Source organism: Pinus tabuliformis, chromosome 5_2 (genome assembly GCF_031772625.1).
Source record: "Pinus tabuliformis cultivar Carrire ecotype Pingquan chromosome 5_2, CPIR1, whole genome shotgun sequence".
NCBI lineage: Eukaryota > Viridiplantae > Streptophyta > Pinopsida > Pinales > Pinaceae > Pinus > Pinus tabuliformis.
Genome location: NC_142306.1, coordinates 323771978 through 323844066, shown reverse-complemented (window position 1 = coordinate 323844066; position 72089 = coordinate 323771978). Strand labels below are relative to the sequence as shown.

The window sequence follows — 72089 nt, the reverse complement described above, 5'->3', positions numbered from 1 at the left end:
AAATTAATTTTAAATAATCAATACTTATATCTTCATATTACAGTTTTCCCATTCTCACGTGTGAACTAAATTCATATGTTGCCAAACATTGAATTATTATCTCTATGATTCTTTTGAACGTAGATATTGCAAACTCTTCATAATTTAGATGACGATGTATACCCCCAACAACAAAATTCATAACAACAACAAATATTTAAGTATTTTCTTCATTATTTTTTTAAACATATATATTGCACACTCTTCTTAATTTAGATGATAATTTCGACACTATTATATCCTTCTCAGAGGGAAAAATTTAAAACAATTATGATTTCGTCCACATCGATATATACATATTTTTTTTTAAGATACTTTTTCACTCTTGCACATAATGGAAAAAGTATTTGACATACAGTAAGCCTAATTATGTTACATCACAACACCTTAACCAATCAAAAAATGAATGTAGGAAATTAAAAAATTTAACAAATACATTTTATTTTTACGCCGTAAGGCGTTTCCTTTTGAGAATAACTCTCCTCCGTGCCACCTGTCCAGTTGTGAGTCATTGATTTTCATGTTAGATGATAGAAATAATATCTGCCATCGGATTGATTGAAAACGGGTATTAATCCGTTACCATTCTTTCTGAAATGTCCTCACCCATCTTTGAAAATATTGCGATCTAGCTTGGTTAGCGTTGAGGGTTATTCTATGCCAAATACTCAGGGTTATTCTGTGCCAAATATATTCAGCGTTGCTATCCTGGTATACGATAAGCTCACACAACACGGTTCTCTTCTCTTCAAATGTTTAACTGTCCGAAAGCTGCTGATTTGGATGGGAAGAGAAGAAATATTACTAAAGAATAATGGCGTCGCCGTTCGAATGAAAACCTTCGCACCAGGCGCCCCGAAAGCTTGGAATGCTAGGTCTATGGCCTCATGCTACGTCTATGGCCCTGTCTGAACGCTCAAATCTGGCATCCGCTTAGAAAAGGGCACTCTGGCTTCTGGTATGCTGACACTCAGGGAGCTCATTCCCGGAAGTCGCCAGCTGGACACGCCCGTTTTCTTGGAAGAGGTCGCTGATGACATCGTGGCACTCAAGATGCAGGTCCAGGGTATGCAGGCACTCACATGATGGTACCCAAGTTAGAGTGGTTATGCTGCTTGCCACGTCTATGTATAACGCCGCAAGGTCCAATCCTAGGCCAGCCAACCAAGGATGAAAAGCATTTTTCACGCAGAATCTAGTAGTATATACTATAATGGGTATTTGTTGTAGAAAGAACAGAAAATATTACGCCGTCTCGAGGGTGGAGCGCTTCTATGGAGCGATCCTAAATGATTTGGAATAAACACGCCGGGGAATTCGTATCAAGAAATTAGGTTTCATTTCATTCGCAAGGCGAGAAGCCCTCTGCATGTCATATATGGCTTTGATCATATTATTCCAACATTAATTCCATTTAATTCCATGATAGAAATCTATGTATCTTCAGTCTTCCATTTGATAATTTTGCATTCCATCTAGTAGAGAAACTGTCAATATAATTTGGCATTCATCTTTAGGGTTCTGTATGTAGGGATGTGTGATGAATATGAAATTATAATGTTGGACTTCTGTTTGAAAAATTAGCCGTTCTTGTTTTGTAGAACTAGAATTACAGAATACATACGTACGTACTTTTAGCACTCTAGCATTCATCCACTATTTGTTCAGGTTTCCAATTCCTTTTCGGTTTTCTATATTAACAATTTCACATGCTCGAACAAATAGGCAGTCCTCAGCACCTAGTGAAGAAGTGGCTTACACACGGCTCCAGCGGTAAGCGAATGATGTTGGGCGTGGTTACAAATTCTGAAATAACTAATGGATACATATTGAACATTAAATTAAATGAATCTTTAGATGCCTTTAAATTTTAATTTTATAAGCCATGGAGAAAGATGATAACGTTCTTCACATTTAAAAAGAGTTGGAAGAGGACCAATAATATATATTTTTATAACATTTTAATGGTAATTTTAAAATAAAAATTATGGAATTTCTACTTCAAAATAAATACAATTATTAACTTAATAACAATAAATAATAAATTTAGATTTATTTTAGTTTAAATTTATAAACTTAATAACAATAAACAATAAATTTAGATTTATTTTAATTTAAATTTATAAACGAATTAGCCAGATTTAAAAGTTTTTCAAATATTTTTTGACCTCTTGAAAATGAATGAGAAATAGACATTGAGTAATTAAATATTTTAATTCAAGATTTTTGTAATCAATATAGATCTATTTTAATCTCTTATTTACGAATTATCTAAAAAGATCGAATCTCTCCAAACCTCTTTTTAAACACAAAACATGAAGAAGGATTTACACCTCCAAGAGTTAACTCTCTCCACACTTAGTAATCAATGATAAGATTCTTCACATTTAAAAAAGTTGGAAGAGGACCAATAATATATTATTTATTACATTTCAATGGTAATTTTAAAATATAAATTATCCAATTTCTACTTCAAAATAAATACATGTATTAACTTAATAACAATAAACAATAAAATTAGATTTATTGTAGTTTAAATTTATAAAATAATTAGCCGGATTTGAAAGATCGTCAAATATTTTTTTACCCCTTGAAAATGAATGAGAAATATACATTGAGTAATTAAATATTATTCTTCACATTTAAAAAAGGTTGGAAGCGGACCAATAATATATTCTTTATTACATTTAAATAGTAATTTTAAAATAAAAATTATCCAATTTCTACTTCAAAATAAATACATGTATTAACTTAATAACAATAGACAATATTAAAAGTTTTCAAATATTTTTTACACCTTGAAAATGAATGAGAAATAGACATTGAGTAATTAAATATTTTAATTCAAGGTATTTATAATCAACATAAATTTATTTTAATTTTTGTTCACAAATTATCTGAAAAGATCCAATCTCTCCAAATGTGAACCTCTTTTTAAAAATAAAACATGAAGAAAGATTTACATTTTAATTCTCTCCACCTACTAAATTTCTTAAAATGACCTTTGTGTTTGTGTCCAAAGTAATTTTGGGAATGTAAAGCATGGCGAGCTTCTCATCAAATTGTATTGTGTTGAGCAAAGTAATTTTGGGAATGTAAAGCATGGCGAGCTTCTCATCAAATTTTATTGCATTGAGGTTGGCAACAGTTGGAATGAATTTGACTCCGGCAAAGTGTAATTCGGCCACATATGGAATAGCCAGTTCGTCACACGTAGGCGGTATGTTATTAATAGATGATTCTTTATCCCCTCCTCAATCCTTACGATATCCTTCCTGGAAAGACGAGCCAAGGGTCTCACTAACATAGTCAAAAGTGACAGAATACCAAAGATCAAACTCATTGTGAACTACACTACCCTCCCTTTGAGCGCCCAGGGCCAGTGGTTAAAGAGAGCATAGGCATCCAGAACATACACTCTATTAGAAACCTCCCTCAATCTCTTCCTCAATTGGATTTGGATTTTGATTGTTAAGAATCGGAACAATATTGTTGCACAATACTTCTAGAACATGGCCTCTCTCGATTGTATGGATCTTTGAATCTTTGGGGAGATTTAAAGTGAAAGGTGATAATTATTGGCACACAAGTATTAGTAGATTGCATAGCCTCTCCTCTGCTCTGGCTTCACAACCCAACTTCAACTCCAAAATCTTTTGAAAAGAAATAACGACAACTGATTTTCGAGCATGAACAAATCTCTGACAATGGATTTGTGCGCAGTGTTGGTGCCAGTCGAATCAAAGACTTGACCAAGTTGCCTGACGTCTGCATCTAAGATTTGGTCTACACGTCTCACATAAAACTGCAAGCATTTGACAAGGAAGACGTCTGGAGCCATGATCCATGACAAGGTTGCTTCCTAGTATTGAATGAGCTATGAGCTCCAGATTTGCGAATCATGCTTCATAAACTCCTCCATAACTACAGACTTGAACTTTTGATCGTTGAGTCTTTCTAGAATCTGTGAGTAACTTTCCCGTTGGGAACTATTTATTCTTATTGTAGGTCCATACCTTTCTTGATTCGAATAACAAACCCATTCTCATCGATTTTAACTTCAGCATCAGATTTGGATTCCATGTTTCCTAGTCGAATATTACAGAAAATGAAGAAGAAAATATGGGAAATATCAATAACAGTTTGGGAGTACACAGGCCGATTTCCTACTCAAATATTACAGAAAATAAAGAAGAAAATACGGGAAATATCAGTAACAGTTTGGGAGTGCAGAGGCAGAGGTAATGGGTACTGCAAAGTTCCCTTCCCTAATAGAAACTTAGCATTGTACTCAGTAATGTCAAAATAGTTAACATGCCATTGTGTTTGGTTCTTTTCCCGTCATTTGCTTGGGCTCATCCTGGTCAATTTACATTGAATAAACTAGACTTATGTCTGACTCCCTTTGGGATGTGAGCCATCGCCTAGTGAAGGAGTCACTTTGACTACAGAAGAAGTCTCTCACTCAAGTTAGTGAAGGAGTCACTTTGACTACATAAGAAGTCTCTCACTCAAGTTAGTGAAGAAAGAAAGTGATAAATTTGTTAAGGGTTTATCCATGTCAAAAATGGGGGAAAATAAGTTCAATTCTCTGCTTTTGGAGAAGCACTAGTATAGAGGTGTAGTCTCTCACTCAAGTTAGTGAAGAAAGAAAGTGACAAATTTGTTAAGGGTTTATCCATGTCAAAAATGGGGGAAAATAAGTTCAATTCTCCACTTTTGGAGAAGCACTAGTATAGAGGTGTCTAAGTAGGGGGGCATATAGGTACTTGTTGAATATCTCTCAAGAAGGAGTGATCAAGGAGTCTTTCAAGTGTGGAAATTTGAGTCATTTTAGACTAATTGCTACTAATTGGAACTTGTGTGAATAATTGTGGTTGTGTACGATTTTTCATTACATAAGTCATGGGAAGGCTCCCCCTTTGAAACATAAGGTAAAAAATGGATCCTTATCAATATTATTTTGAATTCGTGAAGTAAACCTACTCCCTAACTCCATAGAAAATTGTTAGTTTTAACCTAATAGTCAACTCCAAAAGTCCTTTCAATGCCTTCCTTCTTACGCGGAACTTTAATGAGCATGAAATCGACATCAAAGAAGAGGAGATGGATTCAAATGGTCATTAGAAGAGATGCCAAATTATCTTGCTAATATAGTAAGAGACCTTTTGTGCATATAGAGAAATAATAAGAGGATAAAAATTAGGTAAATAATTAGTTGTTGTGGAAATTTGCATAAATAAATAAACAATTGAAAGGAAAATAATATACAATGGAAACATAGATTCCAATGAGAGAACTCATGGATCAAGGAATTCACCCTCTGATTCCACTTCCTTAAGAGTCATCATAGAGTTATCATAATTTGATAAAAAGGTAGAAATACCCACTAATAATCTTCAATGAATATGAAATAAAGCAAAATTGCTAACATTTGATGCAAAGATGAGAATGAGGCAAGAATTTGAAGCATGGTTAACAAGAAGCCAAAAGGCAAGATTGGAAATATATAATTGGCTGGGAATACCTCATTGTCATGGGAACATAATCAACAAGGGAAGAAGCATAGACAATGAAAAGGAACCTAGAAACAATTTGGAAGGTACCTTGATAAAAGATATTGATTTTATTTTTATTATATGTAAAAAGTCAATGAGTTTCATGACCTAAATAAGGGAACCATGACACTAAGTAAATATGAATGTAAGTTCATGAAGCTTCTAAAGTATGTATCATTTATCAATGATGGACAATTTAAGTCAGTTGTTTTCTCAATGAACTATAGATTCTAATAAAAAATGAGATTCAAGTCATGGAGCCAAATAAATTAGAGGAAACAATGTGACTTAAGACTAGTGAGGAGGCTAGCATGATTTCCATAAGATATGGATGGATAAAAAGAGATAAGGGCAAGAAAAGAGGAAGAAAGAGTATAATCATTTCTTCTTTAAGGGTACCAATAATACTTCTCAAACCCACCAACTCAGAATAAAATTTATGATACAATGCAACCTCAAACTAAGAGAAATCTAGTTAATGTGTAGCCTTTTCTGTGTGGGAAGTGCATTATGTAGTCCTAGTGTTAAGTTGTCCCTGTAATAGCACCCATCACCCTAAATATTCCACACAATCCATGTTCCCAATAGACGATGAGAGTAGTATGCCAGACCATAAGAGAAGGCCCCCATCACTGAATACTTGAAAGAAAGAGAATGCCTTTTAGCCACCACCACCAGTAGAAGAGATTAAGCCAAGATCTTACCATATGATCTTCTTGAGTTCCCAAGCTTCCACTAGACTCGAGGAAATTAGTTCAACAAAGCCATGCAAATGAAATTTTATTATGTTGTTGGTCGGATGGAGGGGAGGTGATACTTGGCAAGCACCCATTCCCCAAACTCACCTACTCCAACTTGCCAATAGATGAAAGAAGATATGTTTTCCAGATGAGAGAAGAGATTTCCCCCATCATTCCCAACTCATTAGAGAGTGAAGTAATTACCAACAAACAAGTGAGATTACCACCAACGAGCCAACAAACAAGCCTGTCTACCCAAATTCTCCTAGAAAGCATCAATCAATAGTAGTAGTGAATAATTTGTATGTATTCCAACCTTTTTGTTAATAATTAAGTTAATGTATGTTTAATCTCTTCTGATTTTAATATATTTCTAATATGTTATACTTGGTTTACTAGCTTCAGTTTCATAGTCTACGTTTATACTTAGCTCCTATTTTTATACTAGCTCCTATTACGATAAATTTTATCCTAGGATTTTCTTAAAAGAAGGTTCATTAAAATCTCAATTTAAATCTAATTGCCTAGGGCTCCAACTTCCTAGTTGTAATTTCAAATGGATGTATATGTTAATAGAATTTATAATGAATGCTTTACATGAATCGATTGCAATAATAGATTTCAGTGGATTGATATATTTTATACTCTTTATAAATATACCTAAATACTAGCCAAAATAAAGTAAGGGATAAAGATAATATAGTAAAAAGTCAAATATGTTAAAAAACAAACCTTAAAAAAACTAGAAAACCATAGAATATACAAAGGTGTTATCGTCTAAGTTAAAAGATTGCAAAATGATATACAATTTGTGTATCACCGCCTTTCTTTCTCTAAGGTGAGTACTAATAACTAGAATGCAATTTTGAGTATCCTTGCCTTTTCTTTCCTAAGTAGAAACCTACCACCTAGAAGGCAATTTTGAGAGCATAACATAAAAATAAAATAAGTATAAATAGTTGGAATTTATCATTATATTTCTTATAACTAAAATATGACATAGTACTTGTTATTCTTCAAAATCAATAAAAATATAAAAAAAAAAATTGGCATATTAATGTAAGTGATTTCTCTTTATCCTCTAGCTTTGAATGAAATTTCATTTACTAATTTTTATCTTCATTGATTTTTTATTTATCACAATTCTTCTTGAATTTATGCCTCTCAGTGTTTCCTTTACAACATATGATGCAATTGCTAATATTAATTTTTTAAGACAATGCCAACACTGGAAAACATTTAACATACACTACGCCAATTATGTTGTGTCACAACAACCTTCCCATTCAAAAATTCAATATAGAAAATTAAAAAAAATTAACAAATACAATTTATTTTGCTAAACATATATCTATGGGTTATGTCTAGACCCATGTTAAATTCGTTTCACTAGGCACAATATAACCCCCTCTTCTTTGGAAGTGGAAGGGGGCACAACATAACTTCCCAACAACCCCACCGATAAACTTTGATATACATTTTTTTCCCATAAATATTATAAAATTATATATATATATATATATATATATATATATATATATATATATATATATATAATATAATATAATATAATATAATATAATATAATATAATATAATATGTATTTTTCTTTTATATTTATCTTTAAATGAATACTGCACATTTTTTTCATACTAGATGAAAATGACTACATTGGTCTTTCTTTCTCAAAGTTTATAAAAGTAAAAATAAAAAATTACCTGAAATAACAAAAATTATTTGTCCTCTTTCTAATTATTTTCTATATAAATATTGCAATTTTTTTTTTTTAATATAAGAAAAAAACATAATAAGAAATGTATTCTCTATAATATTGATTTTAATATAAATATTGTAATTTTTTTATTAAAATATAAAATTAGATATGGATAAGTATGAATTTAAATAATTATGTGAGTTGTCTTAATTTATCAATAATTATTGGATGGACGGTAAAGGTTTAATATCTACATAATAATTTAAATTTAAGTAATTTTGCAGAGTTTATATTTTGAAATGGCGATTCTATAATTTTAATTTATTAATAATTATTATATGGATGTTAGATATTTAACCTCCACACAATATTTTAAAATATATTTAGGAGTATACATAGATCAAAGGTTAAGATTTATCTCCAAAGTAATTATAAATTTATTTTTCTTTTAATTTAGTTAATTAATTAAGAAAATTGTCATATAAACCAGCGCCATATGAAGTGAGCTATGGTGTTTTTTGGCATGTGGTGTTGCTAAGCCATGATACTAGCCCATAGTACTATAACAAAGTCAATTTACAAATTAAGAATCTCCATAATAAAGTGAGGATAAATTTCCATGATTAAAAAATTTATTTCATATTTTTTTAAATGTATATATGTCTAACTTATATATTAATTATTTCTAAAGTTAATAATAATAATAATAATAATAATAATAATAATATATATATATATATATATATATATATATATATATATATATATATATATATATATATATATATATAATTTATATTTTATGATTATTTTAATTTAACAATCATGAAGTCAAGTCCCACTAGCACAACCCATTGAGGATGAGCCTCATCAACAAGGTGACCTAGGATCAAACCTCACTGGGGTGGTTGTATGTGTGCTTGGGGGATGTGACATGCTAAAAAATCTAGTCAGTTAAGCCTTGGTGTGGCCCAGGCTGGGTACAATCCTTGGGTCACGTTAACAACTTAGATGCCCTTAGGTTGTGGCTCCTCAAGCCATAGGTCAAGCCTTTACAGACAACTTGACAAAAAAAAAATTAACAATCATGAAATCAGAGTGCTGATGATTATTATGACTTGATTCCTATATTTATGGGACATTTAATTTATATAGTTACATTAGTAACATCTACATTATATTTTATTCCAAGTTATAAAATTGAAGTTTCAACAAAATTTTTTTTAATGATAGGGACAAAGATTATACAAATTTCATCACCATAGTTCTTTCCACGAAAAAAATTAAATTATATAGATTATAAGATTATGTTAAAGAAATAAAAATAAAATGAATAATCTCATCTATAAAATATAATTAACTTAATGTTATAATTAATCTATTTATATTAAATTAAATGGTTGATGAATGTAAATAAGATTACGATATTGAAGCAAGAAAAACAACTAGGAACAAACATTGATATGAACTTAAATCGTAAGATTATGGATAGAAAAATTAATCACAAATATCTGTTTATAATATACGTGTAATTTACAAATTTTACCCCAACCTTTCATTAAACCTTGATGCCCAAAAGTATTTTTTTATCAAATCCTAAACAAAATAGGCTATTAATAATAAAACTCTATCTATATAATCTAAACACATGTATTAACATAAATATAGTTAATAAAATAAATATAAAAAATAAACTCAAAATCTTATATAAGAAATAGTGATTTTTTTTTATTTTTTTATTGGTTTGATCACAAAGATCTAAACATCCAATCTTATGGTTTAGAGAATACTTTGTAACATCAGTAATCACCAATTAAATTGTCTCAATGTAGAAATACTAAAATATCAATATCTATATCTATATATATATATTTTCACTAAGGTATATAAGTTAGTTAGTTATATATATAATTAATAACATGAATATCTCAGAAAGATATAACTAGCCATTGATTTTAAAGGTGCAAAGGTACACCGAAAGAATAGAAGATTTGGGAAAGTCATCTTGAAAAAATAAATCACTAAAAGAAATAAAATAAAAATAAGTGAATTTTAATTAAATTAAACAAATATTTGGTGATATTTCACAACATATAGTGAATTACTAAATATTAATTAAAATAAAACAAATATTTCACCAACTATAATAAATTAGTTGATATTAATTAAAATAAAATAATTATTCCCCACTACAATAAATAAGAAAAATATTAATTAAAATAAAATAAGACAAAGCTTTATTTTTGATAGGTAACTAGATAGATATGTGGGTTGCTTTTGGTGCCTTAAATTTCCAATTACTAATATTAATTAAAATAAAACAAATATTTCACCAACTATAATAGATTAGTGGATATTAATTAAAATAAAATAAATATTCTCCACTACAATAAATAAGAAAATATTAATTAAAATAAAATAAGGCAAAGCTTTATTTTCGATAGGTAACTAGATGCGTGGATTGTTTTTGGTGCCTTTAATTTCCATAGTGACTTCCGCCAGAAATTCAGTGCTTGTAGCTTATCAAAGAACATTTAACTGTATAACCACACAATGTTGGATGTTTTGACCAGGCAATGACATATTTTTCTACCCTTAAATGAACTTGACTTTTGTTTAACTATCAACATAAGATTTCCATAAGTCTACATTTTATCCTTCCAAACCCAACCATTGTGCACTTATCCATTCTTATTGTTATATAGTAGTTGTTTCACATCAACTATTTGGTTAAGGGTAAATAAGCCCTCTTCTTAATCTATTTCAATAAACTCATTTGGTAATCTATATCCTAGACATTACATTATGGCCTATATTCCAACTCAACCACTTGTATATCATTGCAAATACTTGAACAAAAGCCTTTCAACTCTTGAAAACATTATATATGGTCTTCCTTGGATTCCTTATCCAATCAAGCATACAACCAAACCTTCTATATTTTTCATGTTTTCTGATTTATTGTTTGTCATGGGCTATTCATATGTTGGGATACTCAAACCTTCTATATTTTTCATGTTTCCTGATTTATTATTTATCACGGGCTATTCATATGTTGTTGGGGTACAAGATAAGATACTTATTCTACAAGATTAAGTAGGATGCTCCAAAATATTATGTGAAGGATTCCATGTTTGATTTCTTATCATGGCAAAGGCCAGGAATGAAGAGGATGACTTTAAGTAAAATATCTAAGAAGAATAGGCCCATGCTACCCCCTACTTTGTTTTTTGGATGTTGTTACTACTCCCAAGATTGATGCAATCATTGTTAATCTTTTTGAACCTTGAGGACGTTGAGGAGATTTGGGAATCTGATTCAGAATGTCATCTCCTTAGATCAATGTTTTTCAGTGAAAACGGTGGGTCTGAAATAAAAATAATAAATTAAACCAAAACATGACTTTGCACTAATCATATCAAATATGATAATATGTTGTCTTCCAATTAGAGATCGACAACATTAATATTCTATAACATTTTTGGGACCATTCAGTCTATGAATAAGATCTGTGACGTCATTATAGACGTTATCATGCTAATTATTTTTATGGAGTCTACTCATGCATCCTTGGTATCTAGATTGTTTTGTGAGTCTACTAATGGATGGCCTAAGTGCTTATTGAATACATTATAGACTATGTTGGGAAGGGGTCCCTGGGGTCAATTGAGTAAATTTTGTAGTTTATTTTTGTAATGAATGTAAAGTCTTTGTGAAATGTGGAAGAGGAGCATGGAGTTAGTAGAAGTTAAAGGGGCTTTAGTCCCTTAGTTGGGTAGGTGATAGAGTTGTTTTGAGACCCGTCCATGGTCTGCGGACCAAGGTATTGTAATGCATATACTATGAATAGATGATTCATAGCAAGTCTAACTAGGAATCTAAGTAGAGAAGAATCATCCTAAGGGAAAGGTGCTAAGGTAGAAAAGGTTTGTTTCGTGTACTTAGGTGAAAGGGGAAGGCTCCTGTAGCTGAGTGCGTGGAGATCTTAGTAAGTCTACAAGCTCAGTGCGCTGGCCCTACAGTTGGGTGCATAGGGAGAAGAAGTCTATAATGGAACATTTATACTTAATAAAGGTTGTTTTGTGACGAAATTGTTGCATCTATGTCTCATCATTTACTTCTGCAAAGTTTATGTACCTTCGCTCTATGATATGTTTTATGTGAATTAATGCTTGTTTACTGTGTGGAATTGGTAGATCTGTAATATTTATGCATGATAAGTACAATTAAGTACCTTCACAAAGATCTGGAAGTAGCTTAGATGGATTCGCAGTGGTTGTCTGCTTGGAAGGATTAGAGCTGTACGAAGGAAGAGCTAAGCCATAAGAAGCTCAACAAACCATCACACATGCCTCTCAATGTAGAAACCTGGTTCTAGCATCCCTCAATACTGCTTTGGGTGAAATTGCAGCCTGAGCTATGAAGGTTGTTACTAAAAGGGCTAGAAGTTAGGGTTTTGTTGGTTGGCACAGTTAAAGTTGAACCTAGGTTAGGCCCCATCAAGCCAACAAATGGTTCCATTTCCCAGACCGGGATCTATTTGACGAATGTGTGATGTCGAATAAGTGATTCCCTACTAAGAAAGAAATCAAGAAGTGAATCGGTCAGATGTTGCACGTGTTCGAAGCTCAGAAGATCATAAATCCACAGTTATCCAAGGAGCAATGGTTGAATAGATACCTATACACAGACGAAACTGAAGCCTTTTTCTATTTCTTCCCCTGTGAATTGCATGAGCAGCTGTCTAGATTAGCGGATAGTCAGGGTACGTGGAGACTTGACAGACCTATTGTGTGGACTCTAGAGTTGGTGAGGCACTGGGAAGCTTCAGAAAACAACAACATGCAAGTTGTTGGTCAGTCGATTGCTTCTACATTAGGAGGTTTTGTCACTGAACTTGCGGTTGATACAATCATCAGCTACAATGAATTCGAACGCGGGTTTTTCAAGGGACCGCGAGGTATGTACCTAAAATCCCTAAAAACGTAGATTAAGATGATGTTGTGTAAAAAAGTGTTATGCCATTACCTTGATGTTTGGAACTACGCGTAGCAAAAAACCTTATCGAAGTAACGGGGAATCAGGCTCAGAATACAGTCCGTTGTTAGGATCTTCTTCCAGCGACAACGAAGGGACCATTATGAGTACACCACAAAGAATGTTGCAGATAGTAAGTCAATGTATCCCAAGGATACCTCACGCATCCACTCGACCTCCACCTCCACCTCCACTGCATACACCTAGAACCTCACCTCCACCTCCACCTCCGCACCAACCATTCAACATGGAAAACAAAATGAAGATGTCAATCTTCAAATGGGTAGGAAGCGAATACCCTGAACAATTCTAGTTCATTGCAAATGTTGTGTGGACAACGCAACAAATTACTAATGATAATATAAAGAAAGCGTTGTTGGTCACAGTGTTGCAGGATAGGGCACTGACCTAGTATATCAAGTTCTATCAGGATAGACCTAGCACAACGATGGCAGAGGCTCAGTAGGCTTTGACCAATGAATTTAAGAAGCCTAAGTCTCAAGTGTAGTCTATAACGATTTTAAGGAAATGCAATAGATTTTTTGTACTTTCTGTAAATCGGTTGGACATGATGAACGAAACTGCTGAAGTTATGAATTAATGATGGAGTGGACCCCTAAGTATCTGATGCAAGTAGAAAATTGGCCTCAAGATCAAGGCATGGTTACAGTGCACGGAGGATTTCAAGGATGTGAAAGAGGAAGAGGAGGAGGGTCTAGCAGAGGTCATGGACAAATCATTTGTTACAACTATGGCAAAGCAGGTCATTTCTCGTGCGACTATCAAAACCCAACACCTCTATCTTGTCAATATTGCTGATAGTTTGATCATGTGATAGAAGATTTCCCAGTGTTGATAGCTAATATGCAGGAGAAAAATATGCAACAACCTACGCAGAACATCCAGATGATGAGGGTGGAGCCTCGTGAAGAAGATCATAGTATTAATATCGTAATGCGTGGTAGTATGGCCATAGGAGAAGATAAATGAAAGCAGCCAAAGATCGAAGAATAGGTGCGCAAGGCTAATGAAAAGGAAGTCAGGTTTGACCTCAATCGGGCTAGAGAAACCTTCATGAAGCTAAGAAGAACTTTGTTGAAGCTCCTACGTCAGGGAGTTAAGTGAAATCAGATGGAAATAGTGAAATGCAGGATGTGGATCCCTCATTATTAGCCACTTTTTTGAAAACTTGTAAGAAGTTGTTGAGGGATAAGAAGGCAATGGAAGGGCTCCAGGAGCTAATCGATAATTTTACGAGAAAAAATAAGATTTCTTTAGAACAACGCACTGTGAGGAAACGGGGTAAACATAAGAAGTGAACAGGGTGGAAGATGAGGTTGACCACACAGAATGGGGAATATGATATGGATCAAGTCATCTCAAATCTAGCACTTGATGCAAATGTACTACTGAAGAAGACGTGGGAAAGATGGGCAGAACTGTTCTACAATGGTCTCCTATACAGCTACACATGGCCAATTAGAAAATCATTCCTATGAGGCACCTATATGGGGTAACAATAGACATTGAAGGAGCAACTGCTCTGGACGATTTTGAAGTAATTGAAATAGTGGATGACAACAACCCTTACCCTACACTACTAGGAATTAACTGGGCCTTTGACATGGATGCAGTAATTAATCTGAAGAAGCGAAGGATGACAATTGAGAAGAAGCTGCTTAGGGTTACCGTGCCAATCGACCTCGCTGAAGGAGCTCGCTACACTAAACGATCCGTGACTATGAAGAGGATGATGATCTAGATAAAATATACAATATTACTAGGTGCAATGAAGATTGGATCAATCCCACTACAGATGGGCAGATCCCATGGGACAAAGACAACTCCTATACCCCAAACATAGATGAAGAGCTCGAACACTGGCAGAATAGGTTGCATGAAGTCTCTACGCTAGGTTGCAATATGATGACAAAATTGTTGTGGTGTGTATCTACAGAGGTAAGGAATCTCCCGCATTATGATGGCTTAAATGATGTTAATTTATTTTTGGATGAGTTTGAAATGGAGGTGCATGAAGAGCATTGTTTCCAAGCACTCCATTTGCCACTATGCACTATGCATGCCCATCGGTGGGGTACGCATAAAGATAGCTTCACTAACTAGAAGGAATACAAGCGAATGATGAAGCTAAGGTTTGGATACACTAATACCCGTATGACTAAAAAATACAGTGGAAAGGATGATCTGTGTGAACACTTGGCATGGTGGACTAAAGCTTGGGGAGAAGAGCCACAACCAGAATGGGTGCATATCTTCTGTCACACCTTAGATACTATTTCAATGAATTGGTACTTGGAAACAGAGCTATGCCATGGGACGATCAAATGGGATATCTTGATGGAAAGTTTCTTGTTAACTTATAGCTTTGAGGATGAAATTGATTGCATTGATGAAGCGCTCCAGGAAATTAAGGCCACTATCTTTAGAATCCCTGAAGAGCTACTAAAATGGGCTTAATCGGACTGGCGTACCCAGCTGTGCCATGCACTAGAATGCTACAATGTGACTGCAGAAGAAGAAGAAGATCTGCAAAAAATCAACATTTTGAAGACCGAAGGACAACGATAGATAGAAGGTCCTAAAGTAGTGAACCTTAATATATCAAAACCTTTTAAGACCAAGAAGGTAAACATTGCATTTGACACATAGCCTAAGTTTGCAAAGATAGGTGATTATTGGGATGAAGATACAGTTGATAAAGCTGCAGAGCTGTTGCGCGAATACCAGGACTTGTTTCCTAGCAAGTTCTTAGACCTGAAAGCAATAGTAGGGGATCTTGGAGTGATGATGATTACATTAAAACATGATGTGAAGCTCGTGAAGCAGAGACCTTATCATCTAAATCCTAAGTATAAGGAGAAGGTGCGCAAAGAGTTAGAAAAAATGATAGAAGTGTTGTGTGTGGAGCATGATTGTTCATAGGTCTTTGTTTCAGACAGATGTATACCCCAGGAAGTTTGTACACCCCTCCATGCGGGGGGGGACTTGTCCCCCCCGCGGGGGTTCGGGGGGGCTGATCCCCCCGGCTGGGGGGTCCGGGGGCCAGTGGTCCCCTGGCGGGGGCTCGGGGGCAGTGCCCCCGAAGCTAAAAACAAATGTAAAATTGCCTTGTAAAAGTATAGTAATTTCTAGTCAATCTGGGCCGTTCATTAGGAAGATGATCTGATGGTAGAACTTATGTTTAGTTTAGGGTTTTTTTTCCCTAGAAGGCAACCCCTCTCTTTGTATGAGGGTATTGTATTGGAGGCTGAGATATAGATGTGTATTCAGTGAGCAAGAAATAGAGAGGTGAGACTGTGAGAGAAAACAGAGGATATTACACTGGATTTGCTGTAGGTTGTGTCTCTTCATTTTGCTAGATAATAGAAAGGAAGGACTGGTTGTTCGGGGTGGACGTAGCCCAAACTGGGTGAACCACGTATATCTGTGTCTCTCTTGTTTTGTGTGTTTTGTGTGTTTATATTTTTGCAATATTTTATGTGTTCCATTGCTCTGTAATATACAATTTTCTAACAACTAGTATCAGAGCCGAAGGTCTAATTGGCTGATAAACTCACAGGAAAGAAGGGTTCCTGGTTCGAGTGGGAGCAATTCCAGAAGATGGTAAGTTTAGGGTCGAGAAATTTAACGGCCAAAACTTCTCGCTGTGGAAGATGCAGATGGAAGATTATCTGTATCAGAAAGATCTATACCTACCATTGGGCAGAAAAACAAAGATGCCGACGGGTATGAAAGACGAAGAATGGAACCTTCTCGATAGAAAGGCACTCGGAACAATACGGTTGTGCCTTGCTGCGTCGGTTGCCTTCAAAATTTCGAAGGAAACCATGACAGAGGGTTTGATGCAGACGTTGTCAAAACTATATGAAAAACCCTCGGCCTCAAACAAGGTATTTCTTATGAAACGATTATTTAATATGAATATGTCGGAAGGTGGATCTGTTGCAAACCATTTAAATGATTTTAATACAGTTACAAGTCAGTTAAGTTCTGTAGGGGTAAACTTTGATGATGAAGTTAGAGCTCTGTTATTCTTGTGCTCATTACCAGAAAGTTGGAATGGTTTGGTAATGGCCATTAGTAACTCTGTTTCTGGATCTAGTACTTTAAAGTTTGATGATGTTGTCGGTGCTATCCTTAGCGAGCAAATGCGACGGAAAAGCTCCGGTGAGACATCGGGAAATGCTTTGAGTGCAAAGTCTAGAGGAAGAAAAATGGAAAGAGGAAAGAGCTTAGGATATCATAGTAAATCAAGGAAAGGCAGATCCAAGTCTAGATCGGGGATAGTGTGCTGGAAATGTGGAAAGAAAGAACACCTAAAGAAAGACTGTAGATCTCGGAAACGAAAAGAAGGAGATGCATAGCGAGAAAACAATCATGAAGCAAATGTGATAGGTGAGGTGTTACAAGATGCTTTTATTGTTTCTTTCGAAAATATTACTGATTCCTGGGTGGTAGATTCAGGGGCTTCATTCCATGCCACACCTGATAAAAAATACTTTCAGGACTATGTTCAAGGAGATTTTGGACAAGTTCGTTTGGGTGATGATAAACCCTGTAAAATCGTTGGAATGAGTAAGGTTCTTGTAAAACAACAGAATGGAAACCAATGGCTATTAAAGGAGGTAAGGCATGTTCCAAATCTAAAGAAAAATCTGATTTCAATAGGGCAGTTAGGCGGTGAAGGTTGTTTGACAACTTTCACAGATAAAGCTTGGAAGGTCACCAAAGGAGCCCTGGTAATAGCAAAAGGCGAAAAGGTTGGTACATTGTATTTATGCAATGGTATTTCTAACTGTGTTAATGCTTTAACTTCCAAAGGAGCAGATGCAGCATTATGGCATCATAGGCTCGGACACATGAGTGAAAAGGGGATGAAGATCCTTCACTCAAGGAATTTGTTGCCGGGTTTGAAGAATGCTAATTTGGACTTCTGTGAGAATTGCATTTATGGAAAACAGAAGAGAGTCAGATTTCTCAGAGTTGGGAAAGAAAAGAAGAATGAAAAATTAGAGGTTGTGCATACAGATGTATGGGGACCTGCTCAGGTATCATCTCTCAGTGGCTCTCGTTATTATGTTACTTTTATTGATGACACAACTAGAAAAACTTGGATTTATTGTATTAAGAATAAATCTAATGTATTTGATACTTTCAAGAAATCGAAAGCCTTGGTTGAGATTGAGACAGGAAAGAAATTGAAGTGTCTTAGATCAGACAATGGAGGTGAATATTGCAGCAAAGAGTTTGATAGGTACTGTTCAGAACATGGAATTCACAGAGAGAAGACAGTTCCAAGAACACCACAAGAAAATGGTGTGTCGGAAAGGATGAACAGAACAATCATGGAGCGTGCAAGGTGCATGAGATTGCATGCAGGATTGCCTTTACAGTTTTGGGCAGATGTTGTAGATACTGTTGTTTATCTAATAAACAGAGGGCCTTCAAGCTCCTTGGATGGTGGTGTTCCAAAGGAAGCATGGACAGGTAAAAAGGTAAACTACTCTTTTTTAAAGCCTTTTGGTTGTGAGGCCTTTGTCCATATTGATAAAGAAAATAGAACAAAGCTTGAGGCAAAGTCAAAAAAATGTACCTTTATTGGATATGGTGTTAATGATTTTGGTTATCGCTTATATGATTACGAAAATCACAAAATCATTAGGAGTAGAGATGTAATATTCAATGAAAAGGTCTTGTATAAGAATCAGTTGCAGGAAAGGAAACAGGAAAAAGAAAACAAGGAATACATAGTCCTTGATGAAATCACTAAAAAGGTAAAGGTGCCTGAAAATAATAATAATCAACAACAACAACCACCACAACAACAACATGCACCCCAAACACCTGAAAGTGGTGTTAGAAGATCTACCAGGATAAGTAGACCCCCTGAACGATACTCTCCTTCATTATATTATTTATTGTTGACTGATTCTGGTGAACCCGAATGTTATGAAGAAGAAATGCAGGTTGAAAGCAGGAAGAAGTGGGAGGTAGCCATGGAAGAAGAGATGGACTCCTTAATGCATAACCGGACTTGGGATTTAGTCAGGTTGCCTGCAGGAAAAACTACATTGAAGAATATATGGGTTTACAGGCTGAAGGAAGAAGATGGAGGAAAACAGAGGTATAAAGCTACTTGTGGTGAAGGGGTTTGCACAGAAGAAAGGTATTGATTTTGATGAAATATTTTCTCCTGTTGTTAAAATGACTTCAATAAGAACTATTTTAAGTCTTGTAGCAGCTGAAGATTTGCATCTTGAGTAGTTAGATGTAAAGACAGCCTTTCTCCATGGGGATTTGGAGGAAGAGATATATATGCAGCAGCAACAAGGATATGAGGTGAAAGGGAAGGACAAACTAGTGTGCAAGTTGAAGAAGAGCTTGTATGGCTTAAAACAGGCTCCAAGGCAGTGGTATCTAAAATTTGACAAGTTTATGTCTGAACAAGGTTATACTAGATGTCACTATGATCATTGTGTTTATCTGAAAAAGCAAAATGATGGCAGCTATATTATATTGTTATTGTATCTGGATGACATGCTTGTTGCAGGATCTAACATGCAGGAAATAAATGTACTCAAAAGAAAATTGGCAAATTCATTTGCAATGAAGGATTTGGGAGATGCAAAACAAATCCTTGGTATGAGAATAACTAGAGACAGGAAAAATCGTAAATTAACATTGTCTCAGAATGAGTACATACAAAAGGTGTTGAAAAGATTTAATATGCACAATGCAAAACCAGTTAGCACACCTTTTGCTAGCCATTTCAAACTTAGTAAGGAAATGTGCCCAAAGACCCAAGAAGACATGGATTATATGTCTAAAGTTCCATATGCATCAGCAATTGGAAGCTTAATGTATGCAATGGTCTGCACAAGGCCTGATATTGCACATGCAGTGGGAGTTGTAAGCAGGTACATGAACAATCCAGGAAAGGAACATTGGATGGCAGTGAAATGGATTCTCAGATATTTGAAAGGTGCCACAAATCAAGCATTATTCTTTGGTGCTGCAAACATTTCTCTACAGGGATATGTTGATGCAGATATGGCAGGTGACAGGGATAACAGGAGGAGCACTACAGGATATGTATTTACTATTGGTGGAACAACTGTCAGTTGGATTTCAAAAATCCAAAGTGTTGTTGCACTTTCAACAATAGAAGCAGAGTATGTTTCTACTATAGAGGCTAGTAAAGAAATTATTTTGTTACAAAGGTTTATGGGTGAATTGGGTAAGGAGCATGATATGGGCACGTTATACAGTGATAGCCAAAGTGCCATTCATCTTGCAAAGAACTCAGAATTTCATTCTAGGACTAAACACATACAGCTCAAGTACCATTTCATACGATCAGTGTTGGAAGATGGAGAGTTGAAGCTGGAAAAGATACACACTAGCCAAAATCCTGCAGATATGCTAACAAAAGTTGTAACCAGGGAGAAAGTGAGAATATGCTCAGTTTCAATTTGTCTTCAAGGATGATGAAGAAGATGAGAAACAGCCAGGTCCAAAGAGGAGTCATTGTCTAGCAAATGAAGCAGCGGTGGAGTTTCTACAATCATTCTCCAAGTGGGAGAATGTTGTGTGTGGAGCATGATTGTTCAGAGGTCTTTGTTTCAGTCGGATGTATACCCCAAGAATTTTGTACACCCCTCCACGCGGGGGGGGTGCGGGGGGGACTTGTCCCCCCCGCGGGGGTCTGGGGGGGCCGATCCCCCCCGACTAGGGGGTCCGACGGCCAGCAGTCCCCCAGCGGGGGCTCGGGGGCAGTGCCCCCGAAGCTAAAAAAAATGTAAAATTTCCTTGTAAAAGTATAGTAATTTCTAGTCAATCTAGGCTGTTCATTAGGTAGATGATCTGAAGGTAGAACTTATGTTTAGTTTAGGGTTTTTTGCCCTAGAAGGCAACCCCTATCGTTGTAGGAGGGTATTGTATTGGAGGCTGAGATATAGATGTGTATTCTATGAACGAGAAATAGAGAGGTGAGACTGTGAGAGAAAACAGAGGATATTACAGTGGATTTGCTGTAGGTTGTGTCTCTTCATTTTGCTGGATAATAGAAAGGAAGGACTAGCTGTTCGGGGTGGACGTAGCCCAAACTGGGTGAACCACGTATATCTGTGTCTCTCTTGTTTTATGCGTTTTCTGTGTTTACATTTTTGCAATATTTTATGTGTTCCATTGCTCTGTAATATATAATTTTCTAACAAGAAGCAGGAATTATTGAGCCAGTAGAAGAATTTGATTGGGTGAGCCCTATGGTTGTTCAAGAGAAGAAGCAGTAGGGTGAAATTGGAATATGCGTAGACCTGAGAAAACTCAATGATGCATGTGTTCACGACCCATTTCCAACACCATTCACATATGAAGTTTTGGAGAATGTTGGAAGACAGGAAGCTTATTCGTTCACTGATGCATTCTCAGGGTACTATCAGATTAATATTGCGCTAGAGGATGGGAGTAAGATGACCTTCACAACGGAATGGGGATGATTCTAGTACACAGTGATGCCATTCGGATTGAAAAATGCGCCCATGATCATTTCGAGGGTTGTAATTGAAGCATTTAGATAGTTCATCAACAAATTCTTAGAATTATATTTTGTTGGCTAGACTGTGTTTAGATTGGTAAAGCACCACATTGCAACTCTGCACCTTATGTTGGATACTTTTCGTAGATACCATATTTCCCTGAATCTGAAGAAATGTATCTTTTGTGTGCTTTATGGGATATTGCTAGGTCATGTGGTATGTAATAAAGGACTAATGGTACACCGTATGGAGATAGTCGTGATTGTCAATTTAGAAGCTTTGAAGAATGTAAAGAAGTTGCGTGCAAGCCTGGGGTACACTGGCTACTATCGAAAGTTTGTTAAAGCATATACAAAGATAACGATGCGAATGGAGAAATTATTGACGAAGGATGCGAATTTCTGTGAGGATGAGAAGTGTCAATGCATTTTAGATGTTTTAAAGGAGAACATGGTGACTGCACCCATTTTAGTGTTTCCAGTTTGGAAGAAAGATTTTCATGTACATGTTGATGCCTCTTGTGTTGCATTGGGTGTAGTATTGACCCAACCATGAGAACACAAAATTGATCATCATATAGCCTTCGCAAGCAGGAAATTGTTAAAGGCCGAAAATAAATATTCGACTACAGAGCATGAAGGATTGGCGATGGTCTACGCACTGCAGAAATTTTGACACTATGTGTTAGGCGAACATTTCAAAATGTGTACAGATCACTTCGTGCTCAAGTGCCTGGTCAACAAGCCTTTGTTGGAACTTGGGGGGGAAGATCTATATGTGGTTATTTCTATTTTAGGAATATGAATTTGAGGTGATCTTTAAGCCTGGATGATTGAATGCGTGTCCAAATCATCTATCCAAAATTGAGACAGGGGAAGAACCTACTAATTTGGAAGAAGTATTTCCAGGTGTATCTCTTCACTATACACATCGTAGATGATCATTTTTCCGATATAATCCAAATTTTGACTACTGGAACAACCCCAGAAGGATATTGTACAAAAAAAAAGGATTTGGTGGTCCACATGGTTGACTTTTCTGTGATTACGGGACACTTGTATAAGATGGGCACTGATGAAATACTGCACCAATATGTTCTGGAGTTCAAATTCTCTGGCAGCCTCGCCGAAGCACATGGAGGAGTGGTGGGAGGACACTATGTAGGCAGAGCAGACTGCACAAAATATTCTACGTGTAGGATTACGGTGGCTGATGATAGAAAACGATTCTAAGGTGTATTTCAAGGAATGTGATGCATGTTATAGGATGGGAAAGCCTTCGCGAAGGGATGAATTTCCCTTAAATCCTTATATTTCATTACAGGTATTTGACAAATGGGCGATTGACTTTTTGGGTCCAATATATCCACAAGGGAAGAATAGGGGCATGCGACCATTATTAGTGTGATGAAGTATTTGAAAAGTTGGACAGAAACACAACAGGTGAAGGACTATAGTGTTGCTATAGCTGTGAAGTTCCTGTTTGAATATGTCTTCACAAGGTTTGGGTGTCCTAAGATAGTGATGAGTGATAGGGGTACACACTTTCTAAATGAAACTACTGCCACAATGCTCAAAGAATTTCTAGTTTATCATCAAAATAGTATGCCCTATCATCCTTGGGAAAATGGCATGGTTGAAGCATTCAATAAAATTGTGGAAAACACATTGACGAAAGTCTACAATGCACAGAGGAATGATTGGGATGTATGCATACCAGCGGTCCTATGCACATATAAGACGACGTGTAAGAAGTTGACAGGACAAACCTTGTTCAAGCTAGTCTATGGGATAGAGGTTGTGTTTCCCATGGAATATATTGTGCCGAGTTTATGGATTGCAACATTTACTGATATGTCAGACTACGAGACTATGGACGAGCACCTCGCGCAATTGCTAGAATTAGAACAAGGCATGTTTCTAGGAGCATTTCACCAACAGGTGCAAAAGGAGTGCAAAAAGGCATGGCGTGATCGACATATTATGTTGTGCATGTTCAAGGTGAATGATTTGGTCTTACTTTATGATTGCAAGTTCAGGAAGTCCCCTGGGAAGTTTCAAATGCACTAGTTGGGACCCTATGTAATCAAGGAAATTACAGATGGTGGCGCAGTTCAGCTCATGGAGCTAAATGCGGAATTATTTTTGGGAAGAGTCAATGGAAGTCAACTGAAGCTATATTAAGGGGATCCTGCCCCTGTTTAATGACTACATTATGGCAACACAATCTTAGTACTCGAGGAAGTTGTAAGGAAGTATGGAACTATAAACTACACTGCCTGAATACTTGGAAAATGAAGTAATGGAGCTGCACGAGGGAAGCCAGAAGTGCATCAGGAGGAGTTGTGCCAAGTGATCTATGCTATGTAGGATGTTGCCACGCAAATGAGTTTAAAAGTAGCCACTGGATGCATTGTATCTTATTGGATGACAAAAATACCGTTAGGAGGAGCAGGTATGCTACATTTATGGTGCAAATATTTGGCAAGCTATCGCTAAAGATGTATTTATGATCAGAAATTAGAGGGAGCAATCGGATTTGAATTCGAAATTTCCTATAAATCTAGCAATAATGGCATGCAGTAGAACACTTTTCCTTGTAAAAATAGCTTGTTAATTTTCCTTCCTTAAGATTATGAACCAAGAATATTGGGAGGAAATTCTTGCACGGTCAGAGTTGACAAACTTTCTTGACTAGAGCCATAAGATTACCCTTGAGAAAATGATTGATCCCACAGAAGCCGCATGTTCTGAAGTCGTTGTCTCTGAAGCCATAGCTCGTGAAATTGCGTCGACAATGGAAGCTACACTGTATGTTCCTATGACGTCGAAGTCACCTACGCCTAAACCATCTGTTGCTAATTAGGAGAAAGAGAAGAAACCATAGGCTATACCAGTGAGGCAATCACTAAGGAAGAACCCTATGAAGGTTTGGAAAAAAGGGAAGATGGACAAGTAAAAATAGCCACACAAACCCCTGGATCTTGATGAGGTGGAGATTTGTGAAGGGGTTAAATATTTGGATTCTCAAGAGGGAGAGATTATTGTTAGGCTCTCAAAGTATATCCCTCTGCAGAAGGGCAAAGCGAAGGTACCCAAGGATCCTGATTCTGGAAAGTTTATGGCCTCTACACCGCTATTGCTGGAGAAGGTGCCATTTGAAAGCGTGCTCTTAAGGTGCATTCCGACACTCAAAATGGAGGATTAAGACCTACCTACTCATGAGAAATTCCCACATTTGGCGACATAAAATATTTGGCAAAGATATATTATGAGGAGACCGGAGTCACGCGACTGGAACCCATGAAGTGGGTCATGGCGTTTGAAAAGGTTGGGTTTATAAATATGATATGGGTACCACATTTTAGTATAACCACTATCAACATGGTGTGTCTGTGCCAATTGCTTGCACTGGTTCATGATGGGTGTCTTTGGTTGGGAATCCCATCTGCATTGCAAATATGTTGATCCATTGTATCACCAGGTTGCCCTACCAAGGGGTGGATCTAGCCGAGGAGTTTGGAGGTAAGAGAAAAGAAAAAAAACTCATCGATAAAATGAAGAAAGAATTTGTTTTAGTGAAGAAGTCATGTCGATACTCTATCTGTTTCGTCACAGACAAGGTGGTGTAGTTTGCTGCCTAGATTTTGGCTTGCAAGGTCATGAGAAAGTGTCACGCAGATGAGGTGTCGGCATCAGTCATTTCATTGCATGCACAATGTGCAAAGGGGGTGCAGTACAACTGGACGTGGTATCTCTACAAAGAGTTTCTGTTGAATTGTCATGAAGCATAGCAAAATGATAAGGCATTCCACTATGTATGCCTACTATTGTTAATTTCCCTAGTTATGTCGAGACTTCCAGAAGAAAGTATGTTCCTTCTGCATGATGCCAATTTACTATATTCCATGAAGTTCACTTCGTTGTGGGAAACAAAGGATCTAGAGAGGGTTAGGGAGATGAATATATTATGGGTGTTGGTTGAGATGGACCTTCACATGTTGATCAGCCAAACGTTGAGGCTATCACCTACCCTATTTGAGTAGTGGAGGCCTATGCGAAGTTTAAAGAATATCTTCTCAATGTACCCATCCATACGAGATGATATACTGAGAAAGTATGGTACAAGTTTCCATACCTAGTCACTAACGCAGACGTACAAGAAGTCATGGGAAAATGGCTAGGTCAGTGGCTGCAGCCATCAAATCTTGGTGTAGGAACAAGAAAGGCTAGGGAAAGTTCCTTTGCGTAGGCCATAGTAGTGCAGAAGAAAAACGAAGCTGAGTAGGTCCCCACTTGAGAGAAAGTAGCATGGAAAAGGAAATAGGTTGAGTAGGCAACAACCCAAGAAAGATAGCACAGAAAAGGAAGGAAGTTGTTGCCAAGGCAGCTTCTCACAAGGCGTGTGGCACAAAGGAGGCCACATTAGAGGTTGCGTATTCTGCTTCTCAACATACTAGGTACAACGAAGGGTCCGAGGAGGAAGGAGTTGGTGGCGAGGAGCAGAGAACTCCATTCAAAATCACAAAGCGGTAGAAGGAGATTACTTTCGGACCCAAGAAGAAGTAGAAGTCACACAAGCGCCTTCATGTAGATCTGATGGTCCTCACTGAGGGGGGCTTGGATTTGATCGGTGATAAGGTCCACGAAACAACAATAGAGATGTGGACACAATTTGAACAACAATAGCAATAGGCACTAAGGAACGTGAAGAAGGATCTGTGCAACTTGCAGATTCAAACAAGTCGACTTCAGGCGAGCGTGGGATAGTCAAGCGAGATTCAAGAGAGGCTGCAACAAGCCAGCATGACTGTGTTGGACACAGATAGGAATATAGACCTCAAAGTGATTCCATTACCAGAGGGGTCACTATGCATAGAGATAGATGAAGCATACTCCAAGCTCAGATAGGTCAAGGATGTGGGTGTCAACTAAGTCATGCTACCTAATCAGACCCTCCACGGGCTGCATCAGGGGGTATTAGACACACTCAGGATGAGGGACCAGAACGCGCTAACAGTTATCAGTGAGGTAAATATTAAAAATGAGAAGATCTTCACCGAATATGCTTAGGTGCTAAAGGAAAAGGAAGAACTGGCTCAGCGAAGCCAGAGCTTGGAGGCAACAATTACACTGTCATGTCAGATGCTGCCAAAACTTCACATTCCAGAAGATGCAGCAGTAGCATCGAAGATTCAGAAGTTGGTTTTCACAGTGAGAGAATTGAAGGATGAGGTCAGCCACATAACATTTTAGTTCTAAATGAAGATCTGAGATCTCGAATTGAAACTGTAGCCAACCACTCTGCCAAAAGTCCGGGAGCAACGCGGAGAAAGCATCAGGGAGATCATGGCCACTTTAGATGAACCAGTCACAGGCTACACACTGATCTTCAAACATGAAATGGAACTATGGATGACTCTGTAGGAGGACCCAAAACTATAGAAACTTGGCACATATCCGAGAGATGCACCAAAACATTGATGAAGTCAGGGTGACTGCGCGGACTTTAGCACCAGTCCAACTCCTCGCTTGAATACAAGAAGGAAAACATCTTCAATCAAAAATTAAAGAGCTGTAGAGAAAAGAGGTCATCTTAAAGGCTTGAATACATCCCTAGACAGAATAAGCAAGCCAACATACTCTATCAGTCCAAGAGAAGTTGAAGACACTCCAGCAAACAAAATGGACTATGTGACTTGCAATGGGAGACCTAACTATAGAAATGTTGGTAGAGGAAGTGCAACAGGTCGTGTTGTAGTGTATTGTTGACATATAGGTGTTGAAGGTGGAGTTTCGCTGCCTCTGCAACAACATAGATGCACTAGCTAAGAAAATCAAGGGCGAGCCATGCAATTTCTGTTGGGGGCCTATTGGGAAGGGGTCCCTAGGGTCAATTGAGTCAATTTTGAGTAAATTTTGTAGTTTCTTTTTGTAACGAATGTAAAGTATCCATGAAATGTAGAAGCGGAGTTCGAAGCTAGTAGAAGTCAAAAGGGGATTTAATCCGTTAGTTGGATAGGTGATAGAGTTCTTTTGAGACCTACGCATGGTCCACAGACCATGGTATTGTAAAGAAAAACTATAAATAGATGAGTCATAGCGAGTCTAAGTAGGAATATAAGTAGAGAAGAATCATTGTAAGGGAAAGGTTCTAAGGCAATAAATGTTTGTTTCCTATACTTAGGTGAAATGGGAAGGCTCCTGCAACTGAGTGCGTGGAGACCTTGGTAAGTCTGCAAGTTGAGTGCGCAGGCCCCTGTAGCTGGGTGTGCAGGGAGAGGAATTCTGTAATGGAACATTTGTACTTAATAAAGATTTTTTTTGGCTGGAATTGATGCATATGTGTCTTATCATTTACCTCTTCAAATTTTATGTGTCTTATCTCTATGATATGTTTTATGTGAATTAATTCTTATTTACTGTGCAAAATTTGTAGATCTATAATATTTATGCATGATAAGTACAATTAAGTACCTTAACAAAGATCTGGATGATGGTTAGATAGATTTACAGTACTTGTTTGTTCAGAAGGATTAGAGTTGCATGAAGGTAGATCTAAGCCATAAGAACCTAAGGAAACGATCACACAGGCCTCTGGATGCAAAAACTTGGTTCTAGCATCCCGAATACTACTTCAGGTGAGACTGTATCTTGCACTATGAAGGTTGTTACTGAAAGGGCCAGCGGTTAGGGTTTTGTTTGTTGACACAGTTAAAGATGAACCTGGGTTAGGCCCCATCAATCCAACATACTATGATACTTTTGTTCTACAACCATGGTGGTGAACGTTTTCTTATGAATCCCATGAATACAATGGATATTCATTTTCCCAGTACAATGTTCAAATGATTACACGGTTCCTTCTGGATCCAAGGGAAAAGAACTTGTCCCTAATTTTCTTGATAAAGTTGTAAAGTCACAAATCATTCTCTAAACTCAAACTATCCACCTTTTGGTGACTCATTTATGTTTTCAGTCACACCAAGGCACTCCGATGCATAAATATTGCAACATTTCTGGAACTAAACCATATTCTATTCATGAATGTGACAATGATAACAATGTCATATTCTTCTAATTAACCACATGAGTCACAAGTTGTGCCAGATGTTGTAACGGCTCCTCTAATCCAAACTAGGCATTGTTCTTCAAAATCCAACAAGTAAAAGAATATTGACAGAAATGTTTCAGTCACTACCTGTCAAGGAAGTGAGAACCTTAGTATGTCTTTGCATATTTGGAGGAAATTTTCGAAGCTCTTCAGAGAATTAGCTAAGATCTAATCAAATTAAACTTTTGGTGACTCAAGAAACTTTCAAGTTTCGATGCAGCCAGAAAACAAGGCACAAAAATGTAGCCTAAAGCTATACATGTTTAAATATTTAAGTGACTGTAGGAAATCTTCAGTCATGTGAAAGATCTGATTGAAGAAATGAAAAAATGATAGTAGGGTAAGTTTTCAGAACCCTAAAGGGATTGAAACCTTCAGAGATTCGATCAAGGTTTAAAGAATCAAAGGTAGTAAGCGAGTCTTCTTACTCTCCACCAAAATGTGGCGATGTTTTAGGAAAGTCTTAGTAACCTACAAACTTGCCATTGTAATAAGGATATCATGTAGGCAAGTCTTCAAACATGTAGACATGTGGGAATTCTTTTTGGTTATTTTCTTGAACCTAGGGTGTACTCCTAAGTTCTCATAATATGTAGATTCCTACAATTCATAAAGAGCAACAATATTCTCGATGAAGCATCGACTATAGTAGCTTGCAATAAAATATGATCCACAATCAATTTGGAAAGTTGGCTTTAGAAACTTCAAGAAGAAACTTTACAGTAGAGAGATCATCAAGTTAGTACTGAGGACATAACTATAAACAACTATATTGTGATGGATGAGAATTCCTAACTGGTTTGTGTGTACCTCCCAAGGCATAGTCAAAATGTGAGTGCCTTATAAGCATGGGTTTTGATTGAGCCCTAAGCTTTACCAGCTTTAAAAAAATGTATGTGTGACCTCCAAATAAGCAGTGCTATGGGCCATGATACATGATAGGCATTTAACAATGCATCCACTTTAACAGACTAACACGATGTAAAAGTTGACAGAGAAATATTTCCTTAATGGATTAGTCATATTACTTGTATCAGTGCCATTGAATCAAAAAAAATTCTATAACAAATGGGGAATTTGTTAATTGGTGATGTTGATGGATTACCTAGCCATCTAGTCAGATATCTTCCTTTTTATGGTTAGCTCCTGCCACATGTCATGAGTTTCAAATGGACGATTCCGACCACAAGTCTTGGAATACTTTAGCAGAATATCTAACCCTATGGTATCCAAGCCAAAGAAAGTCTACTATAAAATAATTTTTCATCAAAAGGAATGAGGTTGAGTGTCAATATCCACCAATTTTGGCAGAATAACTATCCCAGATCTAACACCTAAGACTATGGAGTATTTCTCTTGACAAAGTGAGAATCAAGAGATAAGGTTGGGCTAGAAAAATAGTGATCGTTAATACCTAACACTAGTCCAATCTTTCTTTATGGGCCACATGCATTTATTTCCCACCAATAATACCTGAAACAAGCAATTCGAATTTGCACAAAAGAAAACATATACAAGAAAAACAAGAGAAAAAATCATACTAAGAAGTCAGAGGTATGACAAGGATGTCTCCTGGGATGCTAACAAGATTCCTCATTGCACTGACAGTCATTGTATCTATTATAGTAGTGCCATAGTTGGCCAAAAGGGCATGAATTGAATCCCCAAGTTACCCAAAATATGACAAGTAAATAGTTGGAAGCCCACTATGAGTCCCATTGAAGAAATTGCAAGGTAGAGGAATCGCTTGTGACTCGAGTCCTCGAAAGGGATCACCAACACGAGCTCCTAGAGGGAAAACGAGGTAGCATTGTTCATTGTGTGAGATGTCATCACCTGCAAAGGCCTGTGACCAGAGATAATTACCAACAAAAGAACCCCAAAACTATAAACCTCACACTTCTCTGAGAGAACACCACCACCTCCATACTTACGCAAACAAAATCTTACAAACCATAAGGTTTTTAAGGAAGGCACTAATCTTCTTGCAAAAAATTCATTTCGGAAACATTTCCATGGTGAAGAAATAGTGGCCCACTTCTCAATAGATTCCATGATATCATCTGCATGGCCAACATGGATCTCATTAGCCAAATCTACCTAACCAAGCCCATCATATGAGCACCTTCAATATTTTCCCTAGAGCATTTCTCTTGGACAAACATTATGATCAGCATCATTATCATCCTTATAGGAGGAGTGACAAGGGATATTTTCCAGATATGTTTAAGAATGCAAAGCCACATAAATTTGATGGAGAGATGAAGAAATCACAGGCTAAATATGCATGGTTTCTTGGTATGAGTAAGTTACTTAGGTTCCATGATTATTTAGAGAACATGAAAGCCAAAATACCTACATTCATTCTGAAAGGTAAAGTAGATATTTGGTGGGAATATGTGAAGAATGTCAGAGGTATTAATGAGGAGTAATTGACTTGGAGTGAGTTTGAGAATCTATTATGAAACAAGTGTCTATCAAAGCGATACTTTGATGACATGGAAAAATAATTCTATGAGCTAACGATAGGATTGATGAAACATGCGTACACTAGGAAGTTCTTGGAGATGTTGAGGTTTGTGCCTTACCTCCAGGAGGAGAAGGCCAAGATTGAGAGGTTCATTAATGGATTATCGATTGCATTTAAAGAGAATATTGAGTTTGATGAGCATAGATCATTGGAGGAGTTCTTCCAAAATCTAAAGCATGGCTATGAACAATTGAAGCACAGGTCTGAGATTAAGAAAGATTGGAAGGGAAATGATAAGAACAAAGGTAAATGGGACATGAAGTGAGAAAGACCTCAGGTTTTCGGTAACAAAAAGAATGTTTCACCACCTAAGAAGTTAAATACCCCTTGCAAATAACAAGGACATTAATCTGAGGAGAAGAATAGGGATCAAAGTCGAAAGCCTTTGCAATGTTGGACTTGTGGAGGAGGGCATCGTAGGAGAGATCTTCCACAACATCAGGGTGTTAGACCAAGGATCTATAGTGCTCTGGAGGCAACGACATTGGGAAATGTTGGGAAGAGTATTCCTAAGATCTATGCCGCACTAAATAATAGAAAGGAAAACCCCCAGGCATCTATTATCAAGATGGAAAGTAGGCTTTGTGATCAAATTGTTTCTATTTTGATTAACCCTAGATATAATTATTGTTATGCTAATCTTGACCTGGTGAATAAGTGTGATTTGAATAAAGAAGTGCATGCAGAGTCTTGGTTAGTGCAGTTGGATACAGGTACCAAGAAGAGAGTTCATCACTAGGTAAGAGCTTGTACATTTGATTTGAATGGTATGCCTACCTCAATACATTTGAATGTATTATCATTGGGATCATACAATATGTTCTTAGGCATGGAGTGTTTATACCTTTATAGAACAAAGGTGGATTGTTATGAAAAAGACATTGAGTGCTTGGATGACAATGGGGAACAAAGAATCTTATGGGCTAAGAAAAAAGCAACATCAGTTAGAATGGTGACAACTATGCAAGCCAAGCATAGTCACAAGAAAGGGTGTGTGTTATCTGTAGTGCACATTTCTAGTGATAAAGGTAATGAAGTTGAGGATAAAAATGTTTTGAGCAAGTACCCAGTTCTAAAACAATTTCAGGATGTATTTCCTGCAGATATTTTAGAGTTTCCACCTCATAGGGAAGTAGACTTTTCTATTGCGCTACTTCCAGGGGAAACTCCAAAATCAAAGGCACCTTACAGGATGAGTACCCCTGAGTTGGTAGAGTTGAAGCTATAGTTGAAGGAAATGATTGACATGGGGTACATTTGGCCAAGTGTATCACCATGGGGCACACCAGTATTGTTTGTGAAGAAGATGGATGGTAATATCAATCTATGCATTGACTATAGGAATTTAAACAAAGTGACCATCAAAAAAAGGTATTTTTTATTAAGGATTGATGACTTGTTCAATTAGTTGAAGGGAGAAGCATTGTTCTCGAATATTTATCTGAGATTTGGATATCATAAGGTATTCATTAAATAAGAGGACATATACAAGACAACTTTCTAGACCAAGCATGGGCATTATGAGTTTGTTGTAGTTCCATTTGTTTTAGCTAATGCTCCAACTACCTTTATCTGCTTGATGAATACTGTATTATGTTTGTAGTTGGAAAAGTTTGTTATTATGTTCATTGATGATATATTGGTATATTCAAAAAATTAAGAAGAGGATGTTAAGAATTTAGCAACAGTGTTGAGATTGTTGACAGAGCATTAGTTGTATGCTAAGCTCAGTAAGTGTAGTTTCTTTCAGACTCAGGTACACTACTTGGGACATGTGGTTTCCAAGGATGGCATAGTTGTAGATCTAGAAAAGGTAATAACTATCATGGAATGGGCAGCTCCCAAGAATGTGGATGAGGTGAGATCTTTCATGGGCTTAATAGGTTGTTACAAGAGGTTCATCAGTAATTTCTCATAGATTTCTGATCCTATCACATCATTGTAGAGGAAAGGTAAGAAGTTTGAATGGATAGAGGAGTGTGTGTCTAGTTTTGAGCAGCTCAAGCAATTCTAGGCACATGTACCAATGTTAAAGGTTGCATATCCAAACAAAGAGTTTATAGTATGTACATATGCTTGCAATAGAGGACTTGGTGGAGTACTTATGCAAGATGGAAAAGTGGTATGGTATGAGTCACATAAACTAAATGAGCGTGAGCATAACTACTCAACACATGATCTTAAGTTGGCAGCGATCATACATGCATTGAATATGTGGATGCACTATCTTCTTGGAAGAAGGTTTATATTGATGAGTGATCACAATTGTTTGTGGTATCTATTTTACCAACCAAATCTAAATGGCAGGTAGGCTCAGTGGTTTGCCATGATTAGCGACTTCAACTTTGAGATCAGGTATATCAAAGGTAAAGAGAGTAGGGTGGTAGATTCTTTTAGCGGGAAGATATAGGTAAATTAAATAGCAACTATGAGATCATAACGGACATATTTACAGGAAAGGGTCTTGCCAGAGGTTAGGAGGATTACATGCATATGGATATTGTGCACACGTTGTAGTAGAGTATAGGTACAGGTAGTGGTACAAGTATATGTACAAGTAGTGGTACAAGTACAAGTACACATGCAGGTGTACAGGATGTGGAATATCATCTCATAGTAGATGGATTAGTTAGATCTAGGGATAGGATATATGTGCTAGATAGCAGTGAGCTTAAGAAGGTGATATTGAGGGAGTTTCATGAGAAACAATATTTAGGTCACCTAGGTTATCAGAAGATGTTGGAAACAGTGAATACATTCTATTATTGGCCGAATTTGATGAGAGATGTATCTATGTTTGGGGATAGGTGCTTGGATTGTCGGCAAGTGAAGGAAACGTGTAAGCATCTAGGTAGACTACTACAATTGATTCGATTCCAGAGTGGAAATGGGAGGTAATTTCTATGGAATATGTCATGGTTTTCCGGGGATAGTGAGACAACATGATTCCACCATTGTAGTTGTGGACATGTTGACAAAGGTAGCGCACTTCATTCCAATGAAGTCTACATTCTTAGTGAGTGATGTAGCACAACTCTTCATCAGGAACATGGTAAGATTGCATGGAGTTTCGAAGAAGATTGTGTCAGACAAAGATGCAAATTTCACTTCCGAGTTTTGTAAGGCATTATTTGCAGGTTTAGGCACAAATTTGGCATTTAGTACAACTTATCATCCATACACAGATGGATAAGTATAGAGGATCAACAGGATATTGGAAGACATGTTCAGGATGTATGTAATGCATCAGTAGTGGAAGTGGGAAGAGTACCTTCCACTGGTAGAGTTTTCTTACAAAAATGGGTGCTAGGAGTCAGTAAGGATCATTCTGTTTGAGGCATTGTATGGGCGGAGTTGCAATACTCCCATCATTTGGAGTGGTGCAGTGACCAAGGTGCTGATTAGACCGAACATATTAGTAGACATGGAGTGGGAATTGTAGGTAATCAAGAGGAATATGAAAGCAACATAGGATAGGCAAAAGGGCTATGCAGAATGAAATAGGTTGTCCAAGGAGTAGTAGGTTGGGGAGAAAGTGTACTTTCACATCAAACTAAAAAAGAGCTCCTTGCAGATTGGATCATGTGCCAAGTTGCCACCTCAGTTTTGTGGACCTTTTAGGATTATTGAGAGGATTGGGATAGTAGCCTATCAACTTACACTCCATTCGACAGTGAAATTCCATGATGTTTTCCATGTGTCATTACATAAGAAGTATGTTAAAGGTGTTGATTATGTGATTGACTGGTATGTATTGCAAGTGGAGCCAAAAGGAGAATTTCAGCCGAAACCACATTGCATTTTGTAGGGAAATATGCTCATGCTCTGGAACCGAGCAGGTTAAAGTGCAATGGAAGCACTTTGGGCCTGATGAATCTTCATGGGAGATTGTTGATTAGATGTGGGCTATATATCCTTCCTTATTCATTGGTTGAGAAGATTTCTTGGTATATGTTTTTGGTACATGTTTTGGTGATGTTTGGTATATGTACATATGTATATGGATTTAAATACAGCCATGAGCTATGTTATAACACTGTAATAAGTGGTATGGGTGTAATTTAATTATGATGTTATAATTATTATGTTTTCATGTTGGTTTGCTTATCAACAAGATGATCATTGAAAATACTGCAATGAGCTAAGTTATAAACCTCCATGGGCAGTATGTTTTTCTTACAACGGCCTTATTGGTTGTAGGTGTTGTTGAACACTCTGGATGGTGTCCTCCCAAGGGTGATGTTTCTATAACATCCCTAGTCAAAAATCCATGTAAAAGTTAATAAAGAAAAAATATTTACCTAGGCCATGGGACATGTATTCCAAGCTGAATGTTGGGAAAGAGCATAGTGATGGTGATCAATGGTGATTAGTTAATGTCTAAGGAAATTGGAAAAGATAGTGGCAAAGGCTTTGGAAAGGCAAAGTGAAATTTTGGCACATTTTATTATGAAAGTAATGGAAATTAGGAGAAAAGGGAGGTGAAAGGTCATAGGTTTCATGTGAGGAGGAAAATAAAGGAAAATAATGGAAAATGAAGAACATATAGGCCTCGTTAATAAAAAGGATTTTGAGGATCAGTTCACAAACTTTTTTCAGTTCAATTTTTGAGCTCTTGTTCTATTCTCTCTCTCTCGTACTCTTCGACACTTAGAGTTTTCTTGTAGCACTCTTAGAGATTGTGGCATACTTGGATGCTTCAAGCAAGAAGGCAAAGGAAGAGCAGGAAAGTGCAAGAGGACATCAGGATCGATAGCTACCAAGTTTTTCTTGCAGGTACCAAGTTGCATGTATGTTTTCCTCACTAGTTTGGGCTTGCATGGCATATGCATGTTGTTTATTAGTCATGATCTATCATTAGCATGGAGGATTGCCTGGGTTGACATTGTATTTGCCTAGCCTTGCCATTTCTGGGATATCCATGCTATTGTGGGTTCATTTCTTTGTTTTTCGGGTTCGTTCTCATGTTTCCTTTAGCTTGGGTTGAGTTACTAGTTCCTTGAAGCCTTGGCTGGATAAACGCTCTCCAAGCCCTGTAACCAGTTGGGTTGAGTTATTAGTCCTGGAAGCCTTGGCTGGAAAAACACTTTGGAAGCCCTTGATGGATTGAGTTAATAGTCCTAGAAGCCCTAGTTGGACAAATGTTTTGGAAACCCGGTGTATACTGTGTGTTGATTTACTAGTCTTTGATGCCTTGGTTGGACCAAACTCTCTACAGCCCTGGATGATTTTTTGTGATGTTATACCATGAGGTGGAATCACGTTTTGATTGGTTGTGGTGGTTTGGTATCTGGAAGCCCTAGTTCAGTTTTGATTGATTGTTCCATGAGATCCGACATTCATGCTTGGAATATGGCACGAGGGTGGGTGGTTGAAGAGTGATTTGGCTCAACCATGTCTATGGCGAGGTGGTTCGCAGAAGTCCCAAACCAAGTTGGCCTTTGCATCATTAATATGAGGTTATTTCTCTTTTTTAATTCATGAGTATTATATTGGTTTATACGTGGGTTATATGGCGGATGTTTCCTTGGTCTTTCTTTTGTTATTATGTTGGCTATGAAAATGCATTATGACAGTGGCTATGTATGTCTCTCATCATGTTTTTACTTGTAAATGAATGAATAATGTATTATGGCCTAATAGATGAAATTGTAGCTAAAGTGTTGAACCATCAATGCTTCTTAGCGATTCTCGGATAAGTATGAGACCCCTATGTTCAGTTCTGCTGTTAAGACCTGTAGCTTTCATGTTTGTGACATATTTGACAAAATTCCTGTCATGGGTAGTAGGGGTCTAATCTAGTCCTTATTGATGTTTTTGCAAATGTATCTTTGTTCTGTGGTGAAATTTCATTTCTGAAGGTTTCATTGAGTTATGGATAGTGACCTGGGATCTAAGCCTGAAAAAGTGGAACAAATCCTGGAGTCGCAGGCACAACACTAGGGAAAAAAGTCCCTGGAAGCTCCCCTGTCCTTGTTGTGGGAGATTTTGGAGCCTTTTAGATGCACCCTAGTCCATATTAGGGGATTTTATAGGGGTTTTCTTCACTAAAACTTTAGTTGGTCTCAGGGGTTGGTCAGCTAAGTGGTTGGGATGGATCCTAGGAGTTTTTTTGCTAATGTGGAAGGTTTGTGTGAAGTGTTTTGTTGGTTCCACTTCCTTAACTGACACATGTGGAGTCAGATCATATTATAGTAACTTATCGTCACATGTCTAACGCATTTGGCGAGTTACTTGGGTAGACGTGGGAGGAGGGTGTTATAGGCATGAGTCCAGGGATAGTGTTATGAAAAAGTTTAAACATCAAAGAGTGCTAGAATCATTATCTCTGCACAATTAATTTATATTGGCATATAAATCTCTTGATGGTCAGAGTCCTTGTGGATAGGCAAGAGTCCAAGGACAACATTATGCAAAATTTGGATGGACCGAAGAAGCTTCTTCCTGACATCAAAGGAAGGTTGTAGCGCTTAGAGTTGAGCTGACCTACAAACCAAAAAATGCATCCCTCCAGCAAACAGATCAACCGGCCCATTGATTTGGATAATTCTTTGTCTACCTGATTTACAGTTTCTATTATTCAGTTTTGTTATGTTACTTGGATTTTTAGTTTTCCTAGTCTTCTCTGTCTCTATATTTATGGTTAGTTTCCCATGGTTATGAGCTTGCAAGGCATTTTTTGTCACAATAATATCAAACTCAATTCAAGACTACATTTTTAGTAGGTTTTCCCACTTGTGGGACAACTCTCATATGGTTTTGCCTTTGGTTATTTGGCCTTTGCTAGAGAGTCAGTCATTTTGTCTCTAGTCTGGTTTCCAAAGTGGCAGGCCAGAGACAAAAAACCTCTTAACATTTTGTACTCTATCTAATTAAAGAATAGAATTTTGACTTTAAAAAAATGATTCTTAACAATTACATAAACATTAAAAACAATAATAATAATAACATAAAAAAATTAACAAAAGAATATTAGAATATCATATAGAAATTGGAGAAATTTTTCTGAGACATTACGAAAATATAAAAATTACTCATATATGTTCCCCTAAAAATGAGGAAACATTGGTGCTCTGTTTGGAAGTCCTTGCCCAATGTGCAGCAGGAACAACAAAATTGAAATATGCATTGGTATAAAAAGGTCACATAAGCCTACAAAAGACTTGGCTTCTCAGGAAATGTGCAACCAGATCATTGTATGATAACATTTGCCGCATAATTTCCACCTTTGACACATTCCTCAATAGATTTACCTAGCACCAATTGAGCTAAAAAGCCTCCTACAAATGCATCTCCTGCCAAAACAACAAAGAAAGAGAATTCAGTATTTTCTTGTCTACACCTATGTTTTGTAAACATTTAAGCATTAGACAAAAGAAAATATCCAAACCTGCTCCATTTGTATCAACAATATTTTCCTTCGGAATCAAAATCACTGGAAACAACGTAACCTGAAATGATAACAAATATGATGATCTCAACAATTTGAGAAATAAGAGAACACTCAGATAACAAGAACCATTTGTTTCTTGAAAGAAGAGAAAAGAACTTGGTACAAAATTTTTTTACTCGATAATTGTCATTAAAAGTGTGATGAAACTAAACAATAAAATATTATTTGAAACACTCATGACAGATGAGTGGAGATATGTGGCAATTTAATTTTTAAACACCAGAAAATCCATGAGTCTCTTGATTTAGAGAACAATGGCCCTTGGAAAATTACATGTACATAGCTTCCTCAATATCACAACTTGTACTTCTCCTAATAAAAAACAATTATAACCAAAATATGATATAATAAGCAAAATAAGAGAATGGTATAAATTATGGTAAGAAATAAATTCCTTACAATGGTAAGAAAGAGTAGTGAGATATAAGACACATGAAGCCAAATAGTAAGATATAAATTCTTTACATTGATTAAAAGTGCACTTCATTGGCACAATGGAACAACAGAGAGAAGAATGAGAAGAGGATTGTTATATGATTTACCAACCAATGGACCTAGGAAAACATAAACTTCATATGCACCGATTCAAAATTTTTATCACTCCTAACAAAAAAAAAAATACAGCGAAAATTACATCAAGTCAAAAGGGAGTGGTATGAGTAAGGTACAAATTCCTTCCAACGAGAAGACAAAATACATTCTTTCCATGATAAAAGACAGTAGGCAAAAGAAACATAAGATGACTAGTTAAATGGAAGTCCTTACAAGGAGAAGAAAGATTACATTACTAATATGATTCCAAAATGATTACCCACACTTATTTCTATTGTAGTGCACATTTTTTTTTAATTATTTGAACATATATATAAGGAAAATATGAAAAACTAGAGCTCAATCCATATTTAAATAATTTAACTAATGACAAATCACATGAGGAAACATTTGCAGAGGCTTATAAAAATCACCATTCTAGTGTAAATCTATTTTAAACTTTAAAGTGATAAAATTTGAGTATACTCACAAACTAGATTATCACAATACAATTCTAAGGTCATCTTCTAAGGGTCCCTTTAAGGTTAGATATTTATAGTGGAGTCCAACAAAATCCTAGCAAGCTATCTATCACCTTCTCTCATGAATCAACATGATGTTTCTGAGCTCTCTTATCATCGAGAATAATATTGTAAAGATAATGGTGATGGCCATGCCAAGTCATAGACCATACTCTAAATAGAGTTTATCATGAATGTTTACTCTCATGGGGTTGCACACTTTTTAGCAAGCAAGAACTCCATACATCAACAGCCTGCTGAGATAATCCACCTTTTGGCAGATTAACTATCCCAGACCTAGCACCTGAGACTATGGAATATTTCTCTTGACAAAGTGAACATCAAGAGGTAAGGCTTGTTAGCAAAATAGTGACCCCTAATACCTAACACAAGTCTAATCTTTCTTGATGGGCCACATGGATTTATTTCCCACCAATAATACCTTGAAGAAGGAACTCCAATTTGCAGAAACAAACCCATATACAAAAACTAACAAGAGAAAAGCTCATACTAACTAGTCATAGGTATCACAACAATGTCTCTTGGGCTAATCACAAGAGTCCGCATTTCGCTGACAGCCATTAGATCTGTGACAGTAGTCCCATACTTGGCCGCAAGGGTAACCATTGTATACCACGATTGCATAACATATGACAAGTAAATAGTTGGAATCCCATTATCAATCCCATAGAACCAACTACAAGGTAGAGGAATGGTTAGAGACTAGAATCTCGACAACGGATCGCTGCCATGGGTACCCAGAGGGAAACCAAGGTGACGTTGTTCATTGTGTAGGCTACAATAGATAAAACATTCATGATGATGATGATGGCATTGTTTGGGTGCCATGATTTTGTTTTTGGAAATCATGCATCCACCCAGCAACAAATTCATCCTAGTCAATGAAATGAAATGTATTTGAGCTACGATGCTTCAGGTGATGAGAAGGACTCAAATGGGAAAACTTGGGTGACTGCCAAGGGCTCCAAAATTTCTCTTCCCCACTACCCTAATGTTTTCTCAAAGATGACCTCCACACAGAGCATTGTATTCCCCTAGACGTTCCCTTACATGACTACTCAGAACTTCACATCCCCTTCCACATATTATATTACAGTTTTTCCAGGATGATTCTCTCTCTCGAATTTTGTCATGGAAGATGCTATCACCTATAGAGGCCTCTGAACGAAGATAATTACCAATAGAAAAACCTCAAAATTGTAAACATCACCATTCTGTGAGAGAAAACCACCACCACCATACTTACAATGAGGTAATCCTACAAATGATAAGGTTTTTTAGGAAGGCAATGCTCTTTTTGCTTCAGATTCACTTTAGAAACATTTCCAAGATGAGGAAACAACGAAGTGGAAAAACACTTCCACAACAAAGAAACGGCCTCCCACTTCTCAATGAATTCTATGATGTGTGATGTCATTTGCAGTGCCACGTGTCAAATTTTATTTGGAGGGAGGATGAGGAAAATACACGAATTTTATTGGCCAAATCTACACAGCCAAACCCATCATAGAAACACCTTCTTTGTAAATATCCTGTGATAAAAAGATAAAAAGAATGTTATTGGTAAGAAGTACAAGGTCCAAATGTGTCTTCTATATATTTTAACTAAGCTAGCATGACACTCAGATTCTTGGTTGGGGTAGAAGGTCCTCTTCATAAATAATTTCAAATTAAATAATAAAATTATGGATGATGTTTATTAATAAATTTTATCTTGAAATAGATGAAAATATATAATACAATTGAAGAAAAGGTGACGAAAATAAGAAAATTAATGATGATTCATTATAGTTAAAAATATTTTATAGAATTGTTTTTGATTTTTTGTTTTGTTTTGTGTTTTTTTTGGAATTATGATAATATTTTTAGATTTAAATTTAGTACGAGAATATAATGTTCAACTTAAGAGAAAATGTTTTTCATTTCAATCTTCTTAATATCACAAGTGTAATGGAGTCTTTCATATCAAAGGATTTTGGGAATTAACCAATGCTGAAATTTCATTATTATTATTGTTTGTGACTAGGGGAACCAACAATTGGGCTAGTTTCATACTTGCATGACGCGGGGTCAATTCCAATAACTACCACTACAACCCCTAGGTGCCTACATATCCCCTTCCACATACATGAGTTAATCGATGGGGGTGGGTGGCTTGAACTCATATCACTTCGATCATAACACTTCAATTTACACGGCCTTGCATGTCGAATTGCCCTCCTGGGGGCTCTAAAATTTCATTATGAAACTCATGAGAATTTATTTTTTTTGTGATGTTTCTTTTTCTTCCTTTGATTTTTTAAATTTGGATTTATCACCTCCTTATAATATCTTAATTTCTTTTCTCAATTTAAATCATCACACCATAATTTTTTTTCTAAATAAAATGGTTGAAAGATGAATAAACTTATCATTGTTTTTAATTATTATTATAAATACACTAATATTTATAATAAATAAACTAAAAAAGAGAGACATAAATTAATCAAATAATTATTTAAGAAGTATCATTGGATGAGGTGAATAGGGAGGTGTCTAGTCATGAGGGTAACAAGGATTTTACCACCTCATGGTATGGCACCCTCTGCACAACGTGGAAACATGGTTTTGAATCTATTAAGGAAGTTAAGTTATGCTTGTCAGGATCTTAACACGATCTGGGGAAACATTCAATGAGTTTTAGTTAGCATTCATAATGGTGTTTGGCTCCCCAAGTGCATAGCCATTCATTTTCATTGTTTGGGCTTCTTCTTGGTTTTTATATTTTAGTTTCTTTCAAACATTGTTATAGTGATCTACACCTCTATTGTGCATTTCCCTATTCGATTTTGTACAACTCTTTTATCGTTCTCCTATGATCTCAAGTTCTTTGCGCACCTACCCTTCCATAGTGTTTGAATCCCTATTGTGTAACAATCTATTAATTTTTTATTCTTCTTCACTATTATTTTTTTTGGGACAATGGATCATCAATATTCAAAATGTGGGAGAGAAATTGGTGGCAAAGGCTCATTGGGTGGCTCTCGAGCATAACTACAGACTAAGTCTTTGGCCCAATTATCTCAGGAACTAATTCCATAAGACATAAAGGACAAGTCACAAAATGTGGACGATGATGTTATGGTTGAAATAACCTTTTGTTTTTAATTCATAAATCACTACAGTGGTTACAACTCTGGTGTTGGAAATGGGGCACACATATGGCCAAAAAAAACTATATTTATATACTAGTTATGTCGTAAGGTGTTCCCTTAGGAATAACTCCCTTCCCATGCCATATGTATTGTTTTGCATCATTGATCTTGTGTGTTAGAAAATTATATGATTTTCCATCATTTGATATCATAGGTGGTGGAAAATGTTTCTCTCAAAACATCTCGTAACTTTCTCCAGAAGCTCCTTGAACCTCCCGCACCTAGCTACAAAATCTCTCAGAGCTCAAGCACTATTATGAAAAGAGCTGCAAGGAGCTTCCTTCTAATATGCATCTGTAGGCTTAGGTCCATGAGTGACAATGTATTCTCAACATATGAGATTATTCTCAACAAGATTGAGTTTGTGATTAAAATGAAAGACATAGAGGTTGAGATGATTAGGGAACAAATTAAGAAAACCAAGGAGACGAATGAAGTTATGAACTCAATCATTGTTAAAGATATGGTTGCAAGGAGATTCCTCCCATTACCCACTTGTAGGTCAAGACCAGGAGGGATAATGCATGTTCAAACAATATGAGATGATGCTCAACATGCTTGAGTCTGAGATTGAAATGAAAGACACAAAGGTTGACATGATTAGGGAACAAATCAACAAGACCAAGTCGGTGAATGTGATATTGGAAAATAAATTGCAGGAGCCAAATATGGTTTTGAGCACTCAGTTGTTTCTTAAATTTGTGTAGGAGGAATCTAAGGAAGTCCATGGATTTGCTAAGATTTTTATTAATCAAATGAAGTCTACAGAGTAGGATTTGGATTCTATTGCAAATTCAATCCAGCCTAATATCAGTTACGCTACGAGAACCCATAAAAAGTTTACTTTTGAGTCCTATGTTTGCAATGGAATGTTTGGGGGTTTTGAGAATGAGGATTTTTATATAAATGGAGGGTTTTCTTCAACCATAGATCATAAAAAACATAGGCTTGAGTGCTTTACCAAGTACCAAGACTTGAAATCTGAGGACCCTTTTGAGTTTTTGGCCTCAGCACCCCTTGATTTCTTATTTGGACAAATTATGTCATAAGAAATATTTGCAGGTTATGCATCCCAAGATGGAGGAATCCTTCTTTGGAATCTGTACCAAAGGGGTCATGTTGTCATTAACATGCATTCGAAAATGTCCTTCTATGAATCCTTCTTCATGTTTGCCAAGGAAATGTGGCTTGTGCACATATTGGCATTTTCCTTTGACCTTGTTATCAATATATTTCAGGTTAGGAGAGGAACTGATTTTTCTATGGTGTGAGAGTGTTATACATGAATTATTGTCTAGGCATGATGCTTTCTATGGGAGGCATAAGGTGGGTTTTATAGTTATGTCAGGTTTCCATGTCAACAAGGTAGTGATCTAGTGCCAATTTTATCTCACTGGCATGAAAGGAAAGCATTAGTTTGAAGGTCTTAGTGTGAATCATTTGAGTTAACCTTGTTATCTCTATGTAGGAGGTATCCAAAGAAGTCCATGGTTTTTCTACGTTTTTTATTAATTAGATGAAATTTTCAAAGTGGTATTTGGGTTCTGTTGCAAATTCAATCCATATTGATATCATGTACGATAAGAGAACCCATAAAAAATTTTCTTTTGAGTCATATGCTTGTAATAAAATGATTGGGGTTTTGAGTATGAGGGTTCTTATATAAATGGGGGGTTGTATTCAACCATAGATCCCTGGAAAACACAAGCTTGAGTCCTTACCGAGTACTAGGACTTGAAATCTCAGGACCCATTTGAGTTTTTGGCCTTGCGACCCCCTAATTACCAATTTAGACAATTTTGTCATAAGAAGTATTTGCAAGTTTTGCATCCCAAGATGGAGGAATAATTATTTGGGAATTTGGACCAAAGGGACCATGTTTTCAATGGCATGCATCTGAAAGTGGTCTTATATGAATCCCTCTTGAAGATTGCAAAGGAAATCTGGCTTGTGCACAGATTATCATTTTACTTTAATCTTGTTTTCAGTATATTTCAGGTTAGGAGGGGGACCAATTTTTCTAGGGTGTATATGGAGGGCATTGTACATGATGATCCCATTGAAGATTCATAAATATATTTGGACCCTTTGCAGTTTTCGTACATCTTTGATATTGCATTTTAAACAATTTGATTGTATATTTGTTTTGGAATAGAGTGAACATAATAATTATCGACACATTTGAGCAATGGAATAATGTTTATGAGTGCATATTAACAGTGGGTGGTGGGGCAGAGTTTACTTCCTTGGACGTTAGAGTTATTTTTCCTTCAAGATGAAGACCGAAAACAACAAAAAAAAAACATTTTACCTGATGCGATGGCTATTGACATCATCCATTTTTATCTATGTTAGGAGGAGACCCTAGTTGAAGTGTCTGGTTTAAAATAATTATATTGTGTAGAAGGAAGTAATTCATGACTCTCAAGATGGTGCTACAATAAGTGAGCCTTCTTCCTATAAAATTGAGGGCTTTCCAAAATTGTTTGAGATGTGTACTTATCTAGAGGAAGCAGTTTTTTTTTCAAAAATATTTTTTGGGAATTTTGAGCTAACAAATCTTAGGGATTAAACATAACCCTATGCTTATTAGGCACTCACTTTCTTGTTATGGCTTCAGATTTTGACAACTGATCCAATTTTATACCTTTTACCAAAATTCCCAACTGCGCACTACCTCATAGTTTGTACACATTTGTTTCACCTAAAAAGTGAGGGGTTCACCAAGGCTACATCATCCAAACGAATGCATCATGATCAAGTCTCTAATTCAATCAGTATTTTGAGGAATGGCTCACTTATGTGTGTACTCAGTATTTGTATTATCTTACTTTTTTTAGTTTTGATGTAGCTACATGAAATTTGAAAATACAAGTCTAAGGGATGTCTTGGGTTATTGTGTGTTTTCTTATATAAATTATATAATATATTTCTTATACTGATGTTTGAACAAATTTCAATTAACAAGTGTGCATACTGAGTATTATGTGCACAAAAGATCTATCTTACTCCAATACTGCACAAAAAATTCCATAGTTTATTGATAATCCTAATTCCATTAGTAAAATTGTAAGGTTCATTTATGAATGATATTTTTGTAAAACTAGTCCATAACATTTATGAATTTCATTCAAGATAAGATACTTTATTGCTTTGTTAAGGGGGTAAGCTTTACAATGTCTATATGTATGAAATAAAAGTCCACAAACTATTTAACAACATAATGGAATGCAACATGATGATCCCATTATCATGCAGGAGAATTATTATTGAAGATTCATAAATATATCTGGATCCTCTGTAGTTTTGGTACTGTTGGAAAGAAAATCACTACTGGGGGGGTGAATCAGTAGTGATGGCCTTTATATCAATTTTAAAAAAAATTACGACAATATCAAATAGTCACACACATACACCATATTAGTTTATCAAAATATGAAAGAAGAAGTAACTCATAAAATAACAAAAATGATAAACATCAACATAAGCATGCGCACATAATAACAGAAGTATTTATGGTGGAAAACTTTTCAGAAGAAAACGACCCCATTGATGTTGCGCTACTCAATTCTTCTATTAATCTGCTGAAACAAATTTTACATGGATTATTTTATACCCATAATCCAGAAGACTCATTTTTCTTCACAGATTAGACAGGAAATATGTTTCTCTCATGGATCTATGTACTACCATCCACTAGAAGCTCCCATGACCAATGATCCTCGCCCAATTTGCATTTGACTATCCAACCTCTAGTGGATGGAGAAATATGTTCGTCCTAGTGAATCCACCAAATCATTATCTACTCTGAAGTCTCCATGCCTTCACTTCCTCCATGAGAACCATGTTTCATAATATTTCATATTGGGTTCTTAATTAGCTCAACATGAGCAACCCACACCATCGTTATGCACATGAAATATGAATCAAAACTATCGTCTAGAGGATGGAAATTATTCACTTCTTCTCACACCAAAACATTGCTCTCAAACACACCATAATCTTCCAAATTTTTGCCACAAACATCACATAAATTTTAAATCTTCTTCTCAACTCTATCTCTAATTTATGCACACAATACTCTAATAAAACATTGGAAAACTATGTGAGCAACTGTTGCAATATCTACTCACTTACAATACCTTCATAATGGCATACTCTCACACTCTCTAGAAAACCAACCAAATAGACTCAAATAATTCCTCTATTTATCATTTTTATGTGATGATTAACTCTGTAAATGCTACAGATTATCGAGCACTCAACATTTCTTTTCACACCTCTGAATTTGCTTGGATCCAACTCATTTACTTGATCAAGCCATTCTCTCCACTACTCGACACAAAATATCAAATTTAACCAACTTCTAGAAGCTCCACTATCTTTTATGATCATATGTTAAAAATTTTCATATGATCATATGATAAGGAATGCCAAGAAATTTTCATAAAAAATATGTCACATGCAAAACACTAGCAAAACTTGATTGTACCTCCTTAGTTTCTCACACAAGCTTGTCTCCCAACGATTGGAAACTTTCAATTACTCTCATGACCCATCATCCATGCGACCTGGGCAGAGGTTTGTCCAAGTCATATTTCTTCATCTCAAAATCTTCCCAAATTATTCTAGAGCTTGAGAAGCCTCTATAGAACCTCTGGAAGTCATTAACACCTATATATAACTTCACCAAGTCACTACCAATTCACTATCATCATCATGAGTCAAACTATGTTGACTTGGATGCCAACTAACAACCATACTATTACCTAGGCCATCAAACTACTCCACAAAAATGCTGCCATCAGTATGCATCTCCTGAACACGTCAAAATACTCCAACACCTATATAAAAATCTCTAACATTCACTGACACTTTTAGATACTGTCTAAGCCCACTGTATAACATCATCAAGATGAGAGACCTAATATGAGACATGGAGACCTAATCAACAAGGCTACTCAATTCTAACTCCTATAGAAGCCACAAACACATATATGTAGCAATATGATTAAGAATATCATCATATTTCCAAGCTATTTCGAGATAAGAGACATGCCAAGGACCATCTACACATCATCTATACAAAATCCACTGACAACCACACATACACATGCATAACCAACTCACCTACAACCCAAGCAACCAGTTTTATATCAATGGAAACCAACAACACATCTGCAACATTGCAACACACATCAATTTCAACAATCCCCCCCTTTGGCATTGATACAAGCCCAGTTGAAACAATCATCTAAAACTATCCTCTGAAAATTAGTCAACATCCTCACATTTTCCCCCTTTAACATCAATGAAAAAGGGCTAAATATGTGAGGAAAAATTTTATATACTCCTCTCCATGCAAGGGTCTCCATCAACAAAAACATATACTCCACTCAATTGTAACAACCCTGGGTTAAAATTTCATGTAATAAAGTTAATAAAGGAAACATAAGACCAAGGTCAAGGGACACTTATTCCAAGTTTAATGTTGGGAAAAACATGTTAGTGGGAATCAATTGTTGTGTATTATGGCTGAGGGGAAATTGGCAAAGGAAATGACAAAGTCTTTGAAAAGGTAAAAAGGAATTATTGGTATTTTATTTATGAAAATAAAGGAAAATATCAGAAAAGGAGTTGAAGGGTCACATGTTTCATGTGAGGAGAAAAATGAAGGAAAATGAAGAAATTAGAGGCATCAATAATAGAAGACATCAGAACATTAGTTTGGGGCATTTTTATAGTTCACTTTTGGAATTAGTCTCAGGGAGGAGAAGAGCACCAAGAGGAGAAGGAAAGAAAGTAAGCAAAGGAAGGACAAGGAAAGCAAATGAAAGAAACTATTAAGAAAGGAAAGGTTTGATCAGGAAGCTTCAATGGAAATACTTGCAGGTAACATGTTGCATATATGATTTCTTGGCTGGTTTTAGCATGCATGGTATGTGCATGTGTGTATTTGGTTCATTTATTACCATTGGAATGGGTTTTGTCGAGTTTATACAATGGATTTAGCCTTTCCTTTCCATTTGTGGATGGCCATGGTGTGATGGGACTCTTTCATAGTTGAGCTACGGATTGCTGAAAGGTTTTGGATCTGGGTAGGGTGGTCTTAGGAAAATCCCTAAGGTTGGGGGTGGAGATGGTTTTCTCTGTGAAGCTGTCAACAGGTGGGTGGATAGAGGAAAATTCCTCAGTGGATCATGAAGAAACTTTGAGGCATCCAATATCGGTTTGGTTTTCTTATCTAGATGAGATCATGGTATCGTGAGGGTGGAGGTGGTTTAACCTATGGATTCCCTTGGTTGTTTATGGATTGGTTTATCCCATGATATCCCATGTTCATGCTTGGAATGTGGAATGGGGGTGATTGGATGAAAGAAAGATTTGGTTCAACCAATCTATGGTTGGGTAGTGTGTGTAAGTCCCTGACTTGGTTGGATTTTGCATATGGTTAATGAGAGCTAATTTTCTCTTGTTTTTTATGATTAATTATACTTTTAATTATGTTTCTTTAATTATTGTTTTATCATTGTTAACTATATGATTATATGTTGGTTATAAGCATGGTTATATGATAGATCTAAGTATGTATCTTATCAAATTTTAATTAATGATTAATGAATGCATGACCTAATTGGTGTTATTACATCTATTGTGAAAAGGCATTGGTCCTTCTTTATAAGCCTCAAATAAGTTCCAGATCCCTATTGTTATGTGGAATTTGCATCTACGGATAAACATGTTTTCCCTAGGTGGGTGACTACACCTAAAACAACAAAAAAAAGTAATTTAACCTTTTCTTATAGAAGATAGATGATATGGAGGAACTTACTTGTAGTCTTTCACTTCCTTGATCTCTTTTCAATCGCTCACGTCGCTCCCATTTGAACTAAATCTACTCAAAAGGTACCTATATCAAGAGAAACAGAAACAAGAAAGGATCAAAGCATACATGATCTATCTACTATAAAACAATGGAATCGAAGATATTAAAACACATAATCATCAAAGATATGAAAAATCATATGAGAAAAGGAAAAAGCTCTTTATTAATGTAGAAGGAAGAGTATCACCCAATACAATTCGTTCCTGTGCCACTCATCCAACTTCAATCCAACCCTCGCCACATCAAAAGCACACTATTCCAGTAGCATAACATTGCTCAAAACTCAATTCTCAAACCAACATAATTTACTTACAAACTTCAGATTCTAGCCCCTTGATCACCATGATGAGTGCTCAATTTATAGGAAATGGAGGTACTTTTGTCATAAATGAGAGTATTGAATGACATTCCAAACTTGGAGTTAGTTTCCATAGAGTAAGGGATGAGAGGATAGGAGGTTAATGGATCCTTATCCTATCAAATTTCGAGATCATAAGAGAATATAAGAGATGGAATCCTTCTATAATCATCTAGAATGAAGGAATACTCCTAGAACCCTATGCAAATTTCACTCAATCTCGCCCAACAGAGGTCAAAGAGGGCCTAAGTGCACTGCAGTGTAGGCCACAGTGGGTCTGCCTACTCTACAACACATTGTCTCAAGGCTTGGGCTACGTTGGTGTCCCATGGAGGCATTTCAGGAAGGCTTCAGGCCAGGAAACTTTCATAGAAGGAAGCATTCGATGAGTTGAATTGTCTAGGGCATGTAACAAATGAATTAGGGTTTGATGAGCCCTAAAAGTACTGATCTAAATGTCGTGAGTGATGTGCCTAAATAGACCTGTAACAGTTGCCCCCTAAAGCAAGAAGTCGAAAATTATAATGTCAAGTGATATTCTTTACGATGTGACAGAGAGGAATTGAAGTGGATGGTGACCTACATCGATTACAATACATAAGATCATGATATTTTGAATTTTTCATGAATTGCTGAGGGAAGGCATACCCATATTGAATATATTAACTTTTCATTACATGTACATAGATATTCGTTTACATATATATACCCATGATAGGATGACCATCTTTGTAAAGTGATCGTACAGATGATTTACTATCTCCTAAAATCAGAACCCGGATGGATAAAGCTAGATCTAGGGTCTTCTATCTCATGGAATCGTTCACTCAAGTATTAGTCTAACAATGTGAAAATGTGATTCTAAGTCGAACATGGGAAGACACCATCTAATTACCAGCCAATGATGTAAGATGTTAACAGATGCGAGACATATCATTGATAATGGTAATGATTCTGAAGGTATTGCAGTACATTCTGCATGGTGTAAATAAATTTTTTGATGTTGAACACCATTAAAATATTTTCAGTCGAAGGCCAGTGATGTCAACCTTTCACTAGAAGTGAGAAACTTGTCATTGATGTATGCAAGCCCCAAGGTACTGGAAGGGTGTTTCTAAGTCAAATTCTTGGATAATGTGCTGATGTTGACAAGAAGCAGCTCGTCATAAGAGGGACTTGATGTATCCCACATAAACGACACGAAACAAGTGTAATTATTTTGGAGACAGAATGTGACTGACGACACAAGGTTCAGGAATGGTGGTCATGAAAATGAATATTTATGAGTATTGCAAAGGATGAGTTTTACTAAATGACTTCTCTTGAACATGTCAGTGACACTGTATGAATTGGCAGCATTGACCCAAAACCAAAGTGATGGATGGTGAGATAGACCATAGGTATGATAACCATCAAGTAGATAACCCAAACCAAATAGTCACAGAGATGAAGTGAAGGTGTCATGTTCAAGAGTGACTTGCTACCATAAAGTGATTTACCCCTTTTCCCATTTTCCCCAGTCATTGCTCACCAGTACCTCTTTATTTTTTAACAAGCTTGAGGATGATAACATATGCTTGTAGTATAATTCCACCCTTCGAGTGAATCCATCGTTATGTGATGTTTTAACGAGCCTAGCAAAGGTGAAATTTGGTCTTGTCATGATGGACAAGTTTGTCGCTATTTGAAGTTTTAACGACCAAAACGACAATGAGAACTCGGTCCTTTTCATGTTTAGAGAGTTTGAAAAGGGACAAAAAGAAAACTCCACAAGTTCTTTTTCATAAATTTGTCTCTCAAGTCCAAAAAAGTGTAAAATAATACAAGAGAGAACCTATTGACCATGTTCGATCAACGTATTCCTTTTTCGTAAGTAATCTATCTCAGTCCAGAAAAGGGTTAAACTTATACTAAGTAGTTGTCATTTCCAATCCATTTATGAGCTAAAAAGGACAAGTGCTGGACAATCGTTTCTTGTTTTAAGAGTCTGAAAGGAGCTGATATAGGACTCCACTTAGAGGAATGAGTGGTGTCTAGGATAGCAACTAATTTCGGTGATGTTGGAGCTTCTCAAAACATGTTGATCTATGTGAAGAGGCTGGCTAATAAGACCACTCATTGCAACTATTCCTCAAAAATGCTAAAACAACCAAATGAAAGTGTATGATTGGCCAATCAGATAGTGACGATGGAAGGAGAAAAGTCAAGGCTCACCTGATGGAAGAGGCTGATAGAATGGAAATCACGAGGGTTAAAATGGAGATGGGTTCATTTTTACACAAGATTGAACCATAGAAAACTATGCTTGGATTCAGTTCCATGTTTACACAAGCTTGGAATGAAAAACTATGCTTGGATTCAGTTTCATGTTTACAGAAGCTTGAAATGAAAAACTATGCATGAGATTGGTTTACATGGCCCCAACATGATGACTTGATTCTAGTTTCATGCCCCCCAAGATTCATTACATTCACTTAAGTAGACTACTTGTGGCTATCGGGTGGATGGAATGAAGGTTCATTTACGAGATCAAGTCAAAGACTCGATTGGGATTTTATGAGATCTAATCAAAGACTCGAATTGGAACCTTGCTCCAGGGGACATTGTTCCATTTTTTAATGAGCTTGACACGAGACAAGGAACTATGCTCAGATTCCTTGTTTCATTTTTTAATGAGCTTGGCATGAGACAATGAACTCTGCTCAGATTCCTTGTTTCATTTTTTAACAAGCTTGACACAAAACAAGGAACTATGCTCTGGGATCTATTTCATTTTTTTAATGAGGTTGACACAGTAAAAGAACTATCCTCATATTCCTTGTTTCATTTTTTAACAAGCTTGACACAAGACAAGGAACTAAGCTCATGGAACTATTCCAATTTTTAATGAGCTTGACACAAGACAATGAACTCTGCTTAGATACCTTGTTTCATTTTTTAATGAGCTTGACACAAGATAAGGAAAACATCTCAGATTCCTTGTTTCATTTTTTAACGAGCTTAACACAAGATAAGGAACTATGCTCTAGGATCTGTTTCATTTTTTTAATGAGGTTGACACAGTAAAAGAACTATCCTCATATTCCTTGTTTCATTTTTTAACGAGCTTGACACAAGACAAGGAACTATGCTCATGGACCTGTTTCATTTTTTTAATGAGGTTGACACAGTAAAAGAACTATCCTCATATTCCTTGTTTTATTTTTTAACGAGCTTGACACAAGACAAGGAACTATGCTCAAATTTCTTGTTTCATTTTTTAATGAGCTTGACACAACACAAGGAACTATGCTCTGGGATCTGTTTCATTTTTATAATGAGGTTGACATAGTAAAAGAACTATCCTCATATTCCTTGTTTCATTTTTTAGCGAGCTTGACACAAGACAGGGAACTAAGCTAATGGACTTGTTTCATTTTTTAATGAGGTTGACACAGTAAAATAACTATCCTCATATTCCTTGTTTCATTTTTTAACGAGATTGACACAAGACAAGGTACTATTATCATGATTCCTTGATCACGACCCATAAGAGGTCATGACTTCAAAGATGTTCTCATTAGATGGGAGAACAATGCTCTAAAGGGGATACATGGCAAGGAATCCATTAGAGAGATCAGGTTCCAATATCGCCAGTACATAATGCACAACATCACGAAATTGATCGTCAGTTGATGTAGGCATGGAATAGGTTGCCACATAATTCACTGCTGGCAGCGAAGATACCATTGGGACAAAAGGACCATTTATGGAACATGGTTGACTGGAAGGCATATTTGGGTCGGGAAATGAAAGTTGGTCAATGGTGACAATTTTTCCTTCATGCGGGAAACACATCACTTGAAAGAGTGTTGAAACAGTAGCTCCCATGTCATAAACATAGCCACGCCCAAGAAGTAAATTGTAATCTAAAGGGGCTGGGACTACCATCACATTGAGATAAAAAAATTTCCCTCCCAAAGTAATATGAAACTAAGGAAGGATCTCGAATGGTTGACTGGTTCCTCTTTTAAAAGCCAACAGACTCTAGGTAACAGACACAAGTGGTGGAGAACCGAGCTCTTGCCAAGTAGTGGAGGAAAAGATACTCACAAATGCACATTCATCTATAATAGTGCCAGATACAATCATATTATAAACCTGTACTATGACCTGGAAAGGCACATAAGAAGGAAGACGACATCCTACCAATCAATTCCAATCAAAGGAAGTGACCAGACTACTTGGAGGGGATTCCATAAGAATGGGAGAATTATGCCCTTGAGTTATGAGAATGGGAGGATTTTCCTTATGTCTTAATGGAATAGGACGGTTTGCTCCAAGCTCATTAGAATCTAAAGAAACAAAAAGAACCTGAGTGGTATCATACTCACTCTCTACGAGAAAGGTACGATTAACTAAAGGTGAAATCAAGTCAACTGTTTCCTCGACCTGTGATTGGTCAAGTATAGACTCATGGGATTAACATTTGGAGAGAGTGGGTTTGACTAGCGGTTGATTTGGGTCAGTCACTTCATCAACTAGTGAAGGATTAATGGTGAGTCTCCTATAACGAGATGGAAGTCGCTACGGAGAAGTAGGACGGTTATCCAACACTTTTTGGGCTTCATCCAGATGGGGACAAAGGTGAATGGAGTGATTCCTTTCCCATAACCTACTGGGAAACTTAACTTTATCCTTCTTTCCATGAACTTTACTACCACTAGTTGATGGTGTGTCACCGACATGATCTCCAGAAGTTGATGACATAGGATGATGTGAACGAGAAGACCATTCTTCTAAGGTGTGATGGATACTAGAACAATTTTGAGGAAGATGGTCTCCTGTGCAAAGTTTGCAAGGATATCGAAGTTTGTGAGGCTTATCAAATGGTTTCTCATCAGAAGTTGCATTAGAAGCAATGGTTGCTTGGTTGCCCCCTTGCTAAATTTTCTTCTTCTTCTTCTTCTTATCAACCTGGTTACTAGTGTCAATAGTTTCACCAGGTGAAGAGGAAAAGGGGAGGAAGAAACAACCGACGAAGAAGGTAAAGGGTCAACTTTAGGATCAACTGGAGGGTGATTTTGTCCAGGTGGAGGAGTACCCAATTGTGGAGAAATCACGACATTTTGAACCAAGGAGGTTGAAAGAAACCATACTGGTAAGCCAATGGTAAATCCCGGAAGGGATAATGTAGCCATATATGGAGCACCAATATTTCCGAAAGGAGGAAAAGGACTAGGATTCCCATGAAAAGGAATTCCTTGATCGGTGGACTCCGGAGTTGTTGCCATATATGTTTCAACCTAAGATCAACTAAGCAGTGACATGGAGGATGTTATCTGCAGTCAATTAATTTTATTTAATCAAAAAAACATAAAAAAACAAAAGAGGGATAATCTAGGCAAAAGAATTATCGAGTAACTGTGAACTACAATATACTGCCTCAGTAAACCAAGGACTTAACATGCATGCATACAATATCCCTGAATGCTGTGTTCAATGTATCACAGTGCACAAGGCGCCCGACTCGGTTACCTAAGGATGGTTAGCAACCTAATGTAGTCCTCAACAATATAAACATTGAAACATGAACTATAATCTCAAAATGGGAACTCTGGCCAAAAAACCCTGTAAAAACATCAAAAACAATGCTAAAAATGAAAAGTGTTGATGCTAGAATAACACCTTTTTCTTCTAGGGTAAATTTTCAACATGTTTTAAAAATGGCGGTGAAAGCCAATTTTTTGTGCAAAAACTGTCCAAAAAATACCCTCAAAACGAAGTGTTCATGTTCGAATAACACTTTTTTTCAATGGCAAATTTTGTGCAAAAAACGCCCTCAAAACGAAAAGTGTTGACGCTAGGATAACACTTTTTTTTCAAGGGCAAAATTTCAACATTTCGAAATAATGGCGTAAAATATTTTATCATGACCCCGAAAAACATTAAAATTTCAAAAAAATAATGAAAACATAAAATAAAAAAAAAATTAAAACAATGAACACAAAACAAAAAAAAAGTTCAAAAAAATAAGAGAACATAAATTAAAATATATAATAAAAACAAAACATAAAATAAAAATAAGAAACAAAAAAAAATCAAACCTAAAAAAAAAAATCAATCATAAAAATGCAAAAAAAAACAAAAAAGAAAAATTAACCTATATAAGATAAGAATTAAAAATGTAGAAAAAAAAAAAAATTATAAACAAATAAATAGTAAAAAAACATATTTAAAAAAAAATGGAAAAAAAATAAATATTTGGTAAACCATAAAAAAATTTAGGAAGAAAACATTATAATAAACTATAAAATTAAGTAGGTAAAAATAGAAAAATTAAAAAAACATTAACAAAAAAATAAAAATAAAAATTGAAAATTAAAAACAAACTAGATTTAGAAAAAATAAAAATAAAAAACTAACAAAGAAAAATTAAAAACTACTGAAATTAAGATTAAAATGTTGATTACTTAAAAAAACAAATATAAAAATATATGATAAAAAAAAAAGACAGAAAAGAATAAAAAATGTTTTAAAAAAAAATTATTTCATAAACCATAAAAAATTTTGGAAGAAAAAAGAAAAATTAAAATATATATGTATATGTATATATATATATATATATATATATATATATATATATATATATATATATATATATATATATATATATATATATATATATATATATATATAAATTAAGTAAGTAAAAATAGAAAACTTAAAAAAAAAAACATTAACAAAAACTAGGAAAGAAAGAAAGAAAAAATTAAAAACAAACTAAATTAAACAAAAATATAAAATTAACAAAAAAAAATAGTAAAATTAATATTAAAAACATTTTAAAAAACTAAAAAAACAAAAATAAACTCAAATTATAAAATAAATAAATAAATAATATTAATATATATATGAAAATTTTAAAAATATATGTCTTTTCAAATTTAAAAAAAAAAAAATTAAGAACATTTGAAGCTTATAAAAAAATATGTGTTTTTGATTAAAAAAAAATAAAAATTATTAAACTTTCATTGTTTATTTACAAACAAACAAATAAAAAAATTTAAATTTAAATTTTTTTTAAAACATTTTTTTTTTATTATAAATATTTTCTTAAACAATTTTGTTTTTATTAAAAAAAAAAATTATTAATTTTAATTTTTTTAACAATATATATATATATATATATATATATATATATATATATATATATCTGTTAAATAATAATTGTTAAAAAATATTATTTTTTTTAACAAAATTTTTTTAAATTAAAAAACTGATATTGTTAATATATATATATATATTTAAACGAATTTAAAAAAAAAAAAATAGAACCCACAACCCGCCCGCTACACATGGTGGCACTGCCCTGGGCTAAGGGCCTGCGTGCCTACATGTAGGTCCTCCGCCCAGGGCCACGCCACCACAGGCAGCAGGTGGGCAGTGGGTTCCATTTTTTTTTTTTTAATTTGTTAAAAATAAAAATATTTTTTAACAATATGATTTTTTTAATTTAAAAAAAAAACGTTAAAAAAAATGTCAGGCCAGGTAGTAACTCCAATAGGCAGTGAAACTGATTCATTCTATTTCATTAGGTATGCTATTGTTATATACAAAGGGTGCGACTGCTCAGTTCATCTCCTGATGACTGTTCACATTCCTAATTTAACTATTTACATAAGTTCACCCATTCGCAGAGGATTAGGTGTCAACATTCCCCCCTTAATCTGAAGGGATGTTGGTGAGTCCAAGCATTGTTCTGAATCTTTCAAGATTTTCTCTTCCAAGCGCTTTGGTGAAGATGTCTGCAATTTGCTCATTTGTGGAACAATGACGGAGATGGATTGTTTTAGCCTTAAAATGATGTCGGATCAGATGATATTTAGTATTGATGTGCTTTGTTCGATCATGGAACTTTGGGTTCTTGACCAACATTATTGCAGAGGTGTTGTCAATCATGAGTGGAGTTGATTGTACTTGTTTTACCTGCAAATCTTCAAGAATTTTCCTGAGCCACACAATTCCTTTTGTTGCTTCAGTTGTTGCCACGTATTCTGCTTCTGTTGTGGAATCTACTGGAACTGATTGTTTGCGTGATCACCAGGAGACAGCTCCTGATCCAAGACTCATAGCATATCCTGAAGTAGATACCCCAGTTTCTTTGTCTCCCTCGAAGTCTGAATCAGAGTATCTGATCAAACTGAAGTCATCCACCTGTGTGTACTTGATTCCAAAGTCTTGAGTTCCCTTCAAGTACTTTAGAACTCTTTTTGCAGCAGACCAATGTCCGTCACAAGGCTTTTGCATAAACCTGGAGAGGATTCCAACAGTAATGAAATGTTTGGTCTGGTAGTAGTAAGGTAGTTGAAACTTCCTACAAGCTGTCTATACTTTGTTGCATCCTCAAATTCCTTTCCTTCAATAGATGTGATCTTTAAGTTTTGTTCCATTGGAGTAGTAAGAGGATTGCACTATATCATGCCAAATCTATTTAACAAATCTCCAATGTATTTCTTTTGAGAAAGAAATATAGATTTTGGATGTTGGGTTACTTCAATGCCAAGATAGTAATGAACATAGCCCATATCAGTCATTTCAAAACTTTTCCCCAATTCCTTCTTTATGGATGCAATGTAGCTTTCATTGTTCCCTGTCATTAAAAGATCATCTACATATACCACAAGATATACAACTGTTTTGCCAACTTTCTTGACAAATAAAGTTGCATCATCAAGATCAAAATGATTGAAGTTGAGTTTCAGAAGATGCTCAGTTAGTTTTTCATACCAGGCTCGTGGTGCTTGTTTGAGGCCATACAAGGACTTCACAAGTTTGCATACTTTATGTTCATGTCCTTTCACAGCAAATCCTTCAGGCTGCGACATAAAAACATTCTCTTTTAGATCTCCATTCAAGAAGGCAGTTTTTATATCCATTTGATGGAATTTCCAACCGTTCTGAGCTGCTAGTGCAAAGAGTGTCCGGATGGTGGCCCATTTTGCTGTGGGGGCAAGAGTTTCCTCATAATCGACCCCTTCCTTCTATGCAAAACCTTTTGCCACAAGCCTAGCTTTGTGCTTGTCAAGTGAGTCATCAGCTTTGTACTTGTTCTTGTAGACCCACTTGTAGCCAATTGGTTTGGTTCCAAATGGAGGATCAACTAGCTTCCAAGTGCCGTTCTTTATGAGGGCATCATACTCCTTTTGCATTGCTTCTTTCCATTCATCAGGAGAAGCAGCTTCTTTAAGGAAGTTGGTTCAAAATCTGTAGACAAGTTCAATTCACAATCGTAAGAAACATCCATATCAACAGGTGAATTCGAGTCATCTACATCACCTCCATTTTGTCGGTTTGAAAATCTGGTTCCTATTTTTCCAATTTCATCAGGATGAACACTTTCAAGTGCCTTCGTCAGCCACTTTGGGGGACCTTTCTGAGATGGTCCAGGCTGCTCTGTTGATTGAGTTAGGACTGAATCAAGATTGAGTCTCCCAATTCTATCAATTACATCACTTAAAGCATCATCTGTTGTTGGAGTTTCAGTCAGGGGAGAGTGTTCTTCAGGAGAAGATTCCACATGTTGATCTAGAATAGGAATCCCCCCTTCAAGATGTGGAATCTGATTATCAAATTCTTGAAATGATTTCATTTTTGTGAATCTATCCAAGCGATAAAGTTTCCGCTCAACAACATTGTCAGATTTGGATGATTCAAGAAAAATTACATCTCTAGATACAATAAACTTTTTATTTACTTCATCATAGAGGCGATATGCTTTGGAGGTGTTTGAATACCCCAGGAAGATACACTTACGACTTCTAGCACCAAGTTTGTTTCTATGTACCTTTGGTATCAAAGCATAACAGGTGGAACCAAAGATCCTGAGATGTTTTACCGAAGGAACATGTCCATACCACAATTCATAAGGAGTCTTGTTTCTTATAGCATTAGATGGACATCTATTCTTTATATATGCAACACATAGAACAGCATCAGCCCAAAACATTATCTTTACATTTTTGAAGAAAAGCATGGATCGTATAAATTCAAGATTGTTCTATTCATTCTTTCAGCTACACCATTCTGTTGGGGATTATAAGGCACAGTTGTTTGATGTTTGATCCCATGTTGGTGAAGATAGTATTCAAATTCATTTGATGTATATTCTTTTCCATTGTCAGTGCGAATAGACCTAATATGAGATTGTGCATAATTTTCAATCCATTTATGAAAATTCTTGAATGTTTGAAAAGCATCAGATTTGTTCTTCAAAAAATAAACCAACCACATTCTGGTGTAGTCATCAATAAATGTCATGATATATTTATTTCCATTTACAGAAGGAACAAGCATTGGACCACATAAATCTGAATGAATGAGTTCAAGCTTCCTATGTGCTCTTGAATGTGAATCATGAAAATACTGTTTGCTATGCTTTCCTAGAATGCAAGCATCACATTGCTTATGTTTCTTAGGAATTGTAGGCAAACCAGCAACACCATTTTTCTTCAATAAGTGGAGACTGTCATAGTTTAAATGTCCAAATCTAGCATGCCATAATAAACTTGATGGAAGTGTACCTTCTTCGTGATGAGAAATATATGAGAAATGTTGTGCATGAGCAGAGGTTTGTTGTAGTTTGAGAAGCCTTTCTTCTTCTATTCCCCTCATGAAAAGTGAGTGGTCAGATGCTTTTCTTACCTCAAGCTTTCCATCAAACGTATGCATGGAGTGACCTTGCTGGCGGATGTGGACCAAGGACAGCAAGTTTCTCTTGAGCTGTGGGAGATATAGAACATGATCCAGAAGAAAGTCTGGAAGACCAAGCAGTTTAAGCCTGATTGTGCCAAGCCCTGATGGCTTGATTTTTGATTGATCTGCAAAGTATACTGCTCCATCAACATTGTCAGTGAAATCTTCAAAAAAATATTTTCTATGAGTCATGTGACAGGTTGCTCCTGAATCAAGCAACCAATCATTTTTCCAAGAAGCAAGTGAAGCATTAAACAAATCTTCATTTACTCCAATGTTACATTGTGCCTCAATATAGTGAGCGGATTCAGGTGCTTTACCTTTGTCTGTATCATCAGTTTTACCTTTCTGTTGGTTTCTTTTCTGCTCAATTTTGTCCCATGGTAGCTTGCATGTAGAGGCATCATGTGATCCATTTCTTTTGCAGCGAATGTAGTGCAGATCTGCCTTTTCTCCTTGAGAATGTCTGCCCCCCCTACCTCTGAAATATCTTCCTCTTCCTCTTCGTCCACCTCTTCCTCTTGAAGAATCTTGAGTAGGATGCTTTTCTTTATGAGCAAGGCACACAATCTCTTCAAAAGATTCAGGGGTTTTCTTATTTCCAAAAGCTTTCTCTCTTTCAGCAAACTTTTTCACAAGAGAGTCAAAGGTTATATCTTTGAGATTTCCATTTGCTTGCAAAGACTCAAGATAATTGGAGCAAGTAGGATAGAGTGCCTTGAGAAAAGAAATAAGAGGGATATCCAACTCAACCTTAGTGGAATTGATATCATGCATTATAGACTTTACTTCAGATGCAAGAGCAAGAGGATCATTATTTTTCAGTTCAAGAGTGAAGAGTTTAATCATGAGCTGAACAACTTCAAGTGCAGAATGTGAGTCATAGAGTTCTTTCAGCTTTTGTAAGGCTTCAAAGGTAGTTGAATATGACGAAATATGGAAGCTCACCTCTTCATTTACAGATGCTGCGATTAATGCATAAGCTCTGTTGTTCTTGTTTTCCCAAATGACAAGCTCTTTGTCTGAGTGTACTGGGTCTTTGCCTCCTTCTCCGACACACACTCCTTTCCACAACTCATTGAAGATGAGGGTGTGTTTTATCATCCGGGACCATTCAGGATAGTTCTCCTTGCCAATGAGAACTATTCCTACCATGGAGATGATTGAATGCATTCTGTAAAAAAATACTTCTGCTGATAAAAAAATACTTCTACCAATATACAGTAAAATTGTACTCAAAAATTTTCTGTGTGAAATGATTTTGGTTGTTTAATTCATATCACAGTCAATAATCAATCATTCATCGTGAGCTCTACAAAGTTGGAGTAGCAACGGCATCAACCGAGAGCTCTACAAAGTTGGAGCAGCAACGACATCACAATTTCAAGCTCTGATGGCAGACATCTCATGTAATCTGAGAATGTTTTAAACAAAACATTAAACATCTATATTCTAAAGCTCACTGAAAAGACTAAAAATTCACCATAAATCCCTTTGATTCTCTAGACCTTGAAGCCACGACTGTTTCTCTTACCACGAGGATTAGGTGTCAACAAAAAATATTTTTTAACAATTATTATATATATATATATATATATATATATATATATATATATATATATATAGATATAGATATAAATTAAAGTTGTTTAAAAGAAAAAATAATTTTTTTTAATAATTTTCATTTTAAATAAAAAAAAAATTCTTAAAAAAAAATATAATTTTTTAATATATATTTTTTTTAATTAGAAAACAAAATTTTGTTTAAAAAAAAAGAATTTAAATTTTTTTATTTGTTTGTTTTTAAATAAATAATGAAAGTTTAATAAAAAAATATTTTCTCTTTTTAAAATCAAAAACACATATTTTTTTTATAAACTTAAAATGTTTTTTTAATTTTTCTCTTTTTACTTACTTATATATATATAGATATTAATTTTGTTTTTCTTTTCCAAATTCTTTTATGGTTTATGAGATAATTTTTTTTTTAACATTTTTTTTTGTCGTTTTTATATATATTTTTATATTTGTTTTTTTAAGTAATGAACATCTAAAAAAAAAAAACAACTTGAAAATTCATTAAGCAATCATAATTTTTAAAAAATGGACATAATAAATGTTAAAGTGTGAAAAATAAGTCCTCTAAAAAAAAGGTATGCTGCATCAACACATTGCATCAACATATTTCAAAATCAGCATGAAAATCACTAACATTTAAAAACAAATATTTATATTTGATACATAAGAAAAATTAAAATGTCAAAAATATCCTCCAAAAAAAAAAAATTATTTATTATGCATAACCACTTTTCAAAATCGGGTCACGTTTTTACTACCCCTACAGAACGGGTAATCTTATCAGTTATTTAAATTGCCAAAAGCTATGCTCTACAAAAAATATGTGTTTTCAGCATCGCCCCTTTTCAAAATCGGGTGAATTTTTTGTTATCTCTATGAAACGGGTAATAGTATCAGTTCCCATTTCAAAAGTTACGTTGTTCCTCCCATATATACCTAAACGTAGGTGGAGGATCAATCCGTGTTAGCATTGTCTAATGCAAAACCGCACAGTGAGAGCATTCCTTTATACTTTTGGTACTATAACACCGCCCTATATACCTAAAGGTATGTGGACGAGCTACGATATACTTACGTACATGGAGTGAGGTATCACACTCGGAATGTATCGTAGATAATTAGTGACAACCTCTAGGTTTAATGATGCTGGAACACGTCTTTGGCCTAGACCTCTAAATGTTATGCATTAAGTTACAATTCTCCATTAGGTTAATTCAGATGAATTTTAAGTTGATCTTCTTAAGAATTTGCCTTTCAAGGTTCACCACGTGATCTATGTTTGCAATTCCTAGAATGCAACTAAAATGAGAAACATTCTTTCATTCTATTAACAATGAAAACCATAGCGAGTAAGGGATATAGCAGTGAGATCTTTGGTGAAGAGAAAAGAGTACACCTAATGCAATTTCCCTAACTAATCTTATCAAGCATTCACAAATTACAATATGCACGACGCAAGTTTTTATTTTCGGTCCCTTTAGTGTTTAGATGAACAAAAAGGAACTAGATGCACAAACAATCAATCAATACTTTTCATAAGAAACAAAGATTTTACGACAGTTTCTTTTCAAAGAAATGAAGACTTTACGACACTTCCTTTTCAAAAAAGATTAATCGACTATAAGCTAACTTTGACAATGAATTGATAATGATAAATAAATCATTTAGGAAACACTAAACAATCAAGGCCAAAGTAGGGCTAGGAAGAGAAATACAACTTGATTTCAGAACCACAAGAATCATTGATCTTTCAGCAAGCAAAAATAGAAGCAACCTTGGAAAAATGAAACCAAAGGTGGATTTTTAGCCTAAAAGTGATCTGAATTGGATCCATGATAATTATTAGAGTTTTATGACCGTATCAAATCATGACAAACTTCAAAAACTTGTGAACAATGAGCTATTAAGAAGGACCTATGGACAGTGGCAGTTTGTAGCCAACACGGAACGAGGAGGACCTTAGTCAAAGCGCACTGACCGAGGCCCATGGAGACTATGCAGTGGCACAAACTAGCAATTGGGAAGCTTAGATCAGAAAACAAAGGTTGTTTTTGATGCGCGATTAGCACAAATCCCGCATCGCTGGGCAAAACCCCTCAAAATGGAAAAGCCTCGAGTGCACGGTCATAAGGGAAAATCGAAAACCATGGGAAAAGAATTGAAATGACAGGCGGTTCCCACGCTCCAAAACTGGCGGAATATCGGAGGTGTTTCAGGCAGTAAGCGGGTTTGGATGAAGACCCAACAATTCCATACATTTGATGACACTTGTCCGACGAATGAGAGAGAAAACCGCTCTCATCACGGGCTAACATTCGAGCAAGTCAACTGCGCGATAAGAGCGATAACCGTGGGATCTAGTGGCCCTAGATCTAACAGCGGAGATTGCACCCGATGGGGGACAGGATTTGATGGAGAAATAAGCTATGGAGCATAAAGGGTTTGAAGTCCGATTTGACCACTGAGCTGGCAGATGAATCATTTCATAGGATAACCAAAATAAAAACCCGTTAGAGGAAAGTTGGTGCTCAATTCGTGAGAGGTTAAGTGGCCACCTCCCTATGAAACGTTACATAGTGGCGATGACACAGAGGTAGGGAATTCCAAGTAGACAGCAGTAGATGATCCGAAGAGATGGAAGAGGAAGTGAACAGTCATGAGACAGCTTGGCTTTAAGCCATGCATAGATAGAGAATAGAGACAAGCACTCTAATAAAGAAGGAGACAGTGAGACAGAGAGATAGAACAGAGAGAGTGAAGCAAGAAGCAGAGAACAGGGAGTCGAGCTGACCTGCAGAGCTAAGGCAGCATCGAGCAAACAGAACCAGGCTTGAGAGGTTCAGCAATCCCTAAGAGGATATCTATAGGGAATTGAGTACCAAATTGGACTCATCCCATTAAGACCAGTGAGGTTGAGACTTAGAAAGGGGGAGTCTGTGTACTCTAGTGGCTTGGGGGACCCAAGAACCACCCTACTAAGCATCATTTGTTTCAGGAGACTCAAATTAAGCTCCTCATTGTAAAAAAATTTCTTAAAGACACAATAAAAGAAGGCCACCACTGGAAGCTTGACCAGGAGATGTAGCCCAGGAGGATTGGGTGAACTCCTTATTAAATTTTTGTGTTCTTGTATTTTCTTACTGTGTTTCTCTTACTGTTTTCCAGTGTTTGTGCATTTTGCAATCTTATCGATCTGTTGCCTGAGATAACATAGACACACACTAGCACATGAGTCTGTAATATCTTCATTAATTAATTAACTGAGATCACTCACAAGTGATTTTCAGATCAAGTGATATCAGAGATCTAAGCTGTTAAGGTTAGACAAGCTTGTGCTAGATTTAGTTATTGAATGCTAACTAGATCAAAGCTCAAATTAGGAGAAGGAGAGTTGGTCAAAACTAATCCTGAAATTAGGAGAGTCTATCCCCAGAAGACAATGTCAAAGGAAGGTTCTGTGGGGCCAGACCCTCAGTTCATAGATAGTTTCCTAGCCATAAGACCCATGGTAGAGGAAATGTATAAGGACTTTAGAAAACATAAAGATGAAGATTTATCAGGCTCCAAACAAAACAAAGGAGAAGATGAGTCTCTCCTCCATGACCACTCAAAAGGAAAATGGAAAGAAGAAATCTTTCTCACACCTCCTAATAGCTCTGAACATAAAAAGAAGGCATCTTTGATTAAACTAGATGTTAAATTTGATTTAGCTATATATGATGGAGAGCTAAATGCAGAAAAGTTGGACAATTGGATTAGACAAATTGATGTTTATTGTAGAGTGCAAAGTATTGATTTAGACAAGAGAAAGATTCAGCTGGGAAACCTACAAATTGGAGGCACTGCCTTGGTTTGGTGGGAAGGCAGGACCCAAGATGACATGAAAAGACATGGTAAGACTATTTATTTCTGGAGTGAATTTGTTTCTGCAATCAAAAAGCAGTTCTATCCATTGGCCTACATGTAGCAAGCCATGATGAGTTGGAAAAATCTTCGACAATTGAAAGGGAAAAGTGGACAAGGTTACACCCAAGAATTTAGAAAGAGAGCATTGATTTTAGGAATCTCACTAGACTCACCTGAGACTCTATTGAAGTACATTGTTGGTCTACACAGCTACATGAGGCACACTATCTTCATGTTTAATCCCACTAGTATAGATGAGGTATCTGTACAAGCTACTCATCTAGATGCTAGAGGAAAGAATGGAAATCCAGAAGTTGGGGGATCATCCCAACCCACTGCAAAGTAAGAATAAGGAAAAAGAAAATAGAAATGGAAAGCAAGGCCAAAACTGCACAAAAAAGCAAGGCTTCATGCACTCACTGTAAGAAGGATGGGCATGATGATAAGCACTGTTGGATTCTGCATTCGGTGTTGAGACCTAAGAAGTTTGAGGGAAAAAAGAAGAAGACTACTGCAGCTATTCAGAAATATTTGGGGTCAGACTTACGAGATGAAACAACTATTGTAGCCCTAGGTAGAAAAGGTAAGAATTTTGAAGCATCTACTAGTAATTCTACACAATCTACTATTGATGAAAAAAATGAGAGAAAAAGACATGAGCTTTTCCATATTCGAGTTATTTCCAAACATCAAAAGATTGATACATTGTTTGATAGTGGCTCACAAGTAAATTTAATTTCTAAAGCAATTGTAAAGAAGTTGGTATTACTAACTACACCTCACAAAAAACCATACCCATTAGGATGGTTAAATGATAAAGCACAACTACAAGTGACTAGACAATGCAAACTCAAGTTTTCTTTTCGGTCAACATTTGTAGATGAGGTTGAGTTAGACATAATTCCTTTGGATATATGTGGAATTGTTTTAGGAAGTCCTTACTTGTATGACAAAAAAGCTATTTTCTATAGAGCTGAGAACAAGTATCTACTTATTAAAGATGGAATCAAATAATTTGTAAGAGCTCATAAGCTCAAGAATAATTATACTCTCATAAATTCAGGGTAGATGAAACGAATGATAAATTCATGAAAATAATACTTACTGATGGTTGTAAATGAAAAGAAACCTGATAAAACCAATGTATTTGAGGGTTGTAATGCTAAACAACAAGTTGATTTAGAAAAAGTTGTTTCAAAGTATGATATCTTGTTTCAAGAACCTAAAGGTCTGCCACCCAAAAAGGAAATAATTCATGAAATCAATTTGCAATGAGATGCTCCATTGCTTAACATTGGAATGTACAGGTTGTCCTCTTTAGAGAACACAAAAATCAAGAAGCAGGTGTAGGAGTTGCTCGAGAAGGGGTTCATCAGACCTAGCACATCACCATGTGGGTCACCAATCGTTTTGGTGAGAAAGAAAGATGGCACGTGGAGAATGTGCATTGATTACTGAGCACTGAATAAGATACCAATTAAAAATCATTATCCCCTTCCTTGCATAGATGATTTGTTAGATCAATTGAAAGAAGCTATTTATTTTTCCAAGTTAGACTTGCATAGTGGATATCATCAAGTCAGAGTTGCAGAACAAGATGCATGGAAGACTGCTTTAAAAACAAAGCAAGGATTGTATGAGTGGATAGTTATGCCTTTCGGCTTAACTAATGCTCTTGCTACTTTCATGAGAATAATGAATGATGTACTCAGACCTTTTCATAATGATTTTGTTATTGTATATCTGGATGACATTCTGATATATAGAAAAACATGGGAAGAACATTTAAAGCATGTTAAGAAGACATTAGATGTTTTGAAAAGAGAAAAACTTTATGTTAAACTCTCAAAATGTGAATTTGGCAAAACATCTTTGAATTATTTGGGACATATAGTAACGGGTGGTGAATTAAAGATAGATCCCTATAAGGTGGCAGTCATTGTAAACTGGACTAAACCCAAATCTACTACAGAAGTTAGGAGCTTCTTAGGAGTAGCACAATATTGAAGAAAGTTCATTTCTAACTTTTACTTAATTGTAGCTCCCTTACATGCTTTAAAAGGATTGAACAAGGTGTTTCAGTGGGGAGGCAAACAACAGAAAGCATTCAACACCTTGAAAGAAAAGATTAGTACAACACCAGTACTAGCACTGTCTGATCTTCAAAGACCATTTGAGATCCAAACGGATGCCAGTGACTATGCCATGGGAGCAGTGTTGACACAACACGATAAACCCATACGTTATCATTCTGAGACATTTAATTCTGTAGTAATTAACTATCCTACATATGATAAAGAATTGTATGCACTAGTACAGAGTGTGAAAAAGTGGAAACATTACTTAATGGGCAAAGAGACAATAATACATATTGATCATCAACCACTTCAATATCTACACTCCCAAACTAAGTTGCAGCAATCAAGACACTATAGATGGACGGGTTTTCTACAACAATTTCATTTAGTCATCAGATATAAAAAGGGCATACACAATAAAGTTGCAAATATGTTATCTAGACCCATTATAAATGCATCTACTATACTTAAGCATAATTCTGTGTTACATGAGAGCTACATTGAACAATATGCTCAAGATATAGACTTTAAAGATGTATATGCAACTTTAATTCAATGCAAACGAGTATAAGAATTGGATTATCATGTAAAGGACCGACTCCTATATCATTGTGGGAAGCTATGCATTCCACAAACTGAAAGAGTAAAGATAATTTGAGAAGCACACACTTCTCTAATATCAGGTCACTTTGGGGTAAGTAAAACAGTTGCACAACTGCAAAGATTTTGTTATTAGACAAAAATGAATGATATAGTTTCTAGATATGTAAGAGGGTGTACTATGTCTGCTAAAAGCAAGCCCAGCAATAGAAAACTAGGCTTGTACACTCCATTACCAATTCCTTATCATCCTTGGGAAAGTGTTTCCATAGACTTTGTTGGAGGATTGCCTAAATCTAGGAAAGGTCATGATTATCTGTATGTTGTTGTGGATAGGTTTAGAAAAATGTGTATTTTGATACCTTGTAATAAACAGATTACAATTGAACAAACTGCAAAACTTTTCTTTCAACATGTATGGGTTTATTTTGGATTACCCACTTCCATTATATCTGATTTGGACACCAGATTTGTGGAAATTTTTTGGTCAAGTCTGTGGGAACTGATGGACACCAAACTGAAGAAAAGAACAACTTTTCATCCACAAACAGATGGCCAGACCAAAGTAGTTGATAGGATAGTGATCCAGTTACTTAGGGGATATTACAGCAAGCATCCTAAGCTTTGGGATGAACATTTGTGTTATGTGCAACATGCTTACAACTGAGCCAAACATTCTTCTACACAGAGATCTCCTTTTGAGACCTGTTTTGGTTTCACACCAAGGTCTCCTTTGGATTTTATCTCTGGTAAGGACACAATGGTTGAGGGACCACAACGATGTGGACAGGGAAACTAGGTTCATTGAACAAATCCAAGAGATCCACCAGGCAGTATAGGAACAACTGGAAAGGAGCTAAGCTAAATACAAGGCAAGGCATGACAAGCATCAGGTGGAGCATAGTTTCCAAGTTGGTGACCAATTCTGGCTGTACATTAGCAAAGACAAAATGCAAGGTGAAGGTAAAATGCTAAAGCCTATCAGGTATGGACCTTTCAGGATACTCGAGAAAATTGGTGAGAATGCTTTTCTCCTTGATCTACCAGCTTACATGCACATCTACTCAGTCGTAAATGTAGATTTCTTGAGATTGTTTGAACCTTCACTAATTGAGGATCCCGAAGAGCAAAGTCAATTGCCTTCTATTGATAACCTCTTACCTGAATATCTTAATGAATTGTTGGGAGACATAGTTTTGGATAGGAGGGTGAGAATGATGCACGGGGGAGATGTTGAGTACCTCAGATTTGGGCTCAAGGGTTCAAAGCTGAGTAGTGCAAAGTGGATAGAGATTGGACAAGTGAGACAATTGTACCCTCACTTAGTCGATGCTTGAAAACTAACTTTTGGTTGTCCAAAAGCTTTTTCAGTGAGAAGGTTGTGATCCAAATTGGATCCATGAAAATTATCATAGTTTTATGACTATATCAAATCATGACAGACTTCAAAAACTTGTGAACAATGAGCTATCAGGAAGGACCTCTAGACAGTGGAAGTTTGTAGCCAGCAAGGAATGACGAGGACCTTGCTCAAAGCGTGCTGACCGAAGCCCATGGAGATCGCGCAGTGGCACAAACTAGTAATTTGGAAGCTCAGATAAAAAAATAGAGGCCATTTCTAATGCGCGATTAGTAATCGCGCTTTGCTGGGAAAAACCCCTTGAAATGGAAAATCCCGGAGCGTACGGTCACAAGGGAAAACTGAAAACCGTGGGAAAGGTGCTGAAATGATAAACGGGTCCCACACTCCAAAACTAGTGGAATATCAAAGGCATTTTGGGTGGTAAGCGGGTTTGGCCAAAGACCCAGTGATTCCATACATTGGATGACGCATGTCCGGTGGATGAGAGAGAAAACCACTCTCATCATGGACTAATGTTCGAGCAAGTCAACCATGCGTTAAGAGAAATAACTGTGGGATCTAGAGGCCCTAGATCCAATGGTGAAGATTGCACCTAATGAGAGACTGGATTTGATGGAGAAATAAGCTACAACACATAAAGGTTTGAAGTCTGATTTGACCACTGAGCTGGTGGATGAATCATTTCGTAGGATAACCGAAATAACGAACCGTGATGAGCCCCAGAAATGGGTAATTATATGGGCTCATTCTGCCTCTTATTTCGACTTAATCCACCATTATCATTAGTTTATTGCATGTTTTTGAATATATTTATGTAATAGAGTGAATTTGGTTAGTCACTTTGCCATGTAATCTAATGAATGTTTTATGTAGACTTTTTGGCCAATCTTGGACAAAGTCAAAGGATTTATGAGCAAATGGTAGCCAAAAATCGTGGAAAATAGGGAAGATGATTTGTAGGGTGGATGTCTCTTGCATTTAAGACCTCTTTCCTTGAATCCTTCATTAGCAACTCAGAGCACAGATGTCCACATTGATGATTCGAAGGGGCAGCCTAGCAATTAAAGAAGGACTGTTGTTTATCTCTAGTCCTAGGAAGCCGAGTTCCTTGATTTTAGGAGGACTACTGAAAGACTCCATTTGTATAAATAAGAAGGCTTAGGGCCTCAGTAGGTTAGCCAATTATTAGTATATTTTCGCACTTTTTTGTAGCATTGTGTTCACCTGTTTTTCGAGTTCCTTTATGAGAACAGTTTATGTAATATAACTATTATTTTTGATAATGAAGATGAAACAAATTTTGAGCCAGCACTGATCTCTTTTAGAGGGCTAAAGCTCTTGGGTTAGGGCCCAACCCAAGCTACCCAACACCTCCTACTATGTACTTATACATTTTTGCTTCACTTCATGAGTTAATTTCTGTTGCATAGATTCACTTTACTTTGTTAGATTAGGTTTCTTTTGATGGTTAGTATAGTTGTTTTTGTTTCAGGTTGCTTAAGTAAGTTACTGAAGCGACAGAATAAGATTCAAAAATACCAACAGCAGGCCCTAATCTCCTTTCTCCTTTCCTGGGA

General features: G+C 36.1%; 1 long non-coding RNA gene across 1 annotated transcript; it reads right to left on the bottom strand.

Moving 5' to 3' along the window:
• Nucleotides 1-38280: 38280 nt before the first annotated feature.
• Nucleotides 38281-38754, bottom strand: LOC149158810 (uncharacterized). Its single transcript, XR_016261084.1, has 2 exons — nt 38680-38754; nt 38281-38584 (listed from the first exon to the last, which is right to left on the bottom strand). It is a non-coding gene; the product is annotated as an uncharacterized LOC149158810 (long non-coding RNA).
• Between the last annotated feature and the right edge of the window lie 33335 nt (nt 38755-72089).